The 54,527-nt window shown below is 32.2% G+C and overlaps 2 protein-coding genes across 2 annotated transcripts; both read right to left on the reverse strand.

The window, feature by feature from the left end:
• On the reverse strand, window positions 9,362-11,538 carry LOC109356098 (NAC domain-containing protein 43-like). The gene is made up of 3 exons (XM_019599438.1): window positions 11,156-11,538; window positions 10,726-11,000; window positions 9,362-10,415 (listed from the first exon to the last, which is right to left on the reverse strand). The coding sequence occupies exons 1-3, from the start codon at window positions 11,337-11,339 to the stop codon at window positions 9,588-9,590; spliced, it is 1,287 nt and encodes a 428-aa protein (XP_019454983.1). The 5' UTR covers window positions 11,340-11,538; the 3' UTR covers window positions 9,362-9,587.
• On the reverse strand, window positions 48,769-51,209 carry LOC109357141 (subtilisin-like protease SBT1.9). Its single transcript, XM_019600892.1, has one exon. It carries the CDS (start codon window positions 51,142-51,144, stop codon window positions 48,856-48,858), a length of 2,289 nt encoding a protein of 762 aa, XP_019456437.1. The 5' UTR covers window positions 51,145-51,209; the 3' UTR covers window positions 48,769-48,855.

The raw sequence follows: 54,527 nt of genomic DNA on the forward strand, positions 1-54,527 counted from the left end.
ACAGTAAAAAATGTAGTGGCGACTCGAGAGGTCGCGTAGCCGAAAATCGGGGCGCGACAATGTGAAATTACCCAATGGTAGTGATGTTGTTGCTGCTATTTCAGGAACTGTCTTTTTCTCTAATGACTTCTATATTTCGATTGTTCTTTACATACCTAGTTTTAAATTTAATATCATATCAGTTTCTAAACTAACTGTATCTCTTAATTGTGAGTTGGTTTTCTCTAAGATGAAATGTTTAATTCAGGAACAGAGTTCCTTGAGGATGATTGGTGCAACTGAGATTAGGAAAGGATTATACATTGTTAATAGTAGTAGTTTGATTATTAATACTCCCTGTATAAGCCAATTCAATACTTACAAAAATGATGTATGACATTTAAGGGTAGGACACTTTTCTCATGCTAGATTGATGACTATGCATAAACAATTTCCTTTCATTTCTTTAAAACCATCTACTGATCCTTGTGAGACTTGCTTTTATGCTAAACAAAAGAAGTTACCATTTCAACAAAGCATTTCTGAATCTTTAAATGTTTTTGATCTTATTCATGTTGATATATGGAGTTATCAATTTGTCCCTTCTATAGGTGGACATAGATATTTTCTAACTATAATGGATGACAAATCTATGCATACTTGGATTTACCTTATGAAACTTAAATCAGAATCTTCTGCATTTTTAAAGGCTTTTGTTAAATTTGTAGAAACACAATTTGGTATTAAAACAAAATGTGTTAGAAGTGATAATGGCCTTGAATTCAAACTCATGAATTCTATGCCTTAAAGAGAATCACACATGAAACCACTTGTGTTGAAACTCCCCAACAAAATGGAATAGTTGAAAGGAAGCACTAACATATCTTGAGTGTATCTAGATCTCTCCTATTCCAATCCTCTCTTCCAAAGTGTTTCTGGAACTTTGATGTTAATCATACTGTATACCTCATTAATAGAAAACCTAGTCCTTAGCTATCTCAAAATTCTCCATATCAGATATTGTTTAAGCATGATCTTAATTTAATGATTCTTAAAGTGTTTGGATGCTTATGTTTTGCCTCTATTCTTGTTAGTAATAGAGAGAAACTAGATCCTAGATCTAGAAAATGTATCTTCCTTGGTTATAAGCATGGCACAGAAGGATATATAGTTTATGATATAAATAATAGAGAAACCTTTGTTAGTAGAAATGTAGTCTTTTATGAACATGTCTTTCTCTTCGCCTCTGATTTTTCAAACAACAAAAATGAAAATGAATTTTCTCTACCTACTTATCCTTATATGTCTTGTGATCATTTTCTTGACTACCCTACAAAAATTGAGAATGTTGTTGATAGAAATGATATTGACACTGAGTTTATGCATGATGGAATTGAAAACCATATTCCATACAATGTTGATAATGAGCACATAGATGAGACAAGTCCTCATGATGAGTTTGAGCTTAGTCTTAGAAGATCCACTTGAATTAAAGGACCACAATCACATCTACAAGATTACCATTGTTTCTTATCATTAGAAACACCAACCATGAATTAACATAATATTGACTATCCTCTCTCTGATTACATTTCCTATAGTAGGCTTTCTAACAAATTCAAACACTTTATCCTAAACATAAACACTCATATTGAGCCTTACTCCTATGAGGAGGTCATAAAATATGAGCAATGGAGATTAGCCATAGATAGTGAACTTAAAGCCCTCAATGAGAATCATACTTGGATCCTCACTAAACTTCCTAAATATAAGAAAGCTATAGGCTGCAAGTGGGTATTTAAGGTTAACCACAAATCTGATGAAACCATAGACAAATACAAAGCTAGGTTAGTTGCTAAATGGTATACCCAAACAACTGATCTTGATTACCTTGAAACATTTAGCCCTATTGTCAAAATGACAACAATCAGAACCATGTTAGCTTTATCTGTTATTAACAATTGGCGCATTGTTAAGTGCCATGTTGTGAAGGAAATTCATATAAATTTTGGGCACTTATGTTGTAGTTATGATGAAATTCATGCACAAGTCTAAACAATCTAGTGTGATTAATCTTGTTAAAGGACCTTACATGTTTTTGTGTCAATTGCAGGAGAGTGAGGAGTATAAAAGATGGAAATTGAAGGAATATGCGTAAAATGAGCTTTGGATCTCTAGTCCAAGCGACAATTACTAATTCAAGGAAAAAGACTTAAATAACCGCTTGTCCCTCGCTCAAGCGGGGGGATTGTCACTCAAGCGACAATTCCCACTTTTGGATGTCAAAGTCTTTGTGTCTTTCTTGCCCAAGCGATAGCACCTCGCTTAAGTGAGAAAGACAGGTTCAAAACTCTAATTCTCTCGCTCGAGCTAGAGATCTGTCGTACAAGCTAGAGATCTATCACTCAAGCTAGAAGATTTTCTAAATGCTGAAATTTGCTCTCTTGCTCGAGCGAGGGACCAGAAGTCTAGAACAAATATAGGCGGTTACGAAAAGCAAAGGGGGGGATCCAACCATGATCCAACCATTTTCCAAGCTTTTACACACGATTTTAGAGAGAGAAACACTAGAGAGGAAGGGAGAAGTCGTGGGAACGATTTTAGATCTATAATTTCTTGTATTTCTCATGATGAGAGTGTTGTAATGGCAAGGATGAGTGGCTAGTTCTTCGTTGTTGGGATTTGAAATGTAATCTTCTTACCTTCTACTCCTGGATTCAATTCTAATGTAATTTTTATTTGATTTTGGGAAGTTTATCCCGTTCTTAATGCATGAGTTTAATTAGCTACTGAATTCTTGTTCTTGGGTTCAAGTTTAATTAGAAAGTTAAATTTGACACCTGATCTGGATTATCTTCCTTCATACGCCATTATTTCAGGAATGGATAATGATGTATGAATTGCTTTTACATTGTTTTTAATGTTAGTTAATCAGTCAATTAGCCAAGGAATTGGTAATTGAGTGATTATCTAATGATTTTACACTCAAGGAATTGATGTAAATGAATTTCCGAAAATGTGCATGAGAATTAGTAACTTTGCAAGTTGCTTGGAATTGAATCTGTGGATGTAAAAAGGGAAAGATGATGAATTTCGATCCCAACTCTTTTAAATTTGTAGTTAGCTTTTTATTTTAATTTAACTTTGTTACAAAACCATTATCAATTTATCAAACAAATTCGTGTAAATAGATACTCAATTCATTCATGTAGAAATTAGTATAAATCTACTCTACTCCCTGAGCACGATATCCTGGTACTTTACCAGATTTTATTACTTGTACGATACGGTGCACTTGTCGTTCCGTAAATAACTAACAAGTTTTTGGCGCCATTGCCGTGGAGCAATGTGCGATTTATATTAGTTTTTGAAGATAGTTCATTTAGTAGTTGTAATTAATTTTAATTTTCTTTTTTTTTGTAAGTAGTTTTCGTTTTTTATTACACTCTGTGCTAACCCTTGCAGTAGTCTTCTCATTTATGCTCTTGAGAGGAAAGGTTACTGTAGATCAATTGCAGTTTAATCCTGAGATTGAGCGATCAGCCAAGAACAACAGGAAGAAAGCAAAAAACAAGAAGAAACAGGGTATTCAGGAGGCACAATCGAGTTCTCAACATACACCAATCTCAGAACCTCCATCTACAAAAATGGAGAATGCAAATGCTGCAACTAGAAATAATGCATGAAAGACCAGACAAGGAGAATCATTTAATTGGTCACTGTTGTATGCCAAGTTCTAATCAAGCGGAAGAAGTGCAGTATATCAACAACCAACCTAGACAAGGAAATTTCTCCAACAACCCTTCATACAATAATCAATTTTCGCAGGGTTGGAGGGGCAATCATATTCATAATTATGGTTGGAGACCAGAAGCATGGCCATCAAATAGACAACCATCATTTCAGCAACCATTCCAACAGGATCAACATCCATCAATGCATGAAAGGCTAACCAAATTGGAGGATACTTTGGAAAAATTCATGCAAGTGTCAATCACATACCAGAAAAATACTGAAGCATCTATCAGGAATCTGGAAACGCAGGTGGGCCAGTTGGCAAAATAGATGGCAGAGCAGCATTCAGATCACCAACATTTTTCAGCCAACACTCAGACTAATCCCAACGAGCATTACAAAGCTATTACTACTAGGAGTGGGAAGGTGATTGGTAAGGATGGTGGTGAGAATTTGGCGGTGGGGGAAGAGGTGATGAAAGAAAAAGAGATTGAGGGAGAAAAAAAATGAGTCTGGAGAGACACAAGATGATGAAAATGTAAATAACGAGGACATGAATAAACAAAAAGAGGGAGAAAAGAAGAAGATAGATCTGCCACAATTGAAGAATCTTCCTTATCCAAAGAATCCTTCCAAGAAAGACAAGGATAGACAATATACAAGGTTTATGGACATATTCAAGAACCTTCAAATCAATATACATTTCATAGAGGCCATGGAACAAATGCCTACTTATGCTAAGTTCATGAAGGATATGTTGACAAGGAAAAGGAAATTTTATGAGGAAATTCTATGCTAAGTTCTAATCAAGCGGAAGAAGTGCAGTATGTAAACAACCAACCTAGACAAGGAAATTTCTCCAACAACCCTTCATACAATAATCAATTTTCGCAGGGTTGGAGGGGCAATCATAATCATAATTATGGTTGGAGACCAGAAGCAGGGCCATCAAATAGACAACCATCATTTCAGCAACCATTCCAACAGGATCAACATCCACCAATGCATGAAAGGCTAACCAAATTGGAGGATACTTCGAAAAAATTCATGCAAGTGTCAATCACAAACCAGAAAAATACTGAAGCATCTATTAGGAATCTGGAAACGCAGGTGGGCCAGTTGGCAAAATAGATGGCAGAGTAGCATTCAGATCACCAACATTTTTCAGCCAATACTCAGACTAATCCCAAGGAACATTGCAAAGCTATTACTACTAGGAGTGGGAAGGTGATTGGTAAGGATGTTGGTGAGAATTTGGCGGTGGGGGAAGAAGTGATGAAAGAAAAGGAGATTGAGGGAGAAAAAAATGAGTCTGGAGAGACACAAGATGATGAAAATGTAAATAGCGAGGACATGAATAAACAAAAAGAGGGAGAAAAGAAGAAGATAGATCTGCCACAATTGAAGAATCTTCCTTATCCAAAGAATCCTTCCAAGAAAGACAAGGATAGACAATATACAAGGTTTATGGACATATTCAAGAACCTTCAGATCAATATACCTTTCATGGAGGCCATGGAACAAATGCCTACTTATGCCAAGTTCATGAAGGATATGTTGACAAGGAAAAGGAAATTTTATGAGGAAATTCTATGCCAAGTTCTAATCAAGCGGAAGAAGTGCAGTATGTCAACAACCAACCTAGACAAGGAAATTTCTCCAACAACCCTTCATACAATAGTCAATTTTCGCAGGGTTGGAGGGGCAATCATAATCATAATTATGGTTGGAGACCAGAAGCAGGGCCATCAAATAGACAACCATCATTTCAGCAACCATTCCAACAGGATCAACATCCACCAATGCATGAAAGGCTAACCAAATTGGAGGATACTTCGAAAAAATTCATGCAAGTGTCAATCACAAACCAGAAAAATACTGAAGCATCTATCAGGAATCTAGACAAATTCATATTTATGGAAGTGGTGCTCTAATGTATATGACATTTATGTATGATTCTTTTTGACAAATTCATATTTTAATAATTAAAAGTTATTTCTTACTTATTTTGAATGAACATATTTATGTATGATTGTTTTTTAGTTTTGATATTTTGAAGTTGACATTTATACATTTTTATGTAATGATAAATTTTTTGCAGTATATCAAAACATGAAATAAACTAAATCCAATAATTATGAATAAAGAATAAAATTTATATCAATAAAACCAATTTTTTATGATATTAGCAGTGAAATATTTTGGCAAGATTTCTCTGGACCAAATTTATATCAATGAAACATTAGTAGTGGCAGTTAAGTATAGCCACAAATTGACTGATTTTTTGAAAGAAATAAATTAAAAAATTGTGACCTAGTACTATTTTAGGGGGCCTAAAATCATTGCTTTAGTGATTTGATCTTAGGGATGGCTTCTGGCCTTTTTTAAGAAAACAGAAAAGTTTGATATAATTGAAAAGCTCGTTTAAATGCTTATTAGAAAAAGTCCTTCAAATGAGTAAAATGAAACTTATGCCTTTTTAATATTGGATTATGTATGACTTTTAACAAAATCACTAATTCTATATAAAATAAATATACTTTATCACAATATAAATAAAGTGATTTGAATATTAGACAATAGACACTTACATTTCTCTATTACATCATAAATAACTAGGCTAGTTTTATACATAGAAAACCTTTTAAAAAGGTCATACCTTAGCCTTAGCCTGTTTAATTAAATATATGTATTTCATACAACTTATATATGATTTGATTAATAAATAAGACAAATCTATATATATAGGCCAAAATGAGGTTAGACGACCATAAGTTCTTCATATATATAGTTTATCTCACCTATTTTCATCCCTATCCAAGTTTATTAATGTGATATGAAAATACAAGATGACAAATCTTAAATATATAAGAAGATGAAAAATAAAAGAGATAAATATGTATAGTTTGATGTGGTTGTAAGTATAGTTAGTGGAATCTTAACATCCCCAATATTCCCCACAGATTTGTACGTCATATAAGAATCATAATGTGGATATCATGGGAGATTTTCATAGAATTATATAGACTCATCATGAACATAAATAAAAATATAAAATTCCATTTTCTGTTTCCTTAATTGGTCTGGCATGGACACTTTTCAGCAGGGTTCACAATAATATATTAGTGTGAAAGAGAGAGATAAAAAAAGAAGGTTTGTGGACCAAAATCCAAACAAGGGTCTTATCTATACCTTACTCTTGACAATTTGAAAAATGAAACATCTCCCAATCAAGGATAAAAGAAAACGAAAGATATTTATGAGTTGTTGAAATGGTAAGAGTCATGCACAAATATTCTTGTAAATAAGAAAGATAAGAAAAAAAGTGTAAACAAAATTTAAAGAAAGAATAATGAAAAAAGATAAAGAATGAATTGTTAATTTAATAATATTTCTCATTGAAAGTTAATTACAAGAAATAAGAGAATCACCTTCTATATACTATATTGTTTAACTAACAACTAACAAGTTAATTGATTAAGTATATTGTTAATCGATTAACGAATATAGTATTACAACTAATAAATTGAAAGCAACTAACAAACTGACACAAGTAATCAGTTAATTGATTAACTCTTACAGAATTACAATAATTTTAATATTCATATAATCGATTAACCATACTTTTAATCAATTATCACATATAGAGTTTCATTCATTCTAACATATGATAAAAAGCATTGTAGTACTTTTTCTTTTGGGAATTATCTGCATGGAATTGAAGTACATTTTATGAAAACAACAATAGAAACAACACCTTATATAAAGTGGTGAACTAAACTGTTATATTTGCCTTAGATAAAAACTGGTCATTTTCTTTTTAGTTTTTACCTTTACCGCTTGATTAGTGACGAAATCAATATGCAAAGCTTATGTAATTATAAGCCCTTTTATGATTCCATTTTGACTTGCCTAAAGCTATGAAGAGGCTTTATTAGCCTACTCTCTCTTTCTTTCTCTCTCTCTTGCTCGTTCTATTTGAAACTTGATGTACTCATGCTAGTTTAACAGGAAACCATGTATTTGCTGGAGGAAATTAGGAAATCTGCTAATAATTTCATGAGCTAGGAAAGACATGCTTTCTCAAATCGATCTTGAACAGGACACGGGGTTTTTCGGATCTCTTCACCTCATCAATATTTCATTGAGAATATCAACGACATCGAGAATGTGACCACATTTGTTAAAAGTTGATTGGTTATTACTGTTACAGTCCTAATCACCCATCTAAGTCTATTAGCAGACAGTTCCAGAACGATTTTGTAAAAGCAATCTATTAACGAGATGGTTCTATGGTTACTAACACTCTAATATAGTTTTAAGTTGTGGTTACAGTATCGATTGTAGTAATGGTTGTGGTTACTGTAATTATGGTTATTGCAACCGTTGCGATGTTGATTGTGGTTATTGTTGTGTGAATTATTTTGTAATTAAAAAATTATTCTTGAATTCGATGTGGCCTGTACAATCCAATGTGATTGTGTTGCAGTCCAATGCAGGTACATTACGGTCCGATATGACTCCATCATTATGATTCAATCATAATTATATAATTGTGTTGTGATTGTGGTAATCACCACAACCACAATAATCCGGCCGCATCACATTGGGGCAGCAATTTAAATAAGTGGTCACTCATGTACGTTCAGAGCTCACTTTTTTAGGGATAAGGAAGAGTTGACACTCTTAAAGATTTTGCCACTTCATTTTTGAATAATGTGGATGAATTTGCCAAAAAAACTTGATAAATTATAAGCAACTTTTGATTAACTGTAATACTTTAACACATGTAGTGGTCCAAAATTGGATTCATCACATTTTCTCATTGTATTTACATAATTACTTAATAGTGTTGGAACAATAGTTTATAAAACATCTTCATTAAATTATAACAAGCTCATATAATAAAAATATGTATCAGAACATTAATTCAGACAATCCAATGATTTCTTGTATGGAATTTAGTACTAATGCATGTGCATGTTTGAGGAGCTCATGTTTTGTCCTCATGCATGTTTGAGGGGAGCCCATGTCCCTGTGGACTTCCTTTTGGTAATAAAGAGTGTTGGTTCAATAGGACAAGCCAAGCCATGGGTCTGCACCTTCCTCTACAAACCGACAAACCATGTGACACAAAGATGAAGAGAAGATGATAATTTGAAACCTGATCTTATTGATCATCATGATCTTATACAAGGTGATATAAAGTAAGTTCCTTATAATTGCAGTTGGAAGAAAAATTAAAATAAAAAAGTAAATGATTATCATCAAAGTTGACGCCAATGAACGAGTTTTCAATTTCCTCTAGATGTGCACCAATTAAGGACCCCCCCGTAAAAAATAAGCCTTAAGAAAAATTAATGGTAGACATCGTGATTAAGCATAGACCCAAGGTTGACAATGCCATCCCATCTAAACTTCAATCATTTCCACCCTTTTGTTGTAGATATCCATCTAACGTATCCTAACCAATTCTATTGAAATTAAATACTGTATAATTTTTATTTTTATATTTTTTATTTTGATGAAAAATTTGGACAAAAATTTAGGTTATTTCGTGTAAGGTCAGGGACTCATGCATGCCACAAATTTCTACATGATCTTAATTATACATTTATACTTATAGTCACATATACATAACATATCAATAAAAAATTATTAGTTACCATCAAGAATAAAACCCAACATTAGTAAAATGTGTAGTGTATAATAGTAACATTATCATATTGAACAGTCTGCAATAGTAGTAATCCTCTGACTTAAGAAGAACTAGAACATGATATATGATGAAACACTAATTATTTCTCTATATTTAACAATCAGCCAATAAAGGAGGAGGAGGAAAAGGGAGATGGACATTATTTTTCTAGCTACTACACCGATGTGTTCGACACGTGGCATACTATTTCAGAGGATGATGATAACAATGATGATGTGGATTGAGCAAAGTTCCATAGGTCAATCTCACTTGAGTAATCCTGTGTAGGACTAATGAAAGCAGAAGCAGCAGCACTTGTGTTTGATGATGACCGGAGGGTAGGGAATTGAAGGTCATGGTCACTAGTGCAATACCCTATGGTAGGGTCATTGAAGCAAGCCAGTTGCCTAGAAGTTTGATCAGTTTGGCCATTCAGTTGAGAAGCAACAAGTCTATCCAGGGTTGCCCAGTTGGTAAGGCCACCTGATCCTACTACCATTGATGATGATGATGCCTCCAATGGATTATGATGAACCATGTTGGGGTCATGGTGTGTTGTGAATGACCCTTCATTTTCTGTGACCATATGTATTGGCATAATGGGCTGGTACCCATTATTATTAGTATCAATATCATTAGTGTTATTTTGATGACTCTCCATGCTAGTGGATTTTGGACTCTCTAGGCTTGGGAGTTTCATGAACCTGTTATCATGGTAGTTTCCATTATTGTTAATACCTGTGTCAAATGGCCTGGAATACCTTCCGTAGTTGTAATTCTTGGCTTCGTAGTTCTCTTCCTTGCAAGTGTCCCTTCCCATTTGTTGAAGAATTTGCTCCAATGCTCCCTCATCACAAGAATCAAACAAATGGCTTCTTCTTCCTTCCCCACAGATTGAAGAGGGTAAGGGACTGTCTAGGGTTTTGAGATGGTTCTTCTTCTTGAATATTCTACACACCACCCATCCTTCTTCTTGGCCTCCATCTCCGATCACATTGGATACCTAAATTTTGTCAAAGAAAAATTACATATGCATATGTTGAGTTTCTTAGTAGATGAAAAAATGAGTGAGAGACATAGAAAAAATGATATATAATCAAACATGATGTTGGAATAACATTTTGTTACAATGTATTCAATAGCTTTTTTAGCTGAGATAAACTGATGTACATATATAGTTGAAGTTCCCCTTATTACCCTTAATCAAATAAAGTTTCTTCATTTGTAAGAAGAAAAAAAGATATTCAAATAACAAAATGGCAATAGTAATAACCACTAACTAGAAACTACTAGTGTTTGGTTGAGTTGCTTACAGTAGTGGTGTCGTTGAAGTTATTGTCATCCAGTCTATATTCATGCATGATCCAATCAGATTTTTGGCCATGAGGTGCTCGACCTTTGTAGAAAACTAGAGTCTTCCTCATTCCAATCCTCTTCCCATTACTATATATCACCTTGTCACGTCCGGTGGCTTTCCAAAACCCTACAGCAGTGGCACGATTGGTGCGTGTCCCGGTAGGATACTTCTTGTCTTTGTGGCTGAAAAAGTACCAATCATTTTGTGGAGTGGTTCCTATTTTGCACTTCTCTGCAGAAAAAAAGACACCCCTCAAATTCATTACATTTCTCTTGCCATGTAATGGCATTTCATTATATATTCATACTAGTATTATCATCATTCTCCATAACCACTAAAAGCAAAAAAGAGAGAGAATATATGAAGGTTCCAATTTGAGTTATCACCTTGTATGTCCCAAGGCTCAAGCTTGTTGAGATCAACATCACGAATCACATCAAGGTCAATCTTCTCATAAGAGACCTTTTTCCTCAAGTAGTACTGAAGAAGTTCTTCTTCAGTTGGATGAAAACGGAAGCCAGGAGGGACTTGAGATTGTCCATTTACAGATATACTCATGTTTTCTGACATTAACTTAGGAAAACCAAGAGAGTGATATATAGTAAGAAAGGAAGATAGCTAGCTAGTGGTTCTAGATCCACTAGGGACCCAAAGAGTAGAGAGATAACACATTCAAAATAGGTACACTACAAGGAAAGAAAGGAAAGGTAATGAGGGTGGTGCTAGTAGGGGAATGAGTATGTGAAGGAACACTATATATATGTATTGCGGGACAGAAAAAGGACCAAAACATACACGACAGAAATTGTATTAATTAAAAATTATTTTGTTTGTTTCTAGTTGAAGGGACACCAAACACCAATAAAATTGGGTGTATGAGTTATGAAAAATTATCATCACCCCATTTATTATTTATACATCTTGGTGCAGCAAAAGTGATCATTGTACATATTGGCCATAAACAATTAAATAAAATATATAGAATAAATAATAAAGAAAAAAAAGAATTTGTTAACAGGATTCAGCCTATTGTATTTACATTCCCAAAAGCAATGAATAACTACCAATATATTATTACCCATGAGCTCAAGCATTAGGAGGAGTTTCTAGTTGGTTCACATAATAACAAGAGATATAGTCCAATATATAACATTAATACTCTATTATATTCTACTCTACTCTATTTGGTGCATATAATAATATATTTCAAACATCCCCAACAATCTTCACCTTGATTGAAATAGACAAATATGTCGCTTCTTAGAAAATGAACACAAGAATCTCCATCTTATCGAATATCTGACACCACCTTACTCAATGTGTAATTCTCCTTAATAACTCATTCACATAAGAGTTTAATCCTATACAACATAAATCTTCTAAGTATCCTTGACGATGTTACCAAGAGCCTAACTTTCCAAACTTGTAATGCAGTTTTTCGTACAGCTATCTAATGGAACACACGACCTAGCCATCTTTTGCTAGGAAATATTTCGATATTATGAAATCTCTACACCATAGTTCATTAACGATCATCCTCTGATCTTTAATACTCACTCAAACTGAACCTTGAGCTTCCTTAGAAAGTCTCAATTGTTATCACTATTGTCTATTCCGACAATCATAATTCAAAAGAACTATCATACTCCACCATAACGAATATACCCATAAAACAAACCTTGTGTCAATGATAGCCAATGTCCATGTCACACCCTTGCATCCAAGCCAATGTCTATGTCAACACGTATCTTTACCAATGGTTATGATACACCTTACATCAAAGCCAATGTCTCTGTTACACCTTACATCAAAGTCAATCAACATCTCTCTGCTTTTGTGGATCTACTAGCAATTAGTATCTTTCATTATGACATTGCAAACACGCCATTAGGATATCATACTTCTCAAATCTAATTAGATCATCCTTTCTAACATTAAGATATATATTGTCAGCACTTGTCTCAGAGTCTAACTCAACATCTGATTCTCTATCTCCACTTTGATCCTAATCTAATATATGAACTTCTCGGATTCTGGATCAACACATATGTCTCACCCCTACCATAATTTTGTCGTGTTTTCTTCTCCAAGTCATCTGATTTATCCTCGCGAATACACCTTGTTCGGTAAACATGCCTTTACCTTTTTTTTGCCATAATTTGGCTTGGGTTAAGAATCATCTACCAATATGCTTTGATATTAATTATTGGTGCAGCAGAAATGATCGTTGTGCAGCATTGGCCACAAATAGTCAAATAAAGTACATAGAATAAATAGAAGAGAAGAAGATAAAAGAATTTATTAACAGGTTCTGCCAATTATGTCTACGTTCTCAAATGTGATGAGCGGCTACTAATACATTATTATTAGAGAATAAATATTACAAAAACTCTAGCACACTCATTAACTTAAGTTCTCATAAAGTGTTTCTATTTGGTGACATAATAACAATGAACTCAGATCCAATATATAATATTAATACTCTACTATATTCTAAGGCTAGCTAGGCAATTTGGGACTTCATATAATAGTCTATTTCAAATAAGAAACTAATTTTATAACAAGTAAAGAGTGAACTTTACATTTTCAAAATTGCAATGGCGACTAAGTTAATCCTCTACAAAAAAAATTGACCATCAAATTAATATACAAAGTTTAAAATTACTATCACATTGGTTCTCATAAAAAAAATTAATTGGTGATAATTTAAATCTTCCAATAAGCTAAGTTAATTTTATAGTATGTGATGATCATTATTTCAAGCTTTCCAGGATTGATTTTTTAGAGGATGAATTTTGTGTTCATTACATTTTCAAATGAAGAATATCACCTTTTACTCTTTATAATACAAATCATTAAATAAAATTTTTATTTGTACAACTAGTTTGTAGAGAAATATGACATGTCTCACACTTTTTTTTGAAAGTATCTTGGTTAATAAAAAATCAACTTATTAATTTTTCAATTAAGCTTATTTTGTTTCACAGCAATTACCACACATTAGCACAGCATGACATAAAATGAGAGACATATTATGAGACTTTGTTTATACAATTATACATCTAACATGAACACCAGCTCAAATGAGAAAAAAGATAAAAAAAAATGATAAGACAAGACATTGCACATTTTTCTGAAAAGTATCGATATGTGTCAATATTAGATGTGCAAAGACCAAAATAAACGTTAGAACAATATTAAATTATTAATAAATCCCATTGTCTCAAAATAATATAATGAAGTGAGGTTAGTATTTTTCATTTTGGTGTAAGTGTGGGATTAGTTTTACACTTTTACTATTCTAAGAAGTTGACAGTGTCTCCATTGTTGTTTTTATTTGTATCTTGGATCAATTAAAATATATCATTTAATTAAAAATTAAAAATTAAAAACATACATTTTTATTTTTTATTATTTGGTGTAGTTCATTTGTATATAGACATATAGATTTTTTGGGAGAGAAGAATCCTTGTTAAGAAGTGTCACCTACCAAGAAAGAAATGAAGCAGAATTTATACTATTGTGGGAAATTTGTTTGTGGGGCCATGTCTATGCGGGTATCAGTTAATAGGGCCCATTGGGATTGACGTTGTGGGCATCATGGAAGAGTAAGGGCAAATGCCCACATCCACAACTATGACCCCTGACCTTAAAATCTCAATCGAAAAGCACTCTCTCAAACAACCATGGACCATAGCCAAAATTAACCTATCTCTTTATTTATCTCTCTTGAGACTAGAGAGTAGAAACAGCCACCTCTACCTTTATCTTTCTTTTACCCCTTTCTCTTTCATGTTTGGCTTGGGCAACCACCACAACAAGAAGGGGAGAAAAGAATCATGGGGTAGGACCCATTAGATGATGAAAATAGGAAAAATGTGTTCAGGGCAACAAATTAGAATTAGATGCTTATGTAAAAATATGATATATATTTTGACTATTTGAAAAAAAATATGTAAAGGAATAGAGTGCATTAATGTGTGTTTTTCTTGTTTTATTACCGATAAAAAGATGTAAATTTCTTCACGGAAATATTTACGGTTTTATATGCCAAAAGATGAATTTGGCATTACCTTATTGTTTCATCCTCATATGTCATACATTGTCTCCCCTACTTCTTGTTGCTTCTTTTTTTTTTAATCATTTGCTTTTCTCGCTTCGTTCGTTCTCATAAAAAAGATAAAAACAAAATGGTAGTATAAAAAATAATCACAGTGAAAATAAATTAATTGGTATATTTTGATTTTACTAAGAATTCTAACATTTTAACAGCTAGCTTAAACATCATAAACCCGTATATCTCTAAGTATATCTAGTTTTTTATACAAATTTCACAAAATACATAAAACAAAAGGATTTGTTGGGCAAAAATCATTATTATGACCGTCAAATATATTAAACATTATGATTTAATTTGGATATACTTTCCAAATATTTTATGTTTTCAACCAAATATAAATTATCATATCATTAAAAAATAATTGACTTTTGTGAATCTATCTGAAAAGTCATATATGCTTTAGGGAGATATTCATTCATAGATTATAATATTCTTTTATGGGCTAAATAAAATGAACATATAAGTGTATTTGACATCATGTCTAGACCTAAAACCTTAATATAAGTAAGTTTGATAGCACATTTTGATCCAAAATATTAAGTATTAGGTTTATGTGCACATTCACTTATATATTCTTCAATTCATCCACTATATACAATATGAGACATCTTCACACTTGGAATACCCAACATCTCGTTCTCAAGTGTGAAATAATCTCATTTAAGCATTAGATATCCTAGAGTTCAACTATCTATCTATTTGTATCCTTGTTGGCTTGTCTTGTAAAAGTATGTGAAAAGTCATACACGTTTTTGGGATATCTTCATTCATGAACTATAACATTCTTCTATGAACTAAATAAAAGAAACATATAAGTGAATTTGACAATACATCTTGACCTAAAACCTTCATATAAGTGAGTTTGGCACCACATCTTGATCCAAATTAAAACCTTAAGAGATTAGGTCTATATGCATATCCACTTATTTTCATTCACTTATACACAGCATGAGGCTTCTTCTACACACTTGGATACCTAACATATCGCTCTCCGGTGTGAAATTCTTCCCTTTATTAAATATCCTAGAGTTATGCTCTATATCTACTTGTACCTATATTGACTAGTCTTGTCATCAACGTAACATGTCACATTGACCTCTTGTCGGAAAGACTTTCGATACAAGAATCTCACATAGATCTATCAATCACTTTGCCCCTTCAATAAGTATCATATAAGTATGAAAAAGGATGATAAGTTCAAATAGTATATGAGTCAATACATTTTCATTACAAAATGCATCAATAATTCTAAGAATATTAAACCACTCTTATATTATATTGTAACGAACAAAAAATAATAAAAATGTATTGATTCATATACTATTTGTATTTGTTTTCCTAATATACTATACTTTGTTTAGCTCAATTACACCTGTCACCCATTTTTATTTAAAAAATCACACTTATTTCTCATAGAGGGGTAGTTAGTGTAACATATGTATAAAAATTAGGGGATTTTTGTACGCGTAAAAATGAAAGGGTGGTTTATGTAATTTTATTAAAACTCAAGGGGTGTCCTTATCTTGGTTGTGTAGCTTCTTTTCCAATAGATAATTTGGATGCTCATGATCTTGGCGATAATAGCATGCTCAGGTTGTTATGGGAGATTAAGGCTCAGCAAAAGTTCTTGCTTTTCGCTTGAAATTGTTTCTAAATAGATTGTGTCAGCAAAAGATAACATGGTCCATTGAGGTTTACAAGTTCATCCATGTGTTATGCTTTGTAATATTGATCACTTGTTTGTTGAATGTCTATTTGCATTTGTGATCTAGTCTAATCTTAACTCACTATTATAGTCAGGGTTTGTTCCAAAATAAACACAAAAGTACTGATTGGTCTTTAGATTAATGTGCATGCCTTATTTTGAAGAATCGGCCTAAATGTGTATGACGATTAACTCGTCTCTTCACCATTTGTTGGCAAAAGTATTTATGCTAAATTAATTCCAGGAATTCAATTTTTCCCGGAAACATAACCAATGATAAATTTTAATTACATTAAACAATCTAAATCATAGGATAAAATAATACTTTTTCACTCTACTTTAAACATGATGTTGCTAAACAAAAGCCAAGCTTACATCTTGAACAAGTTTGCAGCTTGAAAATTGGTAGAGCAAACAGTAAAAAGCATGTCGAGTTTTAGCTATTACCCTCATATGAGGAATTATTTTCTCACGCCTTCAACTCTAGATCTTTGAGAAGAGATGATTAAAAAGTGGGGACAAAAATTAAATATATCAAACAGTGTCTTATTCTCGGTCCCTAACCAATAAGATATTGTCACATGAATAATTTATTTTTTTCAAAAAACAAAAATAACATTATGATTAACCCACATGAAATGAGATATCATTGGGTACAAGTGATCTCTGTCCTGTTCCAAGATTAAAAGTGATCAAACTCTTACGAAAGAAATAGATTCCTCTCCAATATTGGGAATGTGAAAGAAGACAATCTTTCAAAATTATTAATTTATAAAAACGTAAAAATATAAATCATTAAATTTTTGTTATTATCATATGTCGTAATCATACATATGTACTTTTCTATCCAGTAATGGAGAGGAGTCAGACTCCTAACAAGGGACTTGCATTGTCCAGGAGAGCATATGAAAAGATGCTAAAAGTTTGTCCAATAAAATCATTTAATCTATGCATGAATTACTTACTATATCAAACATGCATGAATAGATGTATAGATGAAGTAAGGATGTGGTAATTCAATGTGCAATTGCAAGTTTCCTCCGTATAATATGTAGTAACAAATTTGCTTCACTTTCTTCGCAACGTCATCAATTTGTCAAGGAAATGTATATTTAGTTAACAAAAGTCCAAAGGTGACAGCATTAATCATTTTCATCGTGCTATAAATTCCATTACTCATATCATTATTTTTTGCTGATAGATGATGGAGCAACTACTTTTAGTTACTAACCAGCACTGATATTGGTTATGCTATTTGGTGTCCATATCTTCTTTTATTTTATTCTCATTTTTTTAAAGTAAATTTATTTTTTTATTAATAAGAGAACCGGCTTAAGCATTGAAGTGATCAACCTCCTACCTTTTAGGAATGTTTTCTGAATTCTCATTTTCCTAAGCGTATTTATGTTTTCTTTTATGGCATCTATTAATTTTTGGAGATGGAGTGGGTAAATATTTGAATATCGTATATAGGTTGGAACTTTCTATTTTAACACTTTGAGAAGAATTTTACCAAATTATTACTCTCAACCTAAAGATTGATTTCAAGACAATACGTATGATATTTTAGTCAAATACCGAATAAAGATCATATATAGTATGGGAAAAATGCTACTCTTGGGTTGGTTTTTATTCCATATTGCATATAGAAGGTAAATTCCATCTTTTAAGTCATTAAGATATGTTGCAAAAAAGGTTGGAGAGACAAACATGAATGTCCTTATGCCTTGTAATCTTATAGACAACAAGATAATATTTGACCGAAAAACTTTTTCCTTGGATGAAAAGATAGAGATGATATTCTTAAAACCTTGGTACTTAATTATTTAAAACAAAGTTTGTATGTGTGAATTTCTCTTATGAATGAGTTAGGAATACTTTGGAACGTATGAAAGATTGAGATCTTTTTGGTGGAGTGAAGTGCCATTTTTCTCCGTTTTTTTATTTTATTCAATATTGTGTTTGTTTGGTGATAGAAAAATAAGAAATAAAGAAAGCCTTGCAAGTTGCAAACGTGATCACTTGAAAAGATCTTAAAAAAACGTATAAAGGTGAAAATGTGAAACTCATTACCGCACTAAATACACATCAAGATAAATATTGACTATTGTCAAATCAATAGGATTGAGTTAGTGGTGAGGGGTTTAATTTTGGTAATCTGGTATATTCAAACGTTATTATGACCATTATAAATAAAAAATAGTGATTATTATCGTGGAATTTATGAGCTCCTTATTAATAATTTAATATGTTCTTTCTTTCTTAGTCCGTCCAATGGTTTTCCTGAACATGTAATTGCTTTGTACCAAAAAAAATTACATTATAGAAACATGGTTCCAACAATAGGTATTTGGTTTGAACTTGTGTAACCAATAATCATTAGACATGATTGCATCAAAAAACATCCACTACGCCAACCTGCATAACAATATTATGACATATCACCAATATTCAAATAATTTAGAACATAATTTTCTCTCCGTTGCATTTAAATAATAAAATTTTGAGAGCTCTAATCGCCTTTCTGTGTAATAAAAGCTCTCCTTTTTTTGGTACAAAAAAGCTCTCTTTTAGAATGCTTTAACCAATATTTATGTTTTTTATTCACTAGTGTTATGAAAACCAAACCATTCTGATTGCTGACCCCACTAAAAATGACTATGATTTGTAGTCTTAACTAATTGATAGGTTAGATTGTTTTGAATTGTAAATTTTCGATCTGACAATGTTAAACTAGGAATAAACCGTGAAGTGAGCCAGATGATTTACTTAAAAATAAACACTATTATAATATTTTATTTTAATTCGGTTCAAAAAAGATGAAGATATATTATTTCAATATAATTAAACATAATTATTAAATATTTAAAATTTTGTATTTATATATAATTATATATTTATATATAAAAATTATTAATTATATATGAAATCATCTGGTCTAATCAGACGGTTTAAATATTTAAATATGTTAAACCTAATACGAGATCTCTTTCGATTTGATGTCTGACTCAGATCTCACAACATTACTTTTCACAAAATACAACATTTCCATGATTAATTCAACCCTTTTGTTTTTCTTTTATACAACAGTGTATATGTTGATTTAAGATTAATTAAGCATCCAATTAATTAAGAAATACTTAGATATCTATCTTGTGTAAAATCTTTTGACTATCAATACCAGTTAATTGAACTTACCACAATCCCGTCTTAAACAAGAGGTCCAAGAAACAATGTATAACATAATAATATGGTGCACCATAGTTTTCTTTGCAAATACTGAAATCATTTTTCAGAAAGTTGTCAAACTATGGTTTTACCTTTGCTCGTTAATTAGTAAAGAAAGAAGGGGCAAAACTAGATGACAAAATTAAAACAGTAAACACGAGTTGTTAAAGTGAAGAGATATGTGTAATGTAAGTGACTAATATTTTTAATTAATGTATCATTTTGAAGAAGATTATATGACTCTGCCGCCAGCACTAATTCCACTTTCGACAACGGAAAAATATTATTACTCCAATTGACAAATTGAAACCTTTGTTGTTATGGTAGTTAGTAATGTGACACAATGCCCAAATGAAAGTGAAAGAGTGACAATGAGAGAGATTGAAAGTGAGTTTGTTAGAGTTTCTTCCAAACATTTATCGTATACCTATAAAACGAATTAAACACTAACATGAATCTAGAAAATATCAAATACTCGAAAGCTATGTTATTTGCATGCCACTACAATATTGTTTGAGACATTGGGAGTAAACGATTCTACGTAAACATTTTTATAAATTAGAAATTTTGGATTCCCAGAAACTTTTATTTTTCTTTGCTACTTTTATCATGTATTTTTTATAAGTACCTTGGTTCTTCTTTTACTGGTATTTCTTTTACCTTTCAGAAAGAAAAAAAGAAAATTGGGATTCCCATTAAAATTTTATTTAGTAGGGATTGATTTTGTAAAATCCTTACCAAAGAGTAAATGCTATCATGTCTGGGTTGTTGGAAATATGAAGATCTCTAAGTAATTTTTTTTTTCCTTTTCTTAAAAAACTATTTTCATAAAAGATGGTCACAAAATGGATTAGTTCTTTATCCAAAAAGGTGAAAAAATATATTTGATAGTATCAAAAAATTATGTTGGGTTTTGTAGGTAAGAAACATTTTCCTTTGCTTTGTATAAAACAAATTGTTTTTACATTATTTAATAAGGAAGAATCGACAACCAATTTTCCTTTACGTGGTGAACAAACACCTTTATTAGTAAATACTTTACTATGCTGGCAAAAAAGAACATTTTAAGTAACTATAAATAAAGATTTCTTTCTCAATCAATTCTATATATATGATTACCATAACGAAGGGAATTCCGCTCCCATTTTATAGAAAGGATATTTTCATAAGGAAAGTAAACAAAAAAAATATTTGTTATAGAAAGAGCTCTTACTAGTGTAAAGCTTGGATGGATTCTAAAATGTTGTATATATTTAAAAGTCAAAATTTATTCATAAGAGTAATACTTGTTTTACTCTTGTTGAAAGGGATAAACATCTTTTTAAAGGGGTTAGTTTTTACTTATGAGGAATGTCCTTAATTAACAAAAAAAAAATCATTTTTTAGAAAACAAACGGACCTCATTTCTCAAATCTCGTTGGAAATAATGGAAATGGGTGGTATTTAAGTATTTTTGCATGGGAAGCAAGTCAAGCAACATTACATTTTGGTGTTTCTTTTATGGTTGGGAAGGTTATACTCGAGGTGGGACGTCAACATATATAGTCATAGAGTCAAAGAAAGGTTCACTTTGGAGATAAAGTTGAATGCAAATACCTTAATAGTATATCTTATTAGACACTCAAATAGAAAATGTACCAAAAAAATAGAATATCTACCTAGTATTAGCGGTGAGTATGAGTCAGGTTGAAATGTGTCAATGTTTATCTCTTACTTAACTCTTAATGTTGGTTGGATCATTTTTTGAATCTAGTTTCGGCCCTAGATCTGAAGCTAAACCAATCATAGACTTAACTAAATAATGACTGGGTCTAATTTTTGAATCTGAATTGATCGTAGACTCAATGAAACCCAACGCTAATCGGCCCCGATCATAATCAAATCGTACTGCGTGAGCAGATAAAGTTGGGTCATGCTCACCCCTAGATAGTATCACACTATCCCTAATTACAGCACCTAGTAATGTGTATATTACTGTTGCACTAAATAATTAGAGAATCTACGGTTCTTTAATATACTTTTCAGCGATGTGTATATGCCTAGCGTGAATATTAATTTACTACTTCAATTTAATATAGAGAGAAAAATATATACACTCACAATGTATATGAGTTTTATACATTGTTATTATATCATCAACCATTTGTATTTAATTATTATTTATTCTTCAAAAAATAATTCAAATGTATAGTAGATTATATAATAATTGAGAATAAAGTATTTCCTCATATCATGAGATAACTTATCTCTTAAAATCAGAAAAAATATAACATATGTACTATTTTGTGCAGTTTTAAAAATATTTTTATAAAAATTATTAAACAAAACACATGTTATGATTTTAATTACTACATGAAATACTTTATTCTCATAATAATTATATTTAATCTTTACAGCAATAGTGTGAAAGGTGTTATACTCATTAATATTATATTTTTCAGAAAAAAAATGATGGTGAAAGTGATTTGAACCACGTGAAAGGCGAGATTCCTTCTCAATAATGTATTGAGAAAAACGAGTTTTATTAACTTTCTTTAATTTTTAAAAACAGATGTATCTTCCGCTCTATAGATAATGAATGAGAAAAAGATGTATGTATTTTATACACTATTAGTTTATATTTACAATTCATTTTTAATTATTATTGATTCTTAAAAATGTAATACAAATAAAATATAAATATATATTGATTATATATAAACTTTTATATTGAAAATGTATAAATATTATACTTACAATGAATTAATCTCTTTCGAAATATGTATTTAAGATTATTCTCATAAATCATACATTTAACTATTGATCTAATACAATAATAAGAATCTAGAAAGATTTTATATTATTATATCAACACTTCTTATTAACTTTCTTTAATTTTGCTTCTGCCAATCCCACATTTGCGTAATTTATTATCCATAACTATTTGGTTATTGGAGGGTGGGAACTGTATTTTTGCTCCAATATGTGAGTTTCAATTTAACATGTGGGTATTTGAGTTTTATTGTGTACGTAAATAAGTGTAATATTATGTGATGATAGTATATACATTTATACACAGTCAATATATTATTCATCATTCATTTGAATTTTTTTTAAAAGTTAATAATAATTAAAATGATGGTGAAGAGGGCGGTCGTAAGGAATGGAGTGCATGAGGTTGTGGGTTCGAGTCCCACCATCAACAAAAATGGGAGTTATAAGGGTGGTTTGATGGTAGGGTGTAGGAGGTTGAGGGTGGAGTCTCACCACAACAAAATACTAACATATTAACAACTAACATACTAATAATTGCCGATAAAAAAAAAATAATTAAAATTAATAGCGAACAATAGCAATAGTTTATGAAAATTATATGTGTATACATTTTTTTCCTTAGTATAAAGATTTCTCCTTAATGTTCTTCCAATTAAATAGCGGCAACTTGACCTCGCCATAAATGGGTATGGCAATTGAATACATTTACTGATTTACAGATTGTTTTCCAATAAAAGTAGTGGCAAGATGATGTTTCCAATAAATGTTTTCCTTTTCGAATAAATATTATTGATACAAACTTTTAGACTTAGGATCCTCAATAGTAATAAAGGGATAATTAGCTAAAAATTAACATGAAAAAATAGAATAATATATTATTTTTATCATTTATAATATTTTTATTATTTAAATATTATAACATTTTTATCTTTAAATATAAATGGAAAATCAAAAACTTACCTCCTCTTTATGGAAGAGGATCTTATTCCAAACTTTTTGCATGACTTTTGACTTTCATATTAAACTATTAAAACATTAGTTTCTAAGATTGTATTTGGAAGCATAAAATAAATATTGCTGAGTTGCTAATACGGGGAAGTGAAATCATAACTTAAGATGGTGAAGGGGGTTGATCAATATTTATGTGGGAGAAGGAATTGAAGGATCTTTGTTGGGTTTATTGAATAATGTAGATATCACATCCAAAACTAGATAGATGGGTCCTGGACGGTAGAAATTTCAAAATCTATGTGGTTAAGAAAGCCTACACAATATAGTGATATACTCCTTCAAATTTAATCTATTGTCCTTATCCTCTCTTCAATATTTTTCTTTGCCTATAAAAATTATATATTGTCCCAAGAAACATAAACACGACAAATCAATGCCATATTTTATAATACACCAAGCTATCCAACTTCTTGGGGAAGGCTGCGGTATTATTTCAAATTAATTAAATTAAATAAATGCTTGCAAAACAAAAGCTTCTCATGGAATCATACATGAATAAGAGCAGTCCAAAGTAGACTAAATAGAAAACTCATAGTTTTGAATGCCTCCTTAGCCCGATTTTTCGTTTTTCTTTCAAATGTATCAAAACTTTCAAATATATCAAAAGTTAAACACACAAAAATAATTTAAGAAGCTACGTGGGACAACCAAATTTGAAGGAGCTCTATCTCAATTGGCCTAAGAGATATGCCACCAACATTAATATATCTTGGAAGACAAAATATTAAGATAAGTATGAGGGGGGAAATTATGCAGTCACATTTTATAAGTTTATATATTATTATCGTATCATTTATTATTCATATTTAAATATTATTGACTCTTCAAAAAAAATAACTTAAATAAATTGTGAATAATATGATAATTGTATACAAATCTTTACATTAACAGTGTATATAAATATTACACTCAAGACTTATTGAATGGATCAGCCTTGTGCATGTGCACTAAGTGCGCTGCACATAGCTCATAGTTAATAGGGGTCCAATTTTTTATTTAAACCTAATTTTTGTTCGTATACAAAATCTCACTCATTCAAAACATTTCTAGTCTTATATTTATTACTTGTTAAATTATTGTTTAATATTTTGTTAATTATTATATTATATGATGTTCGACCAGACTGCGACCTGGGAGCCTCCAACTATCAGGGAGTTCCATTGTTACATGAGTATGTAAGAGTGAAGAGTCACAAGTGAGACATCATGTCTTGACCAAAAACCTTAAGGCATTAGTTTCATGGGTCTTTCCTTGTTATAAACTCTTTCCTTCCTCCCCGCATATCCAATGTGAGACTTCACACTTGAATAAACCCAATAATCTTCCCCTCAAGTGTGAGTACCACACACTTTTCCGGTCCGCTCCCCCTTAAGTCTACCATGTCTCAGCCGAACCATCGGCTCTGATACCACTTGTTGGACCAGACTGCGACCTAAGAGCCTCCAACCACCGGGGAGTTCCATTGTTACATGAATATGGGAAGAGTGAAGAGTCACAAGTGAGACACCACGTCTTGAACCAAAGCCTTACTCCAGTAATTGGAGGCTCACCGACAGCAGTCTGGTCCAACATAGGATCATAATTAATGTAAAATTAAATTGATGGTTCGCCCTAAGTAAACCAAATATGAGAACATTCAAGATTCATTAAAAATGTAACAAAAAAATAAATATGTTAAACTTAAGTTCCCAACAAGTAACAATACTAAATGAGAAGAAAACAAAAAATATCGTATATCCTCACAATTTCCATGAGAATTTTTTAAAAGTTAGATAAGTAAATTCCTTTTTATAAATAATAAAATATTTATTTCTTCATCTTAATTTGCTTTGAATTCTGATTTTCATTGAAATTTCCACGTGTAAATTTCATTTATTTTTTTATCATAAATAAAGACCCTCATTTTTTTCCTCGAATGAAATGTTAGGACGGACAGGAACAACATTGTGAATCACGGTTATTGTTGAATTGCCACTGTATAAAGGTCTTGATGGATTTAACCTATAGGTCTAGTTGTCCTGTTCCTCCCGGGCATTGCCCACTCACTATAAAGGCCCAATAATCAGTATAAAGGTTTACTAAATACTAACTTATAAGTCCTTTTTTATTTGGTAATTACTTACAAGTCCCTTTCTTACTTCATAACTGAGTTTGGTGATGGTGGATGATGTATCCTTAACGTGAGATTCTTTAATATATTATCTTACCATATTTTTTAGGACTACAGAAAATATGTTAATATATTATTATACTTTTTATCAGCAAAAGAAATAGTATGCTTTTTAAATTTTAACGAGATAAATAAATTGCGGATAGTGTTATTATATGTGTTGCCTTGGCACATTCTTCAATGCAGATTTTTATTTTGTTTTTACCTAATATCTTAGCAAAAGTGACAAGCTAGGTTCCTTTTGATAACCTCGTAAAGAAGAGCTTAACTTATCCAAAATGTTAGTTGATAGGATAATGGTTAATGGTTACCCAAATCTTATAAATATTATATTTAGCCATTTCATATTTCATAATTGATGTTGAATGCGCATATTTCCACCTAATTGCTAACCTGTAAATTAGGTGAATTATATAAAACATTTTTAGACTTGTGTGTTGGGTGGTTCATTGGAATCCCAACTGGGTGGGTCGGGACCGAGTTTGCACATGCTCAAACCTGAACACGAAATTCAAAACCTAAACCCGAATTCAATGGGGTTGAAAATAAAGATATCATTTCCGAACCCGAAAAAAAACCTAAAAATTATATATGTACCAAGGAAAGTATGTTATCATTTTCGTTTCATTTTTCTCTAACATTTCTATTTTCTCTTGTATTATTTCATTTCTTTTATGTTTGAAGATCCAATACTATGTAAAGTAAAATTACAAATTAAAAACAATGGGCACATGATAGAAATTTTAATTTTAAATTGAATTACATTACTTCGGGGCATGTTCACGTTAGGGTATTTGCTCTACTAAACTTAAACCCGAAAATTAAATCCGGGTAAAACCTGAACCCAATCACATAGGGTTTTCCTCATTAATATCAGGTTCGGTTCGGGTGGATACCCACATATTCGATTTTCGTTGTCATCCATAGTGGTTCATAAAATTGAATTTTTAAATATCATAAATATAAAATCCAAAAAATTAAAAAAATACTAACTGTCATATTTATGGTAACAGAATAAAATGAAAATATTTTTTTTTTCAAATATAGAATTATAACCAGTTAGTAGTGTATGCACTCCTTCCATATAGTATTGTCAATTAGGATCGTCCTACCTATCTTATATGAGCCTATAAAATGTGTGCCTAAATTACATATGTATATATATATATCATACAAAATATAAATGCATATATATGATAAGAAAATGACAATATTTCTTTATATTTAATATACAAATAGAACACATTTTTTACATTTAACAAAATGCATTATATTTACACATTTGATGTTTATTATTTTCTCTAATAAAATCCACAACCAATCCATTTGACCCATTTGAAATGTCCACATATGAAAATGGCATGTTGGACGAAGATTTTAGAAATGATAAAGGTAAGATAAAGAAATGTGATGAAAAAACATAAACATAGACAAATATTGGTAGGCATAGTTGAACTGTATTTTTAAATGTGAATGGCTATAGAGAACACCAATGTGTAACCGGAGGTTAATATAAAGGATATTCATAACCTTTCTAGTATCATATATATCTGAATTGATAGAGTATTACCTTATCCAAGATTTAGTTAGTGTTGTTTATCTTATTAGTTATTATTTGGATCATTATTATCTTATCGTTTGTAATAATTTTTACCAATATAATAAATTAGTAAACTAACTCATATTTGAGTTTGACCGATCTTTTATCACCCTAGATTTCTACAACTAGCACCTACAATATATTATTTTCACCCTTCGTTTTACAAACTTGTCCAAAGGTATCTTACTATGAGTATATATGTTTATTAAGGTTGAAATAAATAAAACTAACTCAGTATTAATTTAAAACTCGATTCGCTATTTTGCTCGACAAATTTGGTTCATGAACCAAATTTCATCTAAAAATTGAGTTCGTTAAATAAACAAGTCAAACTTGAGATAAACACAGTTCGACTACCATTAAAATGTGTCATTCCTTTTTTTTCTCTTTCTCTTAGGCGTGTAGAATTGAGGAGCATGAATGATTTCAATGCAATTAAATGTGGGGAAACAACTGTTTACTTTTTTACAAAACGGAATAATATGCATTTATATTGAAAATGAAAATTATGGATTTAATTCAAAATAGAAATATGATACTTTAACATATACATCAACTAGTAAGTTACCCGTACATCAGCACGGGGCAATACTTCTTTGCTGCAAGATTAATAACACATATTACATATACATTTATATGGGTAAGAAACACATGTCACTAGTGCATTTGTATTGTTAAGAACACACATGTGACCCGTACATTCGCATGGCTAAAAACACACATGTTATCTAATGAAATAGATAACATGTGACCCGTACATTCACATTACTAAGAAAAACATGTTACTCATGCATTCGCATAGTTAAAACACATATTACTCATACATTTACATTATTAAGAATACACATCTTACCTATATATTTGCATGTTCGAACACATAAAGAAAATAAATGACAATTTTTAATTTGAATTTTCTAATGAAATAGCAAACTGAAAGTCTGAAACACGATACCATATTATTTTTATTAAAATAAATATTTTAAAATTTATAGAAAATGAAATGATTTTTTCAATTTTAAATACGATTTTTTTAATGAAAAAATGGAAATCAAATCGTTATACTATATGAGTTTTTTTTTATGAATATATTTAAAAGTTATAAAAAACTTCAATTTGAAAATTGATTTTTTTTAATTATAATATGAGAGAATTTAAAATTCAAAGAATCTGAAATATTAAAATTCAGTGGGGAAAGTATCACAAAACTTTGATGAGGTGAAAAATACAATTATTCTTATATTAATGGTAAACATATACATAGATTAATGTAAAAAAATTGTTTGGATGTGAAAAATGATTTCAATCTATTGCATTTTAACATAACAAAAACCAAACGTTAATTAGTATTAAATTATTAACATATAAAATATATAAAAAGTAAGGATAATGTGGGAAGGTACATAGTAATAACATAGAATATTTTAGGAGAGAAAAAATGTGAGAAGGAAGTGACATGTAGCATGAAGGGGAAAATGTGAGGAGGATGTAACATGTGGCATGAAGGGAAAAAATGTGAGGAGAATATGACATAAATAAGTTTTTTTATTATATTGTTAATAAAATACTTTAATATTTTGATTGTCAAAAGCCTATTACTCCTAGAGCAAATTAAAAATATATAGTGTAAAAGACTAAATAAGAATATAAAAATTACTCCATCAACAATTAAAGACTGTGTTGACTTTATGTAGAAGTATAGATACTCTATCATTATTAATAGTGTAATAGTATAAAAAAATGTTTCATTCTTACTTTATTTCTCTTTCTCTTAGACATGTAGAATGAAGGAGCATGAATGATTTCAAGACACAACTGTTTAATTTGAACAACACATTTCCTTCTCTCTCACAATAGATATTAAAAGGTCGCAAAATATCTTCAACATCCACAAATAATATGTATATTTGGGCTATGCTCCGTTTTTATTTACAAAAATGTGTATGATTCATATATTGAATTTCTCCCTACGTTGTATTGTTAAAATTATCAGACCAAATACTTTGTATAATGTCATGTTAATGTACATGTTCATGGAGCAATTAGTATTATTTTTGCAATTATAATGTTAAGTTGAAACTTGAAAATGTAAATTAAAATAAACTTTAGTTCCCACATGTGTTGAATTGATATCGTTATCAACAATCATAATCCTACCAAACCATTTAGGCGGAGCTCAAATGACCACAGAAAAATGCAAATTTGAGGTTAACATTTTAAATTCACTTTTATTCTTAAAATATTACAAAGCAAGCTAATCTTATTAAACAAGATAGAATGTTACAATTTTATAACATCCAACTATCAATTAAAAAAAGGAAATAATAGAAAGAAGGTCATTTTCACATGCATGTGTTACCCAACTTGTTATTTTTGCTTTGATTATATTCAAAACCATCAAATAACTGTTGGACGAGTCCTTTTAATTATTTCTGAATTGTCGATATCAATAAAATAGGTAGCATATTGTGTGAAACTATTTTCTTAATATATAATCCTCAAACCAATTAGGTTTGAGAATATAGGGTGTGAAACTGATATATCAACAAAATACCCCACAAGCAAATATCACGACTATTCATTGATTCTCTTTTTAATGATTTGTATTTACCAGTTGCTACTACAGATGTAGTACATTAATATTTTTCGAAAACTTTCGGATAATGAATAAAAAATAATTAGTAATCTCTTCTAAAACTTTTAGAATGTAATATCTATATACTTTTAATATAGATTTATACATAGTCACTACATCATCTACTATTCATTTAAATTATTTTTATTAAATATTCAATGATGATTAAATATGAATGATGGATAATATACTAATAGTGTATAGAACTTATATACTGGATAAAAAAAATTCTCAAACATTAGTGTCCAATGTTATACAAAGAGTTTAAAAGAAAAAATTAATATAATATTGAATACAAATTAATTGAAATATTCATATTAATTTTTTATATATTTCAATAATTAATGGAATTCAATCTTAATTCCAATAAGTTGAGAATTGTTTCCGAAAAGAAAGTATTAAAAATCAATTAGTAAGTGAAATTGAAGAATTGAGAATGTATTTGTTTCCTCTAAATTTCAAATGTGTGTATGTGGTTCATTAAAAAGTGAAAACAATTGTAAGGCAAGTTAAAAATAATTATTAAATCATGTGGGAAAACGTGTTTAAATAAAGATAAATTTGTAAAATATATATACAATTTATATAAATTTTATAAAACATCCAAATATATGGAATTTGATAAGAAAAAAAATTATGTTTCTCTTCTTTCTTTAAAAAACACTCTTCTTCTCTTTTGATGTCCTGCTTTCTCAATCTTTTGATGTCCTGCTTTCTCAAACAGTGGTCCTGCATGTGCATCTGTCTCTTTCTCATGGTCCTAATGTCAACATTTTCTAATATTACTAGTAAGATACACATGAGTACTAGACAATTTACTTTTCCAAATGATTAAGATCAATAATATTTTAAAATAACTATCTATCAATATATATAAGAAGGTAAGTGTTAATAACTATCTATCTCCTCAATATTTTCACTTTTCAATTATAGTAGTTTAGAAATTTTCAAAAAATAAGTCGGTAATTATGTTTACATGGTCCTGCATGTATTCAATGGCAAATTGTTTTTTTCTTTTTTTAATTTATCAACTATAGTGATTTGAAATCCTGAAAACAAAACAAAAAAAACTTCTAAATTCAGCTATGTTCACATTGTATCTCATGTTAGAATATGTTCGTGTGAAATATAAAAAACATCTAAGTCTTACATAGAAGAGTTTTGAAAAACAACTCTCAATTCCTACATTGGAGAGATGAAGAACATGGAAAAAATCTCATGTTATAAATAAAGAATTTCTCCCCTCATTATAACTTGTCCCAAGTTGAATGCGTTTTCATTCAACTTTTTCTTTCCGTGGTACTAAGAATTGGCACAAACAGCCAAATTGTGGGAATTTCGAGAACTGACACTGACAGTCAGTATTGAAGGAAAAGAATTGGCATGGGTAGCCAAATTGTGGGCATTTTGAGAACTGACACTGATAGTCAGTATCGTCGGAAGAGAATTGACACGGGTAGCCATATTGTGAGTATTTAGAGAATTGACACGGGTAGTCATATTGTGGGTATTTAGAGAATTGGCACAAGTAGCCATATTGTGGGTATTTTGAGAATTGACATTGTTAGCCATATTGTGGGAATTTCGAGAATTGGCATTGGTAGCTATATTGTGGTGGGTGTATTCGAGATCGGTTCTTATAGTGCAGTAAGAATTCGATAACAAAGATCTGAGCTATTTTATCCTGGAGACGGCGTGGTTGATAGTCTTCTTGCACATTTTGGGCAGTGCCACGAAACGTCTTAAAGAGAACGACCTGGTCGTGACTCAGCCAATAAGTATTATTTCGTGCCATTTATAATTGTTGCAAGCTACGGTAACAACAATTTTAAGACGTTTCTACTGCAATGACATTCGTAGATAATATTACTGGACCGAACAACTATGACCTGAACAAATCATTTCGGTCTGATAGGAAAAATTTCAAACGTTAGCAACATAAGATGAAAGTTTTTCTCATTATGAGATAAGTTGCACACGTTTTGAAAATCAATGTCCTAATGCTGCTGAAGAAAGCTAGAAAAAAGAAGAAGGATAAACTAGCTATTAATATAACTCTCTGGAATGAAAATGATTACTTTTATGAATTTCATTCTGAATGAGTTATCAGATGATCTCTGTAATTATTACAACTCATATATGTGTGCCAAATTAATTTGGTATGCACTTGAGAAATAAAGAAATATGATACCGAGGAAGTTAAGATAAATATATATATATATATGATGTTACCACTACCTCAAGTATCATATGACTACTGATGATAAATCAACAGAGTCTCAGTCCAATGAGATAAAGAGAATTGTTCATGAAATTATTTATGAAGGTATGCCCCTAGAGTTTTAAACTCACAAATAAAGCCTATGAATGTGTATTCATTGGGTATGATATAAACAGTATTGTGTATAACTATTACGACCTTAAACAAAATGATCATTGAGTCTAATGATATTGACTTTAATGAGGAGAAATTCCTTTTTAAATTGAGGAATAGTGGGAGCACATCAACTAGTCACATACTTGTGATTAGAGATAATGATAGAAAATGAAAGAAATAAAACCTAGAAGAAGTAAGAGGGCAATAATTGTTAGAGAGCACATACCTGATTATATGGTCTATATATTGGAGGATAATCCATCAACTCTCCAAGAAGTTTTGATTTCTTTGGACGTTGATTTGTGGCGAGAAACCATAAATGATGAGATGAAATATCTAGAGTCGAACAAGAAATAGACTATGTTATCTCAATCTACTATGGAAGTTGAGATGATAGCATTAGCAACAGCTAATGAAGAAACAAGTTAGTTGAGAAGTTCGCTTGCAGAGATTCCCCTATGGGAAAAACATATATCAGTTGTGTTGTTCCATTGTGATAGTATCGCGGCTATTGCAAAATAAAATTGAGAACTGCTTTTATAACGGTAAGAAACGACAAATACGTCGTAAGCACAACACCATTAGAGAGTTACTCTCTACATGAGCTGTTAGAGTGGATCATGTACGCACTGAGAATAAATTAGCAGATCCTTTGACGAAAGGACAAGCTAGAGAAAAAGTCCATAATACTTCTAAGAGTATGAGACTATTGCCCTTAGAACGAGGATCACTCATGATGGTAACCCGACCTAACTGACTAGAGATCCCGAGAAATAGGTTCAACGGGTAATAACAAGTTGTGAAGTGATATGGGAATGAACATGCTATAAAATTATGAGAAGCATGATTCCTGCAGCATATGTAAGGATGAGTTAAACTCTTAATGAGATCTATACTCCAATTGGAGTGGAGTACATAGGCTACATGGGTACTTTTGATAGACTCACCTATGTGAATGTGGAAGTGGGGGCCGTTTTCTATGAAATTTTGGGGCATAAATTTTTAGAGCGTTCACTATACTGGGATAGACGTGCATGACCTTTAACGCACAAGCTTTATAGAATACACATTTGAAAAGGTCGTGTGTGGTTTTATGCTGGAGATAGAGTTCAACACTACGAGTTACTCTAGTAAAATCTAGATCTTACTCACTATGCAAAGGTTCAAGTCGCATGACACCTTTGTTTACGCACAATCTTATTGAGACCACAAAAATTCTCGGAAATTGTTTTTTAATTTCAAGTGGGGGATTGTTGGAACATGGTGGTGTGAAATACAAAAAACACTCAAGTCCCACATAGAAGAGTTTTGAAAAAATAACTCCCAAATCCCATATTGGAGAGATGAGGAACATAGAAAAAATCTCATGTTATAAATAAAGGTTTTCTTCTCTCATTATAACTTGCGCCAAGTTGAATGCATTTTTATTCAACTTTTTCTTTCTCCCTCATATTTTCTGCCGATGCATTTCTGGCAAACTTCTCCCCCTTTCTTTCTGTGGCACTAAGAATTGGCACATGCAACCAAATTGTGGGAATTTCGAGAATTGACACTAGTAGTCAATATTGAGGGAAAAGAATTGGCACGGGTAGCCAAATTGTGGGAATTTCGAGAACTGACACTGATAGTTAGTATCGTGGGAAGAGAATTGGCACATGTAGCCATATTGTGGGTATTTAGAGAATTGGCATGGGTAGCCATATTGTGAGTATTTCGAGAACTGACACTTTTAGCCATATTGTGGGAATTTCGAGAATTGACACTGATAGCCATATTGTGGTGAGTGTATTCGAGATTGGTTCTTACAATGCAGTAAGAATTCGATAACAGAGATCTGAGTTGTTTTATCTTGGGGACGGCGTGGTTGATAGTCTGCTTGCACATTTTGGACAATGCTACAAAACGTCTTAAAGAGGGCGACCTTGTCTTGACTCAGCGAATAAGTATTATTTCATGTCATTTATAATTGTTGCAAGCTAAGGTAACAACACACCCTTTTGACGGCAAAAAGAGTAACCCCACTTTGTACTTACTTTCAAAAATAGGTTGCCTATTGAGCTCAAACAACTAGAACAATATTACTCATAGAATTATTGTTGATGATAATGAGATACTAAGTGTATTTTTATTTGTTTATGTATACATTGACAGTGCATAGTCAATGCATAATTAGTGTATCATTCACTTTTGATTTGAATTAATTTAATGGTTGAAAATGAATAATAGACAATATAGTGAAAATATAAAAAATTGACACACTATTAATGTATACATATTTTTCCTTTTTTTATTAAAATGTGTGTGCATAAATAAAGTAGAAAATAAGTTAAAAGAGACTATAAAATATCAAATTTGATGTTATATATGTTCAAATATTAGTGTAAAAGTAATAAAAAATGCAGAATTTTTAGCCTTATTTTTTGTGAGAATAAAAGTTTGTTTGCAAATTGGGTTTTGGAGAAAAGAGAATAAAAGTTTGTTTATTAATTAAGTTTTGGAGAAAAAATTATTAGATATATTTGTGAATGACTCTGAAGTCTTTCATTTTCATTCCTTATTCTCTAAAACTAACCTAACAATGCACAATCAGTGCATAGTCACTGCATAGTCAACACATAGTCAGTGCATTGTTCATTTTTCATTTGGATTAATGTAATGGTTGAAAATGAATGATGAATGATAAAATGACAATATAAAAAACTCTTACATTATCAGTGTATACAGATTTTTCTCCTTAAATAAACTAGAAAATAAGTTAGTGCATAGTCAATACACATTAGTGTATAGTTAGTGCATAGTCAGTGCACAGTCAATACAAAGTTAATGTATCATTCACTTTTCATTTGGATTAATTTAATGATTAAAAATGAATGATGAATGATACAATGACAATATAAAAAACTTACACTATCAGTATATACATATTTTTTCTTTAAGTAAACTAGAAAATAAGTTAAAAGAGACTATACAATATCAAATTTGATGTTATATATGTTCAAATATTAGTGTAAAAGTATTAGAAAATGCAAAACTTTTAGCCTTATTTTTGTTGAAAATAAAAGTTTGTTTGTAAATTGTGTTTTAGAGAAAAAGATAATAAAAGTTTGTTTACGAATTAGGTTTTGGAGAAAAAAATTATTAAATATTTTTGTGAATGACTCGGAAGTCTTTTATTTTCATTCCTTATTCTCTAAAACTAACCTAACAATGCACAATCAGTGCATAGTCAACACATAGTCAGTGCATTGTTCACCTTTCATTTGGATTAATGTAATGGTTGAAAGTGAATGATGAATGATAAAATGACAATATAAAAAACTCTTAGATTATCAGTGTATACATATTTTTTTCCTTAAATAAACTAGAAAATAAGTTAAAAGAGACTATATAATATCAAATTTTATATTATATATGTTCAAATGTTAGTGTAAAAATAATAAAAAATGCAAAACTTTTAGCCTTATTTTTGCTGAAAATAAAAGTTTGTTTGCGAATTGGGTTTTGGAGAAAAAATCATTAAATCTTTCATTTTCATTCTTTATTCTCTAAAACTAACATAACAAAACTCCTATAATGTTATAGACAAGTAGGGATGGCAAAAAAAACCGTACACGTGGATACCCGAGGGTAAAACCCGTACGGGCACGACTACGGGTCACAAATGGGTACCCGCAGATATTATAAACGAGTTTTTAAAAATACCCGTAGTACATACAGGTGGGTACGGGTATTATGGTACTCGTGCCCGCGGGTACCCGTTATTTACATGATTAATATATTATATTTAATTAAAATAAAAATTACATTATTCTAACATTCATTGCATTACGTATATTTTTTCCTTTTACTTTAACTACATATTTTATTGAGTTTGGTGGTGAAACATCCTATAAATATTATTACATGTGTAGAGAAGAACAAAGAAGTAGAACAAGCTTTACTGAAGACTTGTATTGATAAAGTACAAAATTATAATTGAAGTATAGAAACAAAATAAAGTGTAGAATGCAAGACATAATTTAGTAAATCCTTCTACCCTGTGACAACAGTCACACCCGTTAGTTCCCGATAAGATGATCTAGTCATAAATCCCTCTGCCTTCATATGCTTTTTTCTAGCTCGTAACCACACACTCACCCATAACTCCCCTCAACTTTACAACTCCCTTAACCGACTGAAACTCTTCTTTCCATTCTCTAAAATGCCCTTTCAATTATTGGCCTACCAATACCCTCCTCAACGAGTAACACCTTGTCCTCAAGGTGAAAATTAAGAAAAGTCACTTGGATGAGATCATAATCTTCTCATGTACTGTCATGTTCTTGAAGGTTAGCCCACTTAATCAACACTTCAGTTTTACCATTTAACAATTTCCGATTAGCCATCACCCTTTCAGGCACTACCTATCAATACCCCACCGACATTTGCTGACAAGGAATATTAGTAGGAGTAATATGTTTGAGTTGTGACACGTGAAAAATAGGATGCACTCTTAAGTAGTCCGACAATTGCAAATTGTATACCACAGCTCCCACCCTTTCCATTATAGTGAAGAGACCATAAAAACGAGGACTTAGCTTTTTGTTGACCTTCTTGGTTAATGATCCAAGTTTGTAAGGTTGAGCCTTCAAGTACACCTTGTCCCCGACTATAAATTCAACCTCCCTCATTTTTTATCACTTTGATCACAAATGCGTTGTTGAGCTTTGGTTCGATTTTCCTTAAGATCTTCAAGAATGTTGTTCTTTTCGGTTAATAATGGGCCCACAATAGCTACTATTGTACTCTCACTACAAAATGGAATTATCAATGGGGGGTCTCTACCTACAATGCCTTAAATGAACACATGTTAATGGAAGAATTATATGAACAGTTGAACCACAACTTTGCCCAGGCTAACCACTTTACCCACTACTTTGGGTGCTTATAACAAAGCACCTTAAGTATGTCTCCATGGTTATGTTAATGACTTATGTCTGACCATTCGTTTAAGGATGGTAAGCGGAGCTAAAATGTAGCTTGGTTTATGTTAAAAGAAACAATTCTTTCCAAAACAGACTGATAAAACTCTTATCACGGTCAGACACTATAGAACTAGGAAAACCGTGTAATCTAATTACCTCATTAACAAACGCTTCAACAACTTCCTTGGATGAATAAGGGTGAGGCAAAGGAATGAAATGTCCAAACTTACTCAGGCGATTGACTACAACCATAATTGTGTCTGTTGCTTTAGCCTTAGGTAATCCCCCAATGAAATCCACCAAGACATCTTCCCATACATAATTGGGAATAGGAAGCGGCTAGATTAAACCCACTGACTTCAAGGCTTGATACTTGTTTTGTTGACAAATCGCACATTCCGCCATAAACTTTTCAATGTCCTGTCACATTCCTTTCCAATGAAAAACCCATAGCTACTCGTTTATAGGTCCTGGTTACTCCGGAATGTCCTCCCCACAGTGAGGCATGAACATTTTCTAACAACAGGGGAATGTGTGTGGACTTAGAGGGAAAAACTAAACGACCCTTAAACCATAAACTACCTTTAGAAAAAGAATACATGGGATGAGACTTCGGGTCTTGAACCACTTCTTGAATGAGTCTAGTCAACTTGTCATTTGATAACACTTTGTCGGCCAGTTCCACTAAATTGACATTATTAACCATGGAAATCAATTTGTATTCCATAACTTGAACAATGCATCTACGACCTGATTTTCCGAACCCGGTTTGTAGTGGATTTAAAAATCAAACCCCAACATCTTTGTGACCCATTTCAATTGACCACCCGCCAAAACCTATTGTTCTAATAGGAACTTAAGACTTTTTTGATGAATCCTGATAATAAAATGATATCCCAAAAAATATTAACGCCACCAACTCCCTTTCATAAACTGATTTATTTTTGCCCTCTCGGACAAATCCCAATGCATCAATCTCGATCTCAAAGGGTAGACTAAAATTCATTAAAGCTAGGATGAGTAGCTCTCACATGGCATTTTTTAACTTCTCAAATGCACCTTAAGCCTTTTTTGACCACTAAAACTTGTTCTTCTTCAAAAGTTGTGTCAACGACCTAACCATAACCCCATAATCTTTCACAAATCGGCGGTAATATTCCATGAGATCCAAAAACCCTCTCAATCCCCGAATGTCTCTAGGAGAAGGCCATTGTTTTATTGCTGAAATTTTGTCTTGGTTAGCCTGAACTCCACTTCCTGAAATGAGGTGCCCCAAGTATTCAATATCTCTGCTCCAAAACAACACTTCTTATAATTCACCCATAAATTGTATGCGCTCAAATTTTAAAACGCTACACGCAGATGGTCACAATGAGATCCTGAATCACTACTATTAGCCAAAATAACATAAAAAAGACAAACACAAACCTCCTCAAATATGGTATGAAGACGTCATTCATAAGTGCTTGAAAAGTAGAAGAAGCATTAGTTATCCCAAAAGGCATCACCATATACTTGTAATGACCATCATGAGTGTGGAAAGCTGTTTTCAGAATGTCTTCCTCCTTCAATCAAATCTGGTAGTATCTTGATTTCAGACCCAACTTTGAAAAAATGGAAGATCCTCCTAACTCATCCAACAGTTCTTCTATGATAGGAATTGGGAATTTTTTAGGAATTGTAATTTTATTGAGAGCTTTATAATCAGCACAAAACTGATATCCTTCATTCTTCTTCTTTACCAAAATCAATGGGCTTGAAAAAAGACTCACACTTGGTCTAATCATACCCGTAGCCATCATATCTTGAACAATTTTCTCTACTTCCTCTTTGTAAATATAAGGATGCCTATATGGGCGTATATGTGGAATTATCACCCATTCCTTAAGCACAATAGAATGATCACACAATCTTTGTGGTGGCAACCCCTTTGGTTCGTAAAAAAATATCTCCAAATTCCTTGATAAGAGGTTGAACAACATCGGGGACAACCATTTCTGACGAACACATTATGCTCATCATTCCAAACTCAACATAAAAGGCTTTTGCCTCATTACACGTGTCTCTCATTATCGTCTTCACCAAAGCTACGGTTCTGGACAGAGCTGGATCTCCTCTAATTTCAACGGTCTTCCCATTATCTTGAATTTCCAACACATAATGTCCTAATTAGCGCTGAATTTGCCGAGACTTTTTAGCCATTCATACCCTAAAATGACAATCACTCATACCAATTCAAACATATAGAAGTCGTGGACGAATTTCAGAGTTGGAAGTTGTAGTTCCACTCCACGACAAACCCCTTAGCTCCCTAGGCGTTGCCAATTTCCGACCTCCACAAAATACCCTTGTGTCATTTCAATCGGCATTTGAAGTTCTTCCACCATTCCTAGAGATAAGAAATTATGTGAAGCCCCTGAATCCACCATAACAATCACCTTTCGCCCCTTAATGGTACCCCACAACTTGAGGTAATTTTTTGATGTCATCCCTACAATTTGTTTTGATGTCATCCCTATAATGCTTTGCTATCGCTATCGCCGATTTGTTGTCACAATAGATTGTCACAGGCTCCGTCTCTTGATCTCCCATATCATTGAGTATTCGTCTAAGTCATATAGCTTGGTTAGTCGTCTCTGCAGCTGCTACGTACTCAACTTATGCTATTGATTGTGCAATGATTGCTTACTTCTTTGACGCCCATGAGAATACTCCTTATCCAAGTGAGAAGGTATAGCCTGATGTGCTCTCCATATCATCCACCAAACCTTCCCAATCACTGTCAGTGCAGCCGTGCAATGTTGAGTTGGTGTTGGTCTTATACCATATACTGAATTTTTTTGATGTCATCCCTACAATGCTGCTCACGTTCAAGTGTAAGCTAATTTCTTCCTCTAATATGGCTTTTTCTTCTTCTTCTTCTTCCTTTTTTCCTTCTATTTCATCTTCTTGTCCCAATAGGATAACATGTAGTTGCTTATTCCGAAAAATATGGCCAAGAGTGTACCTCTCATCACAACAGAAACACGACCCTTTCTGCCACTTATCGTTTTCCTCCTCCTCCGACAATCTCTTGAACCCTAACGTCTTTTTATTAAGGTCAGCCCCACTCCCCTCACGGGGATTTGAAGGTACCCCTTGTAACTAGTGGGTTGTGTCTTCCCCGCATTGATTCCTTGATTATCTTGGGACTCGTCCACCTTCCTATTAAAGTGGGTCGACTGAAACCCGTTCCAGGACCTCTAGCCGAATTCCCATATGGCCGACCCACTACCCCATTCCTTTCTTCCACCTTTTGGGCTATTTCCATTATCGACATCAAATCTCCAAAACTCATCAACCTCACATATGCTTTGATTTCATTTTTCAAATCATTCATGAACACTCCTTTCATAAATTGTTCGTCTACAAAATAAAGAGGTGGCAATAGAAGTTTGAATTGTTCTCGGTACTCCATGACAGATCCGCTTTGTTTAAGACACATCAGTACTTCATAGGGTTTTTTAGATGAAGTCTTCTGAAAACGCCCTACCAAGGCTTGACGGAAACTAGGCTATGTTACGGTCACCATCCATGGCTCCCACCACTAGAACCAGTTCAATGCTTTCCCTTCAAGACAAACCACCACTATAACAACCTTCTACCCCTCGGGTATACGATTGATGTCTAAATAGTGTTTCACCCGGTACACCCACCTATGCGGGTCTTCTCCCATGAAGTACGACACTGCTAATCTCTTCATGTGTTCCTCCCACCTATCTTTTCCACCACCGCTGCCTCCAAGCAATCTGTCATTACCTTCATCATTTCTTCCATTTGCTTGTGGATGGTCTCTTGCATAGACCATTGCATCCCCTCCAACCTTTATTCCACATTGTCAAGTCTATTTTCCATTTTGAAACTACCCAATTGCTCCCATGGTCGGGAGCTTTGTTACCAACTTGATAGAAACCATAAAATAATGCTAAAAATTGGCAAAGAAGAACAAAGAACTAGAATAAGCTTTAGTCAAGACTTATATTGATAAATCCTTCTACCCTGTGATAGTAGTCACACCCCTTAGTCCCCAATAAGATAATCTAGTCATAAACCCCTCTGCCTTCATATGTTTTTTTCCAGCTCATAACCGCCCACTCACCGTAACTTCCCTCAACTTTACAACTCCCTTAATTACCTAAAACTCTTATTTTCCTTCATTTCCTTCTTTGAAATATCCTTAACTTCCCTCAACTTTCATGAAATTATTAAAAATCATATCTCTTCAACCGTCATCATTCTAGTAGAGAAGGCACCATGTACAAATCCCATATACAACATACTTGTTGCTTCCCCTACAAAAAATAAGTTATCTATTGGTACCCTTAGCCTCTCATACAGATCATGTGGTTTCCGAACTGCGTCGCAGTTGTAAGAACCTAGTGAATAAATATTCGTTCCACATCTAGACATAAGATACTGAATCTGCACAATTGAAACAAATCAAATTTAATAGACTTGTACCAAACTTGAATATCCAAGCAAAATAATGCATTCAACTTCATATCCTAAAGCATGCATGTTTGGAAACATGTATGAAAGGGAGTGACTAAGAGAGAAATGCAAGAGACAATAGAAAAAAGAAACACTCATATTCATTAGCAGCATCATGGAGATTAAGAAAGTAACTGCATCCATAAGGTGTCTCTGCAACTACTCCCAAGAATTCGACATTCGGTCAAAATACATTTTCAAAGTGCAAAATTATTTTATTCTCAATCCCAACTCCAAGAACAGTAATGACAGCTTCTTTCCAGTCGGGGAGTTTTGGCTCAAATTCTATGATCTGTTGTCACCTTCACTTCATTAGATGATATCGCCTAACTATTTTTTTTTACCGTGAAAATTTAAGGGAAATAGATGGACTAAGAACTACAAAAGTAAGATACAAGAAAATAGTACCTCTCTTCATTTGCCACATATGAGTTTGATTGCCATAGTGCAATTTTTATATTATTTAAGTATCCTCAGAGGTGTAATTTTATTAAAAGGTGATAGTATTTTAGAAATGAAAATTATAGTAGTGAAAATAGAAGTGGAGAAACTTTGGAGCTACACAACGTAGAATGATTTGCTTCTTATTTGGATGATTCACAAATGAAGGGTGAGTGCCTATTTATAGGCTTTCTACAACACTTATGAATTTCTAGATGGTTCTATAAGTATCTAGTATACATTTTTCTCAAGATTTCTAGATACTTCTTTAATTATAATACTAAATGCCTCTAATAGAATATACTATAAGCTTAGGATAATTCTAGATATTATGATACAATCATCACTACTTGTTTCTACACAAGTCTAGAAGCTTCTAGAAGGTGTGCATCAATATTTTATCACTCCTCCTTGATGCACATTTTTGTAACTCCTAGCATCGATCGTAGTTGCTCGAACTTTGGCCTTGGTAATGCCTTAGTGAATATGTCAGCAATTTGATCTTCGGTCTTGCAATACTCGAGCTTTATTTCTTTATTCTCACTTGCTTCTCTAACAACATGATATTTAATTGCGATATATATTTTCCTGTGGTGATGGACTGGATTCTTTGCTATCGCTATCGTTGATTTATTGTCACAATAGATTGCCATAGGTTCCGTCTCTTGATCTCCCATATCATTGAGTATTTGTCTAAGCCATATAGCTTGGTTAGTCATCGTGTAGCTGCTACGTACTCAACTTCTGTTGTTGATTGTGCAATGATTGCTTGCTTCTTTGATGCCCAAGAGAATACTCATGATCCATGTAAGAAGGTATAGCCTGATGTGCTCTTCCTATCATCCACCGAACCTTCCCAATCACTGTCAGTGTATCCGTGCAATGTTGAGTTGGTGTTGGTCTTATACCATACACCGAATTCTTTTGTTCCTTGTAAGTATCTAAGAATTCTTTTTCCAACTTCAAAGTGGATGTGACTTGGGCTTTGCATGAATCTTGATAGAAGTCTTGTAGCATACATGATATCTGGTCGAGTGACAGTGAGATATAGAAGACTCCCGATCAAACTCCTATAGAGAGATGCATCTTCCTATGGAGATCCATCGTCCTTTTGTAGCTTCTCATTAGTCACGAGCAGAGTAGCAACTGCTCTGCATTCACACATCTTGAACTTCTTTAGTAGTTCTTCTATGTATTTCTTATGTGAGATGAATATACCTTCTTTTCTTTGATTTACCTCAATTCCAAGGAAGTAATGCATTAAGCCTAGGTCTGCCATCTCGAATGTTTTCATCGTATCTTCATTGAACTCTATTATCATCTTTATATTGTTTCAAGTGTATATAAGATCATCTGCGTACAAGGAAACTATTGAAGTATCATACTAACCTTGGGTCTTAATGTATAGTGTAGGCTCACTCTTAGTCCTCCTGAATCCTTTATCGATGAAGTACTGGTCAATTCTACTATACCATGCTCGAGGAGCTTGCTTCAAGCCATATAGAGCATTCTTCAATCGTAGCACTTTGTTTTCGTTGCCCTTGCTCATGAACCCTTCTGGCTGCTCCACATATATCTCTTCTTGAAGTACTCCATTGAGGAACACAGACTTGACATCTAGTTGGTAAATGCTCCATCCTCTTTCTATTGCAAGAGCTATTATAGCTCTTATAGTATCTAGACGAGCAACTGGAGCAAATGTGTCATTATAGTCGATTCCTAGTTGTTGAGAGTAGCCCTTGGCTACTAATCTCGCCTTGTGCTCCTGTATAGTGCCATCAGGATTGAGCTTTGTTTTATAGACCCATTTTACTCCAATGATATCTTTATCTTTTGTACAATCTACTAGCTCCCACGTGTTGTTTTTCTCGATCATCTTTATCTCTTCTTCCATTGCCTTGACCCATACTTCTTGCCTTGATGCTTCTTCAAAGCTTCCAGGTTCAACTATGGCCAAGTTGCATGTCTCATATATATCTACTAAGGATCTTACTCGTCTCGGAGAAGATTCTGGTGAAGATTGTTCATGTGGGAGTGTAGTTGCCGTACCTGGATGTTCTGTTGCTTCTTCTACTTCTCCAGTGTTACTTGTGGTTGTTGTGTTGGTATAGAGATGTTGTGTCTCTCAATGTAGCCTTCATTCCAGTTCCAAGCGGCGCTTTCATCAACTTCCACATCTCGACTAAAGATAAGTTTCTTCGTTTCTAGATTGTTGATGCGATAGCCTTTTGACTGTGTGCTATATCCCAAGAAGATGCCTCTTATCGTCTTGTCTTCTTGTTCGTGTCTCTTTTCTTTTGGGATACATATATAACAGATGGATCCAAAGACTCTTAGATGTTTAGTTGATGGCTTTCTACCGCTCCAAGCTTCTATAGGAGTTTTACCTTCGACTTCCTTTGTTGGACATCTGTTCATTATGTAGACAGTTGTGTAAACTACTTCGGCCCAAAAGGTGTTTGAAAAACCTTTCTCCTTGAGCGTCGATCTAGCCATCTCCATGACCGTGCGGTTTTTTCTTTCACACGCCCCATTTTGTTGTGGAGTGTAAGAAACTGTGAGTTTACGCTCTATACATTCATCCTCACAAAATTTATCAAACTCGTGAGAGTTGTACTTATGAGTACTTTTATCTGTTTCCCGTTTTGCTTCTCAAAAAAGGCCTTGAACTTCTTGAATATTCCAAAGACTTTTGATTTTTCTTTTATAAAATAGACCCATGTCATTCTAGAAAAGTCATCAATGAAGAGGATGAAGTATGTGTTATTAGTGAGTGATGGCGTCCTCATTGGTCCACATACGTTAGTATGGATGAGCTCCAACAAGCATTTTGCTCTCCAAGATTTCCCACTTGAAAAAGGTAGTCTATGTTGCTTCTCAAGTAGACATCATTCACAAGCTCCTTCATTCTCTTGAATGCATGGAAGATCCTTCATCATTCTTCTATGATATAATAGCTATAAGGCTTTATTATTAAGATGACCAAATCTTCGATGTCATAGCCATGATTCATCAACTTGAACCTTCATGGCGATTTTAGTAGCATATTTCCAAGTTATTGGAAAACTTCTATTTCTTTTCTCCATTTTAACTTGGGCTATGTCAAGCTTTCTATTATTGCCATATATATTGCATGTATCTCCCTCAAAGTGAAGAGAGTAGTCTTTTTCCATCATTTGGCCAATACTCAAGATATTTTCTTTAAGGTTGGGAACTAGTAAGACATCTTTGATAAGTCGTGTACCTAATTGTGTCTTCACCATGACAGTGCCCTTGCCTTTGGACTCAACCATGGTGCCATTACCCAATCGAACTTGCACTCTAACATATTCATCAATGTCTTTGAAAATGCTCCCGTTTTTAGCCATGTGATTACTACAACCACTATCCAAGTACCAGTTTTCTTCTTTATCACGACTAGAGACTTGGTTGACATAGAATAGTTGTTGGTCATGTTGACACTCTTTAGTGAAATTGACCTGATGATTATTTTTGTTGCGACAAATTTGCTCTGCATGCCCAAATCTATTGCAATATTGGCATTGTATCTTCCTCGATATCGATAATATTTTTTCTGAATGGCTTGGCTTCTTGCATATGCCGCATGGAGGATATTTTACTTGATTGTTTCTAGAGAAATCTTTAGAAATCTCTTTGTTTCTAGAATGTTTCGTACTAATATTATTTCTTCTTTCATATTCTTTATTCTGAGACCTTAGTCTGAGCTTTGATTGAAAGACATTTTCTAGTGAACCTTCATCATGCCTACTCAATCTTTGCTCATAAGCTTCTAGAGAGCCCATTAGTTCTGTTACTGATAGAGTAGACAAATCTTTGGTTTGCTCAATCGTAGTAACTATTGAGTCATATTTTTGGGGAATTGAAATCAGAATTTTCTCAACAATTCTTTTGTCAAGAATATTTTCCCCATAGGCTTTCATTTGATTGACTATTTCTTTTATTTTAGAATAATAGTCTTTTATGGTCTCAGACTCTTTCATCTTAAGTAATTCAAACTCACGCTTAAGAGTTTGAAGTTTAATGGTGCGTACCATATCACTACCATGAAACTCTTCATTTAGTGTATCTCATGCTTCTTTGGCACTTGTAGCTTCCATTATTCTTGGAAAGATAGTCTCCGCCAAGGCTTGTTGTAGAATAAATAAAGCTTTTGCATCCTTTTGCATATTCTCTTTCAACTCCTTTTTCTGAGCCACACTAAGAGTTGAAGTATTCTTTAGAGTAGTGAATCCTTCTTCTACAATATCCCACAAATCTTGGGACCGGAAGAAAGCAGTCATTTTTGTGCTCCAAAAATCATAATTTTCTTCGGTGAAAATTGGGATAGGAATAGATGATGATTGAATAGTGCTAGCCATAGCTCAAAGTGTATAAAGATAGTTTAGTATGGATATGAGATTTTTAGAGGTAGTTGGAAATGAATAGAGTAATATTCTACGTCCGGTGTATGACCAAACGTAGCTCTGATACCACTGATAGTATTTTAGAAATGAAAATTATAGTAGTGAAAATTGAAGTGGAGAAGCTTTGGAGCTACACAACTTAGAATGATTTGCTTCTTATTTGGATGATTCACAAATGAAGGGTGAGTGCCTATTTATAGACTTTCTACACCACTTATGAATTTTTAGATGGTTCCATAAGTATCTAGTATACATTTTTCTCAAGATTTCTATATATTTCTTTAATTATAATATTAAATGCCTATAATAAAATATACTAGAAACTAAGGATAATTCTATATATTATGTCACTACTTGTTTCTGCACAAATCTAGAAGCTTCTGGAAAGTGTGCATCAATATTTTATGAAAAAGTGTAAATTTATTTGACTAAAGGATAAAAGTGGACCGGTAATAAACTAGCAAAGTAATATCTGTGCATATTAAAAAAGCAACAGCACAAACAATGTTCCCTACAGTTCATGCAGCAAATCATAGGCACATGTCATTTCCCTTATGTAAGTAGTCACAAACAAGAGTGAGGCAATACATCAAAGTTTTATACTAGAATGGGATGAGAAACTAAGAAGTATAATTGAATGATAGCAGATAAGTAAATTATTTGCTTGAATACCTGAAATGAGGCATCTTGAAGAGCACGAGCAGCAGCAGCAATCGCAGCAATGCCACCACCTATGACAATAACAGATGGTGACCGCAAAGGAGGGAAAATACTCCATTAATAGCAGCAGATACACAAATTGAACTAAAACTGCAGAAAGAGACCATTCTAAGATACATAAGCACCGATCAACTACACAAAATCCCAAATTTAGTTCCATTTTCAAATCATATAACAAACAAAATATTATCTCTAAATACTTTTAACTTGTCCAACTCTCTTATCTCTTGGAGTTTGTAATGGGTCAAAAAATAATAAATTATTAAATTTTTAACTTAAATATATTTTTTCAACTGATTATAACTGCGTATAGAATGATAAACCATTATATGATAATAGATGTATTCCCCATTTATATATACTACGTAGAGATTTTGTATGACTTACCCTACACTTCAAAATATATCTTTTCAAAATTTATGAATATTTATTTGTTATTTTTATTTTACTATTATTTATTAACTATTAATTTGTTAGACCGATTTATGAATCAAGGATGAGTATGGGCCGAGTTAAGACGAGTTAAGACTTGTCCTTACCTTGCCCTATACCTGAAACTAACTTGACCCTAAATATTAATCGGATCGGCCTTTAAACCCAACCTTAGATCGATTAAATATAAGATATATTCATTTTAGATAAAGTTTTCTCAATATTATTTATTATTAACAATATGTAATTTGATATATAAAATGATATATGTATATATATTATTAATCATGTATATATGATGCAAAAATTAGAAAATCAATTATACTTTCAACCAACAAAAAATGTGCCATTACTTTGTACACATTTGAATAGACACAAGGTGACACAACAAAGGGGATGAGTAATTGGAGTTCTGAATTTTCAGCATCTCAGCGGTGAAATGGTGACCAAATAAGTCACGGATGATGAAAATACTCTAATACCATGTAGAAATTTAGGATGGTAAAGATTGGTTTAAACTCGATTTGAGTTAGTTCCAAATAATTTATTATATAAGGAGAAACTATTACAAATAGTAAGATGATAATCTCAAATAATAACTAACAACTATAAATAAACTCAAATAAAATAGACTAACTAAATCAAATATATGATAATTCTCTATCAATCTAAATATTATCTAATAATATATATGTAATGTTAGTGTAGATATTTACATACAATTAGAATATTATCCATTTTATATTTGTATTAATTTTATTTTAGGAGTCAATAATAATTAAATATGAATGAAAATGTGAAGTAATCCATTTTTCTCTCTTGATATGTGAACATGAGTTTCTCACTGCATGCTTTATAAAACCGTGTTATGCAAATGAGAAATGATTATTATTTATAAAAGAGCATTTTCGGTTGATAAACATACATTTTTGACTTGTTACATATAGAAATTAAGCACTCTCTGTCACAAAATTTGATCTAGAGATTGAGGGTGGTGACCACAATAGGGCTCCTAACCACATGCTTCACGTCCTTCCAAGTGAGATATCCAAAAGCAACTTTCTTATCCTTATTCTTCATCCTTCGACCTTCAATCCTCAACTTGTACCTTAGCTTCTGATTCTTCTCCCAAAACACCAACTTGTTGGGAATGACACTGACATGAAACCCTTCAATGTGTGTAACACTAGCAACATAGGTTGTTGGTCCCTCCCCAACATTTGTCACAGTTCTCTCAAATTCTTGTATTTTTGTCTTTGACTGACTATGAGAATACTTGGCATCAAAGAAAGCAATAAAAGAAGGGTAGTTAAGATCCAATGAAGGGTTAGAACAATTGTTGTAAGAGGATCTAGTGATAGTGGTGATTTTCTTTTGAGTGAAATTCAATGCACAAAGAAGATTCACATAATCTTGTACTCCAACATTGTAAACAAGTCCAGGGTGAAGGGCTTTGTTGGGGTTGATATGACCAGCTCCCATGGCTAGAGGAGAGGCTGGTTCATAACCTTGACCAATGTCTTTGATGGGTTCCAATGTATTGTCCAATATATCTGAAGTTGTCATAATAGCTGACCTAATTGCTGCAGGGCTCCAATGAGGGTATGCACCCTTCAAAAGGGCTGCTACACCTGTAACATGAGGGCATGACATAGAAGTACCACTTAACAAGTTGAAGTTGCTAAAGAGATCTCTGGACCCCAAAGTTGTTGCTGGAATTTTTTTAGGCCATGCAGCTAAGATTGATGTACCAGGAGCTGTGATGTCTGGCTTCAATACATAGGGACAACTATATGATGGCCCTCTAGAACTATAGCTATCCACACTTGGTGCTGGTCTTGTACCAACAGTAGTTATCTTAAAATACATGCTTGCTTTTGCATCAAGTTTATTACTCTTTATGTAACCTTTGACAATTTCGCCATTTATGGGACTAATAATGATGGAAGGGAAACTGTTCTGTAAGTAGAATGCATATAAGTCAGAGCTGTTTGATATAAAAACAGCACCAACAACTTGTGCAGTTTCAACATTTGCTACTTGGTCAGGAAGTGTTTCATTCTTGTCTTCACACACCACAATCTTGTTCCTCACTTTGACTAGTTGCCTCAAATTGTTGCACTGCCCCATAAAAACAATTGGAACATGACCAGGGGAGAAGTCCAATGGATAAAGAGACAAGCCAGTGATTTGGACTGAATTTCCAAGAGAAAGAGTCCCGTGATATTCGCGATCCAAAGTGCTAGCGGCAGCGGTTATAACCCATGGTGTTCCATTATGTAGAGTTTTAAGATAAGGCCCTTCGTTCCCTGCTGATGTGGACACAAAAATGCCTCTCTCCATGGCTGCAAAAGTGGCAATAGCAACAGGGTCTTTGTACAAAGGTATTTGATCCAAGCCAAATGATAATGAAAGAACATCTACACCATCTTCTATTGCACTATCAATTGCAGCTATTATATCAGAAGGGTATCCTCCAATTTCCCATAAGGTTTTGTATATAGCTACACGCGCCGACGAAGCTATTCCACTTGCTGTTCCACTTGCATAACCAAAGTAGGACACATCATTAACTTTGCTTCCAGCTGCAGTACTTGAAGTGTGAGTCCCATGACCTTCGGTGTCGCGCGTGGAGTTATACTTCGCTATGGTGATGTTTGGGTTTTTCGCAAGTAGTCCTTTGTTAAAGAACTTAGCTCCAATGAGTTTGTTGTTGCAAAGTGATGAATTGAATTGGATGCTGTTTTCACATTGGCCTTTCCATCTTGAAGGAATTTTAGTTAGTCCATTATCTTCGAAACTTCGGCTCTCTGGCCACACTCCAGTGTCCAACATACCAACAATTACATCTTTGCCATACTCTGAGGCTGGCCATGCTCCTGAAAAGGGATTGAGGCCAAGGAATTGGGGTGAGTGTGTAGTGTCTGGTTTCACAGGCAAGTCTCTTATGGATGAAATGTAACCTGGAGAGTTTTTTAGAGCTTCAAGTTCTAAAGGTGTCAAACTTGCACTGAAACCATTCATGACATTGGTGTAAGTGTAGATATGCTTAGAAGAATAAGAGTTAAGATTATTGGTTGTGAATTCAGAATTGTTCAGTGCAGAAAAAAGAGTGGCTAGGTACCAATTGTGTTGATTGGAAAAGGGTTTGGGCATGGCTGATAAATCCATGTGAATGATATAATTGTCTAACTGAGCTAATGTGACAAAGGTAAGGTGAAGAAATGTGATGGACAAACGTAGACAGAGACAAATATTGGTAGCCATAGTTGAACTGTATTTTTAAATGTGAATGGCTATAGAGAACACCAATATGTAACCGGAGATTTATATAGAGGATATTCATAATAAAAATATTAAATATACTTAAATTGATAGGACATTATTTTATCTAAGATTTTGTTTTAGTCGTTATTTATCTTATGTAATTAGCACCTAAAATTTATTATTTTCACCCTCAGTTTTACAAAACTTGTCCCAAAGGTATCTTACGATGGGACCCCTGCAGTCCCCATATATGATTAATGAGGTACATGTATATGCCCATACTCTGCAAGTGCAAGGCCAACATTCATCAACAATTCCAAAATGTGACGTTGTTGCTTGATTGGTACATACTAGAGGTGGTAAAATTTTCCACCATTCTCTAAATTCAAGAAAATTAAATTCACTCAAATCAATATTTTAGAGTTAACGAATTTGAATAGATGTAATTCAAAAAATAACTTTATAATGGTTGATTTTAATTTATCTATTAATTCAATAGATATTCACAGATATATCCATTTAGATGAATATTCAATTCATCCAAAAAAAACATTAAAAATGGTGTTATTTGCTTACTTTTAAAAACATTAACTCTTACTTGTTTATAGTGTTTCTCACTTTCACTTTAAATTTATTTTTTATTAAATTGAGATCAACTATAGGACATGTAAATGTAAGTGTAGTTAATATTAAAAGTTTCTTTATGATATATGAATATTAGTTAAAAACTTTCTACATGCAACCTTAAATGTCATATATTTCTACAATACTGTAAAAACTAATTTTTAAAACTTTACAAAAGCACTTTTTAATAAAATTAAAAAAAGACTTTTTAAAAAAAAATGTTTTCTTCAAAATGTGATTTTAAAACATGTTTTATTGAAATAATGATTTTTAAATAAATGATTTTTTTCAAAAGTATTTTTAATTATAATTTAAAAAAATAAGTGAATTGGATATTCATCAATCCAAATCTTTGAAAAAGAAGTCATGAATGAATTAAATGAAATTGTATTTATCCGTTAATTTTGGATATGAATGAATTGAATAATTTAAATTGATTTATATAAATTTGTTAATAACTTTTCATTTATTATGATCTAAATCCAAACTCATTCATTTGCCACTCATATTCCATCCGAACATATATTATGTGGATGGTTGTGTCCAGAATTAGTTAAAGGTTCAATCAAATTAGACCTAATAGATTTAAATAGATATAATCCAATAAACAATTTTAGTAATGGGTGACTTAAATTCATTTGTTGTATCTAATGGATATTAATGCATATATTGAAAACAAACATTTACAAATAATATTTTTTTCCTTTTCAACCCCATTCATTTTACAACTATCATTTTTTTTTGTAGTTCTTCTCACTTACACTCTCAAACTTTTAATTATATTAAAAGTTTGTTTTTAAATGCATAGCATATAGTTATATGTGAAACCTTAAATGTCGCATGTAGGTAGAATATTGATTTTTTTTATAAAGTTCAAAAACTACTCTTTTTAAAAGTTTTTCATAACAAAAAAACTAAAAAACACTTTTTCATAAAAAATGAATTTTAAAAAAGTGTTTTTAGTTTCAATTAAAAATCAAATGAATATATATATATATATTAATCCAATTGATCAAAATGAATTTATTGATAGATTGAGTGGATTAAAATTCATTCATTAAATTTGAATTTGGATGAGTTGGATAATTGAAAATATGATTTAAATATAATTATTTGGATTGATGACTTTATATCAATCTATTAGGAATTAAATTCATTCATTTGTCACTCATAATTCAAATAATATTGCATAGACCTCAATAATTTATAGGTATATTACATGTTTAACTAGAAAAATGGAAATACCAAATATAGTTATATATATATATATAAGTATAATATTTATCTATTATTAGTATAAAAATTTATATACAGTCAGTACATCATTAATTTGCATTACTTTTTTTAAGAGTCAACGATAATGTATAATACAATGACATTATATAAAACTCGTATATTATCAGTCTATACATTTTTTTGTATGACAAATATAAACCTTTAAATTTACTCTTTTTTAAGAACAGTTCCATGAGAAAACAAATTAACCTAACATCCTCCTTACACTAAAATGGAACTTACCAATATAGCAACCTATGCAATAATAGTTGCATGTGAACAATTATTAAGGGTTAATATGACATATTCAAATGTTCTCTATCCTTTTTTTAATAATGTACCATTCTAATATCTCTTAATTATTTCAGTCCTTTTGTCTCTCTTGCCCTCACAAGTCATTGTCATTATCGGCATCCATGTCGTCTTCTTCATCTTCTTAAGTTTTATTATCTTACAAAGTAAACTGGTTTAATACTTAGCCATATAATTGTTGTTAACATAAAAAAAACCATCCAAATACACGCTAGTTTCGCATTTCTAAGTTTTTAACTTGCTGGCTGAATCTTAGGTATATATGGCCCCAAATAAACTTAATGAATCTTAGGGCTAAAAATGTTTTTTTTTACATTTGGTATAAAATGTTTTGACATTATCCATACTAGTGTGTCGATAAACACGAAATGTCTGCCAATCAACACTGCATAGTATTACGTATTCAACTTTTATATTTTTCAATTTTTTAGAATTATAATGAATTTGTTGTGTACAATGTACTTTATATTATAATTTTTTGTGTTTATTATAATGTTCAATTTAATGTGAGAGATATGGTTAATTAATGTGTTGGTGATCAATGATATAAAAAGCGTACCGTACCGGCCGGTTCAACCGAAAAACTGGTGAACCAGTCTCCTAACCAGTATGGTACAGATGTTGAACCGACCAAGTGTCAAAACCGGTCAAAACCAGTCCAAACCGGTCAAAACCGGTGAACCGGGCGGTTTATACACATTTTTTTGAACTTAAAAACTCATTACAAGGTGACTCATCTTTCTAATCATTCTTCAACACTTCAAGGCACATACTTCCAAGCCATATTTAGATTACACTTTTTGGTTCCTAACATTCGTATGTAATCTCACTGACGTTTGTGTAATCTTGGAGTACTATCTGAAAATAGGATTTGGTGCAAAATTATAATATCGATACGAGACAACTTTGACTCCTTGGTATTAAATGTTTAAACTTCAAATTTATTTGTTTTGTAGAGTGAGTTGTGAACTTGTGTCATTTATTTATATTTTACGGTTGTTAAGTGATACTTTTGGATTGATATATGTTTAATAATTTAGACTTTGAATTTGTTAAAGACTTAAAGTTGTTTGTTTATGTGAATTTTGAGTAGATTATGAATATGAATTATAAATTTGAGTATCTACCTATTTGAATTTTTTTGTTATAGGTTTATATATATATATATATAT

The sequence above is a fragment of the Lupinus angustifolius genome, chromosome LG09 (genome assembly GCF_001865875.1).
Source record: "Lupinus angustifolius cultivar Tanjil chromosome LG09, LupAngTanjil_v1.0, whole genome shotgun sequence".
Lineage (NCBI taxonomy): Eukaryota > Viridiplantae > Streptophyta > Magnoliopsida > Fabales > Fabaceae > Lupinus > Lupinus angustifolius.

Coding starts and splice junctions, on each gene's coding strand:
- LOC109356098 (XM_019599438.1), bottom strand. CDS start 11,339: ATGTCAGAAAACATGAGTATATCTGTAAATGGACAATCTCAAGTCCCT. Junction 11,001..11,155: donor TGAGCCTTGGGACATACAAG/GTGATAACTCAA, acceptor TTTTTTCTGCAG/AGAAGTGCAAAATAGGAACC. Junction 10,416..10,725: donor ACTTCAACGACACCACTACT/GTAAGCAACTCA, acceptor GACAAAATTTAG/GTATCCAATGTGATCGGAGA.
- LOC109357141 (XM_019600892.1), bottom strand. CDS start 51,144: ATGGCTACCAATATTTGTCTCTGTCTACGTTTGTCCATCACATTTCTT.